Genomic DNA, 71,081 nt, shown 5'->3' with positions numbered 1-71,081 from the left:
TCAACCTTGCCGTTCCCTAACCCTAACCCTAGCCCGGAACGGAAACCCACCGGCAGCCCCACACCTTAGCCTCCGCCGTACCCTAATCCTACTCCGTACGCGGACACTGACCCGTGCGTCCGCACGTGCCCCGACCCTAGCACGTGTCCGCACCCTCACCTGTGCCCTCAACCTTGCCGTTCCCTAACCCTAACCCTAGCCCGGGACGGAAACCCACCGGCAGCCCCACACCTTAGCCTCCGCCATACCCTAGTCCTACTCCGTACGCGGACACTGACCCGTGCGTCCGCACGTGCCCCGACCCTAGCACGTGTCCGCACCCTCACCTGTGCCCTCAACCTTGCCGTTCCCTAACCCTAAACCTAGCCCGGAACGGAAACCCACCGGCAGCCCCACACCTTAGCCTCTGCCGTACCCTAGTCCTACTCCGTACGCGGACACTGACCCGTGCGTCCGCACGTGCCCCGACCCTAGCACGTGTCCGCACCCTCACCTGTGCCCTCAACCTTGCCGTTCCCTAACCTTAACCCTAGCCCGGAACGGAAACCCACCGTCAAGCCCACACCTTAGCCTCCGCCGTACCCTAATCCTAATCCGTACGCGGACACTGACCCGTGTGTCCGCACGTGCCCCGACCCTAGCACGTGTCCGCACCCTCACCTGTGCCCTCAACCTTGCCGTTCCCTAACCCTAACCCTAGCCCGGAACGGAAACCCACCGGCAGGCCCACACCTTAGCCTCCGCCGTACCCTAATCCTACTCCGTACGCGGACACTGACACGTGCGTCCGCACGTGCCCCGACCCTAGCACGTGTCCGCACCCTCACCTGTGCCCTCAACCTTGCCGTTCCCTAACCCTAACCCTAGCCCGGGACGGAAACCCACCGGCAGCCCCACACCTTAGCCTCCGCCGTACCCTAATCCTAATCCGTACGTGGACACTGACCCATGCGTCCGCACGTGCCTCGACCCTAGCACGTGTCCGCACCCTCACCTGTGCCCTCAACCTTGCCGTTCCCTAACCCTAACCCTAGCCCGAAACGGAAACCCACCGGCAGCCCCACACGTTAGCCTGCGCCGTACCGTAATCCTACTCCGTCCGCGGACACTGACCCGTGCGTCCGCACGTGCTCCGACCATAGCACGTGTCCGCACCCTCACCTGTGCCCTCAACCTTGCCGTTCCCTAACCCTAACCCTAGCCCGGGACGGAAACCCACCGGCAGCCCCACACCTTAGCCTCCGCCGTACCCTAATCCAAATCCGTACGCGGACACTGACCCGTGCGTCCGCACGTGCCCCGACCCTAGCACGTGTCCGCACCCTCACCTGTGCCCTCAACCTGGCCGTTCCCTAACCCTAACCATAGCCCGAAATGGAAACCCACCGGGAGCCCCACACCTTAGCCTCCGCCGTACCCTAATCCTACTCCGTACGTGGACACTGACCCGTGCGTCCGCACGTGCCCCGACCCTAGCACGTGTCCGCACCCTCACCTGTGCCCTCAACCTTGCCGTTCCCTAACCCTAACCCTAGCCCGAAATGGAAACCCACCGGCAGCCCCACACCTTAGCCTCCGCCGTACCCTAATCCTACTCCGTACGCGGACACTGACCCGTGCGTCCGCACGTGCCCCGACCCTAGCACGTGTCCGCACCCTCACCTGTGCCCTCAACCTTGCCGTTCCCTAACCCTAACCCTAGCCCGGAACGGAAACCCACCGGCAGCCCCACACCTTAGCCTCCGCCGTACCCTAATCCTACTCCGTACGCGGACACTGACCCGTGCGTCCGCACGTGCCCCAACCCTAGCACGTGTCCGCACCCTCACCTGTGCCCTCAACCTTGCCGTTCCCTAACCCTAACCCTAGCCCGGAACGGAAACCCACCGGCAGCCCCACACCTTAGCCTCCGCCGTACCCTAATCCTAATCCGTACGCGGACACTGACCCGTGCGTCCGCACGTGCCCCGACCCTAGCACGTGTCCGCACCCTCACCTGTGCCCTCAACCTTGCCGTTCCCTAACCCTAACCCTAGCCCGGAACGGAAACCCACCGGCAGCCCCACACCTTAGCCTCCGCCGTACCCTAATCCTACACCGTACGCGGACACTGACCCGTGCGTCCGCACGTGCCCCGAAGCTAGCACGTGTCCGCACCCTCACCTGTGCCCTCAACCTTGCCGTTCCCTAACCCTAACCCTAGCCCGGAACGGAAACCCACCGGCAGCCCCACACCTTAGCCTCCGCCGTAGCCTAATCCTACTCCGTACGCGGACACTGACCCGTGCGTCCGCACGTGCCCCGACCCTAGCACGTGTCCACACCCTCACCTGTGCCCTCAACCTTGCCGTTCCCTAACCCTAACCCTAGCCCGGAATGGAAACCCACCGGCAGCCCCACACCTTAGCCTCCGCCGTACCCTAATCCTACTCCGTACGCGGACACTGACCCGTGCGTCCGCACGTGCCCCGACCCTAGCACGTGTCCGCACCCTCACCTGTGCCCTCAACCTTGCCGTTCCCTAACCCTAACCCTAGCCCGGAACGGAAACCCACCGGCAGCCCCACACCTTGGCCTCATCCGTACCCTAATCCTACTCCGTACGCGGACACTGACCCGTGCGTCCGCACGTGCCCCGACCCTAGCACGTGTCCGCACCCTCACCTGTGCCCTCAACCTTGCCGTTCCCTAACCCTAACCCTAGCCCGGAACGGAAACCCACCGGCAGCCCCACAACTTAGCCTCCGCCGTACCCTAATCCTACTCCGTACGCGGACACTGACCCGTGCGTCCGCACGTGCCCCGACACTAGCACGTGTCCCCACCCTCACCTGTGCCCTCAACCTTGCCGTTCCCTAACCCTAACCCTAGCCCGGAACGGAAACCCACCGGCAGCCCCACACCTTAGCCTCCGCCGTACCCTAATCCTACTCCGTACGCGGACACTGACCCGTGCGTCCGCACGTGCCCCGACCCTAGCACGTGTCCGCACCCTCACCTGTGCCCTCAACCTTGCCGTTCCCTAACCCTAACCCTAGCCCGGAACGGAAACCCACCGGGAGCCCCACACCTTAGCCTCCGCCGTACCCTAATCCTAATCCGTACGCGGACACTGACCCGTGCGTCGGCACGTGCCCCGACCCTAGCACGTGTCCGCACCCTCACCTGTGCCCTCAACCTTGCCGTTCCCTAACCATAGCCCTAGCCCGGAACGGAAACCCACCGGCAGCCCCACACCTTAGCCTCCGCCGTACCCTAATCCTACTCCGTACGCGGACACTGACACGTGCGTCCGCACGTGCCCCGACCCTAGCACGTGTCCGCACCCTCACCTGTGCCCTCAACCTTGCCGTTCCCTAACCCTAACCCTAGCCCGGGACGGAAACCCACCGGCAGCCCCACACCTTAGCCTCCACCGTACCCTAATCCTAATCCGTACGTGGACACTGACCCATGCGTCCGCACGTGCCTCGACCCTAGCACGTGTCCGCACCCTCACCTGTGCCCTCAACCTTGCCGTTCCCTAACCCTAACCCTAGCCCGAAACGGAAACCCACCGGCAGCCCCACACGTTAGCCTGCGCCGTACCGTAATCCTACTCCGTCCGCGGACACTGACCCGTGCGTCCGCACGTGCTCCGACCCTAGCACGTGTCCGCACCCTCACCTGTGCCCTCAACCTTGCCGTTCCCTAACCCTAACCCTAGCCCGGGACGGAAACCCACCGGCAGCCCCACACCTTAGCCTCCGCCCTACCCTAATCCAAATCCGTACGCGGACACTGACCCGTGCGTCCGCACGTGCCCCGACCCTAGCACGTGTCCGCACCCTCACCTGTGCCCTCAACCTTGCCGTTCCCTAACCCTAACCCTAGCCCGAAATGGAAACCCACCGGCAGCCCCACACCTTAGCCTCCGCCGTACCCTAATCCTACTCCGTACGCGGACACTGACCCGTGCGTCCGCACGTGCCCCGACCCTAGCACGTGTCCGCACCCTCACCTGTGCCCTCAACCTTGCCGTTCCCTAACCCTAACCCTAGCCCGGAACGGAAACCCACCGGCAGCCCCACACCTTAGCCTCCGCCGTACCCTAATCCTACTCCGTACGCGGACACTGACCCGTGCGTCCGCACGTGCCCCAACCCTAGCACGTGTCCGCACCCTCACCTGTGCCCTCAACCTTGCCGTTCCCTAAGCCTAACCCTAGCCCGGAACGGAAACCCACCGGCAGCCCCACACCTTAGCCTCCGCCGTACCCTAATCCTAATCCGTACGCGGACACTGACCCGTGCGTCCGCACGTGCCCCGACCCTAGCACGTGTCCGCACCCTCACCTGTGCCCTCAACCTTGCCGTTCCCTAACCCTAACCCTAGCCCGGAACGGAAACCCACCGGCAGCCCCACACCTTAGCCTCCGCCGTACCCTAATCCTACACCGTACGCGGACACTGACCCGTGCGTCCGCACGTGCCCCGAAGCTAGCACGTGTCCGCACCCTCACCTGTGCCCTCAACCTTGCCGTTCCCTAACCCTAACCCTAGCCCGGAACGGAAACCCACCGGCAGCCCCACACCTTAGCCTCCGCCGTAGCCTAATCCTACTCCGTACGCGGACACTGACCCGTGCGTCCGCACGTGCCCCGACCCTAGCACGTGTCCACACCCTCACCTGTGCCCTCAACCTTGCCGTTCCCTAACCCTAACCCTAGCCCGGAATGGAAACCCACCGGCAGCCCCACACCTTAGCCTCCGCCGTACCCTAATCCTACTCCGTACGCGGACACTGACCCGTGCGTCCGCACGTGCCCCGACCCTAGCACGTGTCCGCACCCTCACCTGTGCCCTCAACCTTGCCGTTCCCTAACCCTAACCCTAGCCCGGAACGGAAACCCACCGGCAGCCCCACACCTTGGCCTCATCCGTACCCTAATCCTACTCCGTACGCGGACACTGACCCGTGCGTCCGCACGTGCCCCGACCCTAGCACGTGTCCGCACCCTCACCTGTGCCCTCAACCTTGCCGTTCCCTAACCCTAACCCTAGCCCGGAACGGAAACCCACCGGCAGCCCCACAACTTAGCCTCCGCCGTACCCTAATCCTACTCCGTACGCGGACACTGACCCGTGCGTCCGCACGTGCCCCGACACTAGCACGTGTCCGCACCCTCACCTGTGCCCTCAACCTTGCCGTTCCCTAACCCTAACCCTAGCCCGGAACGGAAACCCACCGGCAGCCCCACACCTTAGCCTCCGCCGTACCCTAATCCTACTCCGTACGCGGACACTGACCCGTGCGTCCGCACGTGCCCCGACCCTAGCACGTGTCCGCACCCTCACCTGTGCCCTCAACCTTGCCGTTCCCTAACCCTAACCCTAGCCCGGAACGGAAACCCACCGGGAGCCCCACACCTTAGCCTCCGCCGTACCCTAATCCTAATCCGTACGCGGACACTGACCCGTGCGTCGGCACGTGCCCCGACCCTAGCACGTGTCCGCACCCTCACCTGTGCCCTCAACCTTGCCGTTCCCTAACCATAGCCCTAGCCCGGAACGGAAACCCACCGGCAGCCCCACACCTTAGCCTCCGCCGTACCCTAATCCTAATCCGTACGCGGACACTGACCCGTGCGTCCGCACGTGCCCCGACCCTAGCACGTGTCCGCACCCTCACCTGTGCCCTCAACCTTGCCGTTCCCTAACCCTAACCCTAGCCCGGAACGGAAACCCACCGGCAGCCCCACACCTTAGCCTCCGCCGTACCCTAATCCTACTCTGTACGCGGACACTGACCCGTGCGTCCGCATGTGCACCGACCCTAGCACGTGTCCGCACCCTCACCTGTGCCCTCAACCTTGCCGTTCCCTAACCCTAACCCTAGCCCTGAACGGAAACCCACCGGCAGCCCCACACCTTGGCCTCCGCCGTACCCTAATCCTACTCCGTACGCGGACACTGACACGTGCGTCCGCATGTGCCCCGACCCTAGCACGTGTCCGCACCCTCACCTGTGCCGTCAACCTTGCCGTTCCCTAACCCTAACCCTAGCCCGGAACGGAAACCCACCGTCAGCCCCACACCTTAGCCTCCGCCGTACCCTAATCCTACTCCGTACGCGGACACTGACCCGTGCGTCCGCACGTGCCCCGACCCTAGCACGAGTCCGCACCCTCACCTGTGCCCTCAAGCTTGCCGTTCCCTAACCCTAACCCTAGCCCGGAACGGAAACCCACCGGCAGCCCCACACCTTAGCCTCCGCCGTACCCTAATCCTAATCCGTACACGGACACTGACCCGTGCGTCCGCACGTGCCCCGACCCTAGCACGTGTCCGCACCCTCACCTGTGCCCTCAACCTTGCCGTTCCCTAGCCCTAACCCTAGCCCGGAACGGAAACCCACTGGCAGCCCCACACCTTAGCCTCCGCCGTACGCTAATCCTAATCCGTACGCGGACACTGACCCGTGCGTCCGCACGTGCCCCGACCCTAGCACGTGTCCGCACCCTCACCTGTGCCCTCAACCTTGCCGTTCCCTAACCCTAACCCTAGCCCGGAACGGAAACCCACCGGCAGCCCCACACCTTAGCCTCCGCCGTACCCTAATCCTACTCCGTACGCGGACACTGACCCGTGCATCCGCACGTGCCCCGACCCTAGCACGTGTCCGCACCCTCACCTGTGCCCTCAACCTTGCCGTTCCCTAACCCTAACCCTAGCCCGGAATGGAAACCCACCGGCAGCCCCACACCTTAGACTCCGCCGTACCCTAATCCTACTCTGTACGCGGACACTGACCCGTTCGTCCGCACGTGCCCTGACCCTAGCACGTGTCCGCACCCTCACCTGTGCCCTCAACCTTGCCGTTCCCTAACCCTAAACCTAGCACGGAACGGAAACCCACCGGCAGCCCCACACCTTGGCCTCATCCGTACCCTAATCCTACTCCGTACGCGGACACTGACCCGTGCGTCCGCACGTGCCCCGACCCTAGCACGTGTCCGCACCCTCACCTGTGCCCTCAACCTTGCCGTTCCCTAACCCTAACCCTAGCCCGGAACGGAAACCCACCGGCAGCCCCACAACTTAGCCTCCGCCGTACCCTAATCCTACTCCGTACGCGGACACTGACCCGTGCGTCCGCACGTGCCCCGACACTAGCACGTGTCCCCACCCTCACCTGTGCCCTCAACCTTGCCGTTCCCTAACCCTAACCCTAGCCCGGAACGGAAACCCACCGGCAGCCCCACACCTTAGCCTCCGCCGTACCCTAATCCTACTCCGTACGCGGACACTGACCCGTGCGTCCGCACGTGCCCCGACCCTAGCACGTGTCCGCACCCTCACCTGTGCCCTCAACCTTGCCGTTCCCTAACCCTAACCCTAGCCCGGAACGGAAACCCACCGGGAGCCCCACACCTTAGCCTCCGCCGTACCCTAATCCTAATCCGTACGCGGACACTGACCCGTGCGTCGGCACGTGCCCCGACCCTAGCACGTGTCCGCACCCTCACCTGTGCCCTCAACCTTGCCGTTCCCTAACCATAGCCCTAGCCCGGAACGGAAACCCACCGGCAGCCCCACACCTTAGCCTCCGCCGTACCCTAATCCTACTCCGTACGCGGACACTGACACGTGCGTCCGCACGTGCCCCGACCCTAGCACGTGTCCGCACCCTCACCTGTGCCCTCAACCTTGCCGTTCCCTAACCCTAACCCTAGCCCGGGACGGAAACCCACCGGCAGCCCCACACCTTAGCCTCCGCCGTACCCTAATCCTAATCCGTACGTGGACACTGACCCATGCGTCCGCACGTGCCTCGACCCTAGCACGTGTCCGCACCCTCACCTGTGCCCTCAACCTTGCCGTTCCCTAACCCTAACCCTAGCCCGAAACGGAAACCCACCGGCAGCCCCACACGTTAGCCTGCGCCGTACCGTAATCCTACTCCGTCCGCGGACACTGACCCGTGCGTCCGCACGTGCTCCGACCCTAGCACGTGTCCGCACCCTCACCTGTGCCCTCAACCTTGCCGTTCCCTAACCCTAACCCTAGCCCGGGACGGAAACCCACCGGCAGCCCCACACCTTAGCCCCCGCCCTACCCTAATCCAAATCCGTACGCGGACACTGACCCGTGCGTCCGCACGTGCCCCGACCCTAGCACGTGTCCGCACCCTCACCTGTGCCCTCAACCTTGCCGTTCCCTAACCCTAACCCTAGCCCGAAATGGAAACCCACCGGCAGCCCCACACCTTAGCCTCCGCCGTACCCTAATCCCACTCCGTACGCGGACACTGACCCGTGCGTCCGCACGTGCCCCGACCCTAGCACGTGTCCGCACCCTCACCTGTGCCCTCAACCTTGCCGTTCCCTAACCCTAACCCTAGCCCGGAACGGAAACCCACCGGCAGCCCCACACCTTAGCCTCCGCCGTACCCTAATCCTACTCCGTACGCGGACACTGACCCGTGCGTCCGCACGTGCCCCAACCCTAGCACGTGTCCGCACCCTCACCTGTGCCCTCAACCTTGCCGTTCCCTAACCCTAACCCTAGCCCGGAACGGAAACCCACCGGCAGCCCCACACCTTAGCCTCCGCCGTACCCTAATCCTAATCCGTACGCGGACACTGACCCGTGCGTCCGCACGTGCCCCGACCCTAGCACGTGTCCGCACCCTCACCTGTGCCCTCAACCTTGCCGTTCCCTAACCCTAACCCTAGCCCGGAACGGAAACCCACCGGCAGCCCCACACCTTAGCCTCCGCCGTACCCTAATCCTACACCGTACGCGGACACTGACCCGTGCGTCCGCACGTGCCCCGAAGCTAGCACGTGTCCGCACCCTCACCTGTGCCCTCAACCTTGCCGTTCCCTAACCCTAACCCTAGCCCGGAACGGAAACCCACCGGCAGCCCCACACCTTAGCCTCCGCCGTAGCCTAATCCTACTCCGTACGCGGACACTGACCCGTGCGTCCGCACGTGCCCCGACCCTAGCACGTGTCCACACCCTCACCTGTGCCCTCAACCTTGCCGTTCCCTAACCCTAACCCTAGCCCGGAATGGAAACCCACCGGCAGCCCCACACCTTAGCCTCCGCCGTACCCTAATCCTACTCCGTACGCGGACACTGACCCGTGCGTCCGCACGTGCCCCGACCCTAGCACGTGTCCGCACCCTCACCTGTGCCCTCAACCTTGCCGTTCCCTAACCCTAACCCTAGCCCGGAACGGAAACCCACCGGCAGCCCCACACCTTGGCCTCATCCGTACCCTAATCCTACTCCGTACGCGGACACTGACCCGTGCGTCCGCACGTGCCCCGACCCTAGCACGTGTCCGCACCCTCACCTGTGCCCTCAACCTTGCCGTTCCCTAACCCTAACCCTAGCCCGGAACGGAAACCCACCGGCAGCCCCACAACTTAGCCTCCGCCGTACCCTAATCCTACTCCGTACGCGGACACTGACCCGTGCGTCCGCACGTGCCCCGACACTAGCACGTGTCCGCACCCTCACCTGTGCCCTCAACCTTGCCGTTCCCTAACCCTAACCCTAGCCCGGAACGGAAACCCACCGGCAGCCCCACACCTTAGCCTCCGCCGTACCCTAATCCTACTCCGTACGCGGACACTGACCCGTGCGTCCGCACGTGCCCCGACCCTAGCACGTGTCCGCACCCTCACCTGTGCCCTCAACCTTGCCGTTCCCTAACCCTAACCCTAGCCCGGAACGGAAACCCACCGGGAGCCCCACACCTTAGCCTCCGCCGTACCCTAATCCTAATCCGTACGCGGACACTGACCCGTGCGTCGGCACGTGCCCCGACCCTAGCACGTGTCCGCACCCTCACCTGTGCCCTCAACCTTGCCGTTCCCTAACCATAGCCCTAGCCCGGAACGGAAACCCACCGGCAGCCCCACACCTTAGCCTCCGCCGTACCCTAATCCTAATCCGTACGCGGACACTGACCCGTGCGTCCGCACGTGCCCCGACCCTAGCACGTGTCCGCACCCTCACCTGTGCCCTCAACCTTGCCGTTCCCTAACCCTAACCCTAGCCCGGAACGGAAACCCACCGGCAGCCCCACACCTTAGCCTCCGCCGTACCCTAATCCTACTCTGTACGCGGACACTGACCCGTGCGTCCGCATGTGCACCGACCCTAGCACGTGTCCGCACCCTCACCTGTGCCCTCAACCTTGCCGTTCCCTAACCCTAACCCTAGCCCGGAACGGAAACCCACCGGCAGCCCCACACCTTGGCCTCCGCCGTACCCTAATCCTACTCCGTACGCGGACACTGACACGTGCGTCCGCATGTGCCCCGACCCTAGCACGTGTCCGCACCCTCACCTGTGCCGTCAACCTTGCCGTTCCCTAACCCTAACCCTAGCCCGGAACGGAAACCCACCGGCAGCCCCACACCTTAGCCTCCGCCGTACCCTAATCCTACTCCGTACGCGGACACTGACCCGTGCGTCCGCACGTGCCCCGACCCTAGCACGAGTCCGCACCCTCACCTGTGCCCTCAAGCTTGCCGTTCCCTAACCCTAACCCTAGCCCGGAACGGAAACCCACCGGCAGCCCCACACCTTAGCCTCCGCCGTACCCTAATCCTAATCCGTACACGGACACTGACCCGTGCGTCCGCACGTGCCCCGACCCTAGCACGTGTCCGCACCCTCACCTGTGCCCTCAACCTTGCCGTTCCCTAGCCCTAACCCTAGCCCGGAACGGAAACCCACTGGCAGCCCCACACCTTAGCCTCCGCCGTACGCTAATCCTAATCCGTACGCGGACACTGACCCGTGCGTCCGCACGTGCCCCGACCCTAGCACGTGTCCGCACCCTCACCTGTGCCCTCAACCTTGCCGTTCCCTAACCCTAACCCTAGCCCGGAACGGAAACCCACCGGCAGCCCCACACCTTAGCCTCCGCCGTACCCTAATCCTACTCCGTACGCGGACACTGACCCGTGCATCCGCACGTGCCCCGACCCTAGCACGTGTCCGCACCCTCACCTGTGCCCTCAACCTTGCCGTTCCCTAACCCTAACCCTAGCCCGGAATGGAAACCCACCGGCAGCCCCACACCTTAGACTCCGCCGTACCCTAATCCTACTCTGTACGCGGACACTGACCCGTTCGTCCGCACGTGCCCTGACCCTAGCACGTGTCCGCACCCTCACCTGTGCCCTCAACCTTGCCGTTCCCTAACCCTAAACCTAGCACGGAACGGAAACCCACCGGCAGCCCCACACCTTAGCCTCCGCCGTACCCTAGTCCTACTCCGTACGCGGACAGTGACCCGTGCGTCCGCACGTGCCCCGACCCTAGCACGTGTCCGCACCCTCACCTGTGCCCTCAACCTTGCCGTTCCCTAACCCTAACCCTAGCCCGGAACGGAAACCCACCGGCAGCCCCACACCTTAGCCTCCGCCGTACCCTAGTCCTACTCCGTACGCGGACACTGACCCGTGCGTCCGCACGTGCCCCGACCCTAGCACGTGTCCGCACCCTCACCTGTGCCCTCAACATTGCCGTTCCCTAACCCTAACCCTAGCCCGGAACGGAAACCCACCGGCAGCCCCAAACCTTAGCCTCCGCCGTACCCTAGTCCTACTCCGTACGCGGACACTGACCCGTGCGTCCGCACGTGCCCCGACCCTAGCACGTGTCCGCACCCTCACCTGTGCCCTCAACCTTGCCGTTCCCTAACCCTAACCCTAGCCCGGAACGGAAACCCACCGGCAGCCCCACACCTTAGCCTCCGCCGTACCCTAGTCCTACTCCGTACGCGGACACTGACCCGTGCGTCCGCACGTGCCCCGACCCTAGCACGTGTCCGCACCCTCACCTGTGCCCTCAACCTTGCCGTTCCCTAACCCTAACCCCAGCCCGGAACGGAAACCCACCGGCAGCCCCACACCTTAGCCTCCGCCGTACCCTAGTCCTACTCCGTACACGGACACTGACCTGTGCGTCCGCACGTGCCCCGACCCTAGCACGTGTCCGCACCCTCACCTCTGCCCTCAACCTTGCCGTTCCCTAACCCTAACCCTAGCCCGGAACGGAAACCCACCGGCAGCCCCACACCTTAGCCTCCGCCGTACCCTAATCCTACTCCGTACGTGGACACTGACCCGTGCATTGGCACGTGCCCCGACCCTAGCACGTGTCCGCACCCTCACCTGTGCCCTCAACCTTGCCGTTCCCTAACCCTAACCCTAGCCCGGAAAGGAAACCCACCGGCAGCCCCACACCTTAGCCTCCGCCGTACCCTAGTCCTACTCCGTACGCGGACACTGACCCGTGCGTCCGCACGTGCCCCGACCCTAGCACGTGTCCGCACCCTCACCTGTGCCCTCAACCTTGCCGTTCCCTAACCCTAACCCTAGCCCGGAACGGAAACCCACCGGCAGCCCCACACCTTAGCCTCCGCCGTACCCTAGTCCTACTCCGTACGCGGACACTGACCCGTGCGTCCGCACGTGCCCCGACCCTAGCACGTGTCCGCACCCTCACCTGTGCCCTCAACCTTGCCGTTCCCTAACCCTAACCCTAGCCCGGAACGGAAACCCACCGGCAGCCTCCCACCTTAGCCTCCGCCGTACCCTAGTCCTACTCCGTACGCGGACACTGACCCGTGCGTCCGCACGTGCCCCGACCCTAGCACGTGTCCGCACCCTCACCTGTGCCCTCAACCTTGCCGTTCCCTAACCCTAACCCTAGCCCGGAACGGAAACCCACCGGCAGCCCCACACCTTAGCCTCCGCCGTACCCTAATCCTAATCCGTACGCGGACATTGACCCGTGCGTCCGCACGTGCCCCGACCCTAGCACGTGTCCGCACCCTCACCTGTGCCCTCAACCTTGCCGTTCCCTAACCCTAACCCTAGCCCGGAACGGAAACCCACCGGCAGCCCCACACCTTAGCCTCCGCCGTACCCTAATCCTACTCCGTACGCGGACACTGACCCGTGCGTCCGCACGTGCCCCGACCCTAGCACGTGTCCGCACCCTCACCTGTGCCCTCAACCTTGCCGTTCCCTAACCCTAACCCTAGCCCGGAACGGACACCCACCGGCAGCCCCACACCTTAGCCTCCGCCGTACCCTAATCCTACTCCGTACGCGGACACTGACCCATGCGTCCGCACGTGCCCCGACCCTAGCACGTGTCCGCACCGTCACCTGTGCCCTCAACCTTGCCGTTCCCTAACCCTAACCCTAGCCCGGAACGGAAACCCACCGGCAGCCCCACACCTTAGCCTCCGCCGTACCCTAATCCTAATCCGTACGCGGACACTGACCCGTGCGTCCGCACGTGCCCCGACCCTAGCACGTGTCCGCACCCTCACCTGTGCCCTCAACCTTGCCCTTCCCTAACCCTAACCCTAGCCCGGAACGGAAACCCACCGGCAGCCCCACACCTTAGCCTCCGCCGTACCCTAATCCTACTCCGTACGCGGACACTGACCCGTGCGTCCGCACGTGCCCCGACCCTAGCACGTGTCCGCACCCTCACCTGTGCCCTCAACCTGGCCGTTCCCTAACCCTAACCCTAGCCCGGAACGGAAACCCACCGGCAGCCCCACACCTTAGCCTCCGCCGTACCCTAATCTTACTCCGTACGCGGACACTGACCCGTGCGTCCGCACGTGCCCCGACCCTAGCACGTGTCCGCACCCTCACCTGTGCCCTCAACCTTGCCGTTCCCTAACCCTAACCCTAGCCCGGAACGGAAACCCACCGGCAGCCCCACACCTTAGCCTCCGCCGTACCCTAATCCTACTCCGTACGCGGACACTGACCCGTGCGTCCGTACGTGCCCCGACCCTAGCACGTGTCCGCACCCTCACCTGTGCCCTCCACCTTGCCGTTCCCTAACCCTAACCCTAGCACGGAACGGAAACCCACCGGCAGCCCCACACCTTAGCCTCCGCCGTACCCTAATCCTACTCCGTACGCGGACACTGACCCGTGCGTCCGCACGTGCCCCGACCCTAGCACGTGTCCGCACCCTCACCTGTGCCCTCAAGCTTGCCGTTCCCTAACCCTAACCCTAGCCCGGAACGGAAACCCACCGGCAGCCCCACACCTTAGCCTCCGCCGTACCCTAATCCTACTCCGTACGCGGACACTGACCCGTGCGTCCGCACGTGCCCCGACCCTAGCACGTGTCCGCACCCTCACCTGTGCCCTCAACCTTGCCGTTCCCTAGCCCTAACCCTACCCCGGAACGGAAACATACCGGCAGCCCCACACCTTAGACTCCGCCGTACCCTAGTCCTACTCCGTACGCGGACACTGACCCGTGCGTCCGCACGTGCCCCGACCCTAGCACGTGTCCGCACCCTCACCTGTGCCCTCAACCTTGCCGTTCCCTAACCCTAACCCTAGCCCGGAACGGAAACCCACCGGCAGCCCCACACCTTAGCTTCCGCCGTACCCTAGTCCTACTCCGTACGCGCACACTGAACCGTGCGTCCGCACGTGCCCCGACCCTAGCACGTGTCCGCACCCTCACCTGTGCCCTCAACCTTGCCGTTCCCTAACCCTAACCCTAGCCCGGAACGGAAACCCACCGGCAGCCCCACACCTTAGCCTCCGCCGTACCCTAGTCCTACTCCGTACGCGCACACTGACCCGTGCGTCCGCACGTGCCCCGACCCTAGCACGTGTCCGCACCCTCACCTGTGCCCTCAACCTTGCCGTTCCCTAACCCTAACCCTAGCCCGGAACGGAAACCCACCCGCAGCCCCACACCTTAGCCTCCGCCGTACCCTAGTCCTACTCCGTACGCGGACACTGACCCGTGCGTCCGCACGTGCCCCGACCCTAGCACGTGTCCGCACCCTCACCTGTGCCCTCAACCTTGCCGTTCCCTAACCCTAACCCTAGCCCAGAACGGAAACCCACCGGCAGCCCCACACCTTAGCCTCCGCCGTACCCTAATCCTACTCCGTACGCGGACACTGACCCGTGCGTCCGCACGTGCCCCGACCCTAGCACGTGTCCGCACCCTCACCTGTGCCCTCAACCTTGCCGTTCCCTAACCCTAACCCTAGCCCGGAACGGAAACCCACCGGCAGCCCCACACCTTAGCCTCCGCCGTACCCTAATCCTACTCCGTACGCGGACACTGACCCGTGCGTCCGCACGTGCCCCGACCCTAGCACGTGTCCGCACCCTCACCTGTGCCCTCAACATTGCCGTTCCCTAACCCTAACCCTAGCCCGGAACGGAAACCCACCGGCAGCCCCACACCTTAGCCTCCGCCGTACCCTAATCCTAATCCGTACGCGGACACTGACCCGTGCGTCCGCACGTGCCCCGACCCTAGCACGTGTCCGCACCCTCACCTGTGCCCTCAACCTTGCCGTTCCCTAACCCTAACCCTAGCCCGGAACGGAAACCCACCGGCAGCCCCACACCTTAGCCTCCGCCGTACCCTAATTCTAATCCGTACGCGGACACTGACCCGTGCGTCCGCACGTGCCCCGACCCTAGCACCTGTCCGCACCCTCACCTGTGCCCTCAACCTTGCCGTTCCCTAACCGTAACCCTAGCCCGGAACGGAAACCCACCGGCAGCCCCACACCTTAGCCTCTGCCGTACCCTAATCCTACTCCGTACGCGGACACTGACCCGTGCGTCCGCACGTGCCCCGACCCTAGCACGTGTCCGCACCCTCACCTGTGCCCTCAACCTTGCCGTTCCCTAACCCTAACCCTAGCCCGGAATGGTAACCCACCGGCAGCCCCACACCTTAGCCTCCGCCGTACCCTAATCCTACTCCGTACGCAGACACTGACCCGTGCGTCCGCACGTGCCCCGACCCTAGCACGTGTCCGCACCCTCACCTGTGCCCTCAACCTTGCCGCTCCCTAACCCTAACCCTAGCCCGGAACGGAAACCCACCGGCAGCCCCACACCTTAGCCTCCGCCGTACCCTAATCCTACTCCGTACGCGGACACTGACCCGTGCGTCCGCACGTGCCCCGACCCTAGCACGTGTCCGCACCCTCACCTGTGCCCTCAACCTTGCCGTTCCGTAACCCTAACCCTAGCCCGGAACGGAAACATACCGGCAGCCCCACACCTTAGACTCCGCCGTACCCTAGTCCTACTCCGTACGCGGACACTGACCCGTGCGTCCGCACGTGCCCCGACCCTAGCACGTGTCCGCACCCTCACCTGTGCCCTCAACCTTGCCGTTCCCTAACCCTAACCCTAGCCCGGAACGGAAACCCACCGGCAGCCCCACACCTTAGCCTCCGCCGTACCCTAGTCCTACTCCGTACGCGCACACTGAACCGTGCGTCCGCACGTGCCCCGACCCTAGCACGTGTCCGCACCCTCACCTGTGCCCTCAACCTTGCCGTTCCCTAACCCTAACCCTAGCCCGGAACGGAAACCCACCGGCAGCCCCACACCTTAGCCTCCGCCGTACCCTAGTCCTACTCCGTATGCGCACACTGACCCGTGCGTCCGCACGTGCCCAGACCCTAGCACGTGTCCGCACCCTCACCTGTGCCCTCAACCTTGCCGTTCCCTAACCCTAACCCTAGCCCGGAACGGAAACCCACCCGCAGCCCCACACCTTAGCCTCCGCCGTACCCTAGTCCTACTCCGTACGCGGACACTGACCCGTGCGTCCGCACGTGCCCCGACCCTAGCACGTGTCCGCACCCTCACCTGTGCCCTCAACCTTGCCGTTCCCTAACCCTAACCCTAGCCCAGAACGGAAACCCACCGGCAGCCCCACACCTTAGCCTCCGCCGTACCCTAATCCTACTCCGTACGCGGACACTGACCCGTGCGTCCGCACGTGCCCCGACCCTAGCACGTGTCCGCACCCTCACCTGTGCCCTCAACCTTGCCGTTCCCTAACCCTAACCCTAGCCCGGAACGGAAACCCACCGGCAGCCCCACACCTTAGCCTCCGCCGTACCCTAATCCTACTCCGTACGCGGACACTGACCCGTGCGTCCGCACGTGCCCCGACCCTAGCACGTGTCCGCACCCTCACCTGTGCCCTCAACCTTGCCGTTCCCTAACCCTAACCCTTGCCCGGAACGGAAACCCACCGGCAGCCCCACACCTTAGCCTCCGCCGTACCCTAATCCTACTCCGTACGCGGACACTGACCCGTGCGTCCGCACGTGCCCCGACCCTAGCACGTGTCCGCACCCTCACCTGTGCCCTCAACATTGCCGTTCCCTAACCCTAACCCTAGCCCGGAACGGAAACCCACCGGCAGCCCCACACCTTAGCCTCCGCCGTACCCTAATCCTAATCCGTACGCGGACACTGACCCGTGCGTCCGCACGTGCCCCGACCCTAGCACGTGTCCGCACCCTCACCTGTGCCCTCAACATTGCCGTTCCCTAACCCTAACCCTAGCCCGGAACGGAAACCCACCGGCAGCCCCACACCTTAGCCTCCGCCGTACCCTAATCCTAATCCGTACGCGGACACTGACCCGTGCGTCCGCACGTGCCCCGACCCTAGCACGTGTCCGCACCCTCACCTGTGCCCTCAACCTTGCCGTTCCCTAACCCTAACCCTAGCCCGGAACGGAAACCCACCGGCAGCCCCACACCTTAGCCTCCGCCGTACCCTAATTCTAATCCGTACGCGGACACTGACCCGTGCGTCCGCACGTGCCCCGACCCTAGCACGTGTCCGCACCCTCACCTGTGCCCTCAACCTTGCCGTTCCCTAACCCTAACCCTAGCCCGGAATGGTAACCCACCGGCAGCCCCACACCTTAGCCTCCGCCGTACCCTAATCCTACTCCGTACGCGGACACTGACCCGTGCGTCCGCACGTGCCCCGACCCTAGCACGTGTCCGCACCCTCACCTGTGCCCTCAACCTTGCCGCTCCCTAACCCTAACCCTAGCCCGGAACGGAAACCCACCGGCAGCCCCACACCTTAGCCTCCGCCGTACCCTAATCCTACTCCGTACGCGGACATTGACCCGTGCGTCCGCACGTGCCCCGACCCTAGCACGTGTCCGCACCCTCACCTGTGCCCTCAACCTTGCCGTTCCCTAACCCTAACCCTAGCCCGGAACGGAAACCCACCGGCAGCCGCACACATTAGCCTCCGCCGTACCCTAATCCTAATCCGTACGCGGACACTGACCCATGCGTCCGCACGTGCCCCGACCCTAGCACGTGTCCGCACCCTCACCTGTGCCCTCAACCTTGCCGTTCCCTAACCCTAACCCTAGCCCGGAACGGAAACCCACCGGGACCCCCACACCTTAGCCTCCGCCGTACCCTAATCCTACTCCGTACGCGGACACTGACCGGTGCGTCCGCACGTGCCCCGACCCTAGCACGTGTCCGCACCCTCACCTGTGCCCTCAACATTGCCGTTCCCTAACCCTAACCCTAGCCCGGAACGGAAACCCACCGGCAGCCCCACACCTTAGCCTCCGTCGTACCATAATCCTAATCCGTACGCGGACACTGACCCGTGCGTCCGCACGTGCCCCGACCCTAGCACGTGTCCGCACCCTCACCTGTGCCCTCAACATTGCCGTTCCCTAACCCTAACCCTAGCCCGGAACGGAAACCCACCGGCAGCCCCACACCTTAGCCTCCGCCATACCCTAATCCTAATCCGTATGCGGACACTGACCCGTGCGTCCGCACGTGCCCCGACCCTAGCACGTGTCCGCACCCTCACCTGTGCCCTCAACCTTGCCGTTCCCTAACCCTAACCCTAGCCCGGAACGGAAACCCACCGGGACCCTCACACCTTAGCCTCCGCGGTACCCTAATCCTACTCCGTACGCGGACACTGACCCGTGCGTCCGCACGTGCCCCGACCCTAGCACGTGTCCGCACCCTCACCTGTGCCCTCAACATTGCCGTTCCCTAACCCTAACCCTAGCCCGGAACGGAAACCCACCGGCAGCCCCACACCTTAGCCTCCGCCGTACCCTAATCCTCATCCGTACGCGGACACTGACCCATGCGTCCGCACGTGCCCCGACCCTAGCACGTGTCCGCACCCTCACCTGTGCCCTCAACATTGCCGTTCCCTAACCCTAACCCTAGCCCGGAACGGAAACCCACCGGCAGCCCCACACCTTAGCCTCCGCCGTACCCTAGTCCTACTCCGTACGCGCACACTGAACCGTGCGTCCGCACGTGCCCCGACCCTAGCACGTGTCCGCACCCTCACCTGTGCCCTCAACCTTGCCGTTCCCTAACCCTAACCCTAGCCCGGAACGGAAACCCACCGGCAGCCCCACACCTTAGCCTCCGCCGTACCCTAATCCTACTCCGTACGCGGACACTGACCCGTGCGTCCGCACGTGCCCCGACCCTAGCACGTGTCCGCACCCTCACCTGTGCCCTCAACCTTGCCGTTCCCTAACCCTAACCCTAGCCCGGAACGGAAACCCACCGGCAGTCCCACACCTTAGCCTCCGCCGTACCCTAATCCTACTCCGTACGCGGACACTGACCCGTGCGTCCGCACGTGCCCCGACCCTAGCACGTGTCCGCACCCTCACCTGTGCCCTCAACCTTGCCGTTCCCTAACCCTAACCCTAGCCCGGAACGGAAACCCACCGGCAGCCCCACACCTTAGCCTCCGCCGTACCCTAGTCCTACTCCGTACGCGGACACTGACCCGTGCGTCCGCACGTGCCCCGACCCTAGCACGTGTCCGCACCCTCACCTGTGCCCTCAACCTTGCCGTTCCCTAACCCTAACCCTAGCCCGGAACGGAAACCCACCGGCAGCCCCACACCTTAGCCTCCGCCGTACCCTAGTCCTACTCCGTACGCGGACACTGACCCGTGCGTCCGCACGTGCCCCGACCCTAGCACGTGTCCGCACCCTCACCTGTGCCCTCAACCTTGCCGTTCCCTAACCCTAACCCTAGCCCGGAACGGAAACCCACCGGCAGCCCCACACCTTAGCCTCCGCCGTACCCTAGTCCTACTCCGTACGCGGACACTGACCCGTGCGTCCGCACGTGCCCCGACCCTAGCACGTGTCTGCACCCTCACCTGTGCCCTCAACCTTGCCGTTCCCTAACCCTAACCCTAGCCCGGAACGGAAACCCACCGGCAGCCCCACACCTTAGCCTCCGCCGTACCCTAGTCCTACTCCGTACGCGGACACTGACCCGTGCGTCCGCACGTGCCCCGACCCTAGCACGTGTCCGCACCCTCACCTGTGCCCTCAACCTTGCCGTTCCCTAACCCTAACCCTAGCCCGGAACGGAAACCCACCGGCAGCCCCACACCTTAGCCTCCGCCGTACCCTAGTCCTACTCCGTACGCGGACACTGACCCGTGCGTCCGCACGTGCCCCGACCCTAGCACGTGTCCGCACCCTCACCTGTGCCCTCAACCTTGCCGTTCCCTAACCCTAACCCTAGCCCGGAACGGAAACCCACCGGCAGCCCCACACCTTAGCCTCCGCCGTACCCTAATCCTACTCCGTACGCGGACACTGACCCGTGCGTCCGCACGTGCCCCGACCCTAGCACGTGTCCGCACCCTCACCTGTGCCCTCAACCTTGCCGTTCCCTAACCCTAACCCTAGCCCGGAACGGAAACCCACCGGCAGCCCCACACCTTAGCCTCCGCCGTACCCTAATCCTACTCCGTACACGGACACTGACCCGTGCGTCCGCACGTGCCCCGACCCTAGCACGTGTCCGCACCCTCACCAGTGCCCTTAACCTTGCCGTTCCCTAACCCTAACCCTAGCCCGGAACGGAAACCCACCGGCAGCCCCACACCTTAGCCTCCGCCGTACCCTAATCCTACTCCGTACGCGGACACTGAACCGTGCGTCCGCACGTGCCCCGACCCTAGCACGTGTCCGCACCCTCACCTGTGCCCTCAACCTTGCCGTTCCCTAACCCTAACCCTAGCCCGGAATGGAAACCCACCGGCAGGCCCACACCTTAGCCTCCGCCGTACCCTAATCCTAATCCGTACGCGGACACTGACCCGTGCTTCCGCACGTGCCCCGACCCTACCACGTGTCCGCACCCTCACCTGTGCCCTCAACCTTGCCGTTCCCTAACCCTAACCCTAGCCCGGAAGGGAAACCCACCGGCAGCCCCACACCTTACCCTCCGCCGTACCCTAATCCTAATCCGTACGCGGACACTGACCCGTGCGTCCGCACGTGCCCCGACCCTACCACGTGTCCGCACCCTCACCTGTGCCATCAACCTTGCCGTTCCCTAACCCTAACCCTAGCCCGGAACGGAAACCCACCGGCAGCCCCACACCTTAGCCTCCGCCGTACCCTAATCCTACTCCGTACGCGGACACTGACCTGTGCGTCCGCACGTGCCGCGACTCTAGCACGTGTCCGCACCCTCACCTGTGCCCTCAACCTTGCCGTTCCGTAACCCTAACCCTAGCCCGGAACGGAAACCCACCGGCAGCCCCACACCTTAGCCTCCGCCGTACCCTATTCCTACTCCGTACGCGGACACTGACCCGTGCGTCCGCACGTGCCCCGACCCTAGCACGTGTCCGCACCCTCACCTGTGCCCTCAACCTTGCCGTTCCCTAACCCTAACCCTAGCCCGGAACGGAAACCCACCGGCAGCCCCACACCTTAGCCTCCGCCGTACCCTAGTCCTAATCCGTACGCGGACACTGACCCGTGCGTCCGCACGTGCCCCGACCCTAGCACGTGTCCGCACCCTCACCTGTGCCCTCAACCTTGCCGTTCCCTAACCCTAACCCTAGCCCGGAACGGGAACCCACCGGCAGCCCCACACCTTAGCCTCCGCCGTACCCTAGTCCTACTCCGTACGCGGACACTGACCCGTGCGTCCGCACGTGCCCCGACCCTAGCACGTGTCCGCACCCTCACCTGTGCCCTCAACCTTGCCGTTCCCTAACCCTAACCCTAGCCCGGAACGGAAACCCACCGGCAGCCCCACACCTTAGCCTCCGCCGTACCCTAGTCCTACTCCGTACACAGACACTGACCCGTGCGTCCGCACGTGCCCCGACACTAGCACGTGTCCGCACCCACACCTGTGCCCTCAACCTTGCCGTTACCTAACCCTAACCCTAGCCTGGAACGGAAACCCACCGGCAGCCCCACACCTTAGCCTCCGCCGTACCCTAATCCTAATCCGTACGCGGACACTGACCCGTGCGTCCGCACGTGCCCCGACCCTAGCACATGTCCGCACCGTCACCTGTGCCCTCAACCTTGCCGTTCCCTAACCCTAACGCTAGACCGGAACGGAAACCCACCGGCAGCCGCACACCTTAGCCTCCGCCGTACCCTAATCCTAATCCGTTCGTCAACACATACCCTGACACTAACACGTTTCTGTACCCTCACCTATACCCTAAACCTTACCGCTTCCTAACCCTGACCCTAGCCCGGAACGTAAACGTACCACCAACCCTACACTTTACCCTAAGACGTTCCGTAATCGTAATCCGTATACTGGTACTGGCCCATACGTTAACACGTACCCTAACCCTAACACATTTCCGTACCCTCACCTGTACCCTAAACCTTACCGTTCCCTAACCCTGACCCTAGCAAGGAATGTCAACCTACCACCAACCCTACACCTTACCCTAAGCCGTACCCTAATCCTAAACCGTACGCTAACACTGTTTCATGCGTTAACAAGTACCCTGACACTAACACGTTTCTGCATCCTCACCTATACCCTAAACCTTACCGTTCCGTAAACCTAGCCTTAGCCCTAGACCTAGCCCTAATCCTAACCCTAAACCCTAGCCCTAACCCTAAGCGTACACCCTAAAGCCTAACCCTAAGCCCTAAACCCTAATCCTAACCCGATCCCTAACCGTAACCCAAACCCAATCCTAAACCTAACCTTAAACTCTAACCCTAACACTAACCCTACCCTAACCCCTAACCCTAAGCCTAGCCCTAACCCTTAACGCTAACCCTAACCCTAAACCCTAACCCTAACCCTAACCTCAACCCTCACCCTAACACCTAACCCTAACCGCCAATGCCAATGCTAACCCCAACCCCCAACCCGAACCCCAACCCCTAACCCTAACCCGTAACCTAACCCCTAACCCCTAACCCCAGCCCCGATCACCAACCCCCGACCCCTGACCCTGACCTGTAAAAGCTAGGTCATCTGACTATAATTCATTCCAGGAACACAACCCTATTGAGCAAGAGAGGAAATAGCTACTCTAAGCTCTGGATAAACCAGAAACCTGATTTAAAGAAAACTATGTCATTGCTGTTTTCCACTCCAACAGACAGGTATAATGAAGCAAGGAATCCCCCTGGCCCTCCAGGATCTGCCTAATCTGAGAAATTCTTAATGTAAGGCCAACTGGCCCGAGACAGGGGAACGCAATCAGATTCACAGGTTGCATCAGACCGAAACTCTCCGGACCACCCAGTTCCAGGAACTGACCTGGGGGCTTTCCACCCGGCCCAGCCTTCCTGCCTTTCGAGGGACGGGACTAGCGGTTCCAAGACTGATGTAACCGGCACCAGACAGTGCCACGACACCCGAAGAGACCACCAGATAAGGAATACCCTGCGCCCTGCCAGATTCACCACACTCCTTTCCCTTCTTCCCCTATAAAATTTTGCCCAACCCTCGCCCCGGTGCGAATTTTCTGGCCCCTTTCTCTCAGACCAGTGAACGTCGCCCGGGAGCGCCCCCTAATAAAGCTCACTTGAAGCTTTCCTGTGTTTTGCGATGCCATTTGTTAAGATCCGACTTTACATTGGGTGCCGAAACCCGGGAGGGGTACCAAGCCCCGTGAGTTACCACGCGGGCTGCTCCTCCCCTCCCCCAGGAGACAACTAGGGAACCTCTACTCATCCACCCGATCCGGCAGAAAATGGGGTAAGTCCCCCTACCTTGTTCCCTCCGAACCACAGAGTCCCTACCCGCCGGACTCCCTGTCCCTAATAGCGGCCGCGCCACGGACTCCTCCGTCCGCTCTCCGGGCCTCGGGCAACTGTGGAGACGTCCCAATTGCCTGACCGCCCTATGATCTGCCGGGCCTCAGGTGATTGTGGAGACGTCCCAATTGCCTGACCGCCCTCCGACGTGCCGTGAATTGGAGACTGAGACCAGGGACGCCTCTCTCCCTCTCCATTCACTCAAGAACCGACTGGGGGTCATGGGAAACTCGCAATCGAAACCAGATTCTCAGATGCCCCTGGGATGTCTCCTAGCCAATTTTACAGCCCTCGGATTCTCCCAAGATCTCCGTCACTGACGGCTTATTTTCTATTCCACTGTGGCCAGTCCACAATATCCTCTAGACAATCAATCCAAAATGGCCTCCTGAAGGGACTTTCGATTTTAACATCCTCCGTGATCTAGATAATTACTGCCGCAGGACAGACAAATGGTCCGAGGTCCCCTAGGTTCAGGCCTTCTGGTATTTACGCTCCTGCCCCTCCCTCTGCATTGATGGTTCCACTTCCCAGATCCTTCTTGCCCCTAATTTCCTTTGACGATGACCCCTCTCCACTAGCCGACCCACCCAAATCTCTCGCCTCTCCCCCCTCCAGAGCTCCTCTAAAGCCTCCACCCAACCCTGAAGCGGTCCGTCCTCCTGAACCCGCTCCGGCCCATCCAACAGCTCCCCCGCCTCCCTCAACGGTTTCTCCTCCCACGGCCCTTGCTTCGCCAATTAGTGCACATACACACTCTCACGACTCCCAAGATCCAAATCTCCTCTGCCCTCTGAGGGAGGTAGCAGGAGCGGAAGGATTAGTTAGAGTTCATGGTCCCTTTTCCCTCCAAGATCTCTCTCAAATAGAAAAGGGATTAGGCTCCTTTTCTGCCGACTCTTCCCGCTACATCAAAGAATTTTGCTACCTCTCTCAAGCTTATGATCTAACCTGGCAGGTTATCTTTGTGATCCTATCTTCTACTCTGACACCTGAGGAGAGGGAAAGAATTCAAACTGCTGCCCGAAACCATGCAGATCAGGTTCACCTTACTGACAACTCCATGGCTGTAGGAGCGACTGCCGTACCTGGCACCGATCCAGGCTGGACTTCTTCAGGATAGCCAAGATGGCCGTCGTAAACGCGACCTCATGATCCAATGCCTCCTGGCTGGCATGCAGGCTGCTGCTCATAAGGTAGTCAATTTTTAAAAACTAAGAGATAACCCAAGAACCTAACGAAAATCCAGCTATCTTTCTCAATCGACTTACAGAGGCCTTAACTCTCTACACCCGGCTGGACCCCAACACCCCGGCAGGGGCAGCGATCCTAGCCACCCATTTTATCACCCAATCAGCCCCGGACATCCGAAAGAAATTAAAACGGGCAGAAGACGGCCCTCAAACCCCTATTCGAGATCTGGTAAAGATGGCCTTTAAAGTCTACAATGGCCGTGAGGATTTGGCAGAATCTGGCCGACAGGCTCGGATGCACCAGAAGGTGGCCCTCCAAACCCAAGCTCTTGTAGCCGCACTAAGGCCGGCCATCTCCCATGGATCACAGCATCCACGGGGTCCACAAAAGGCAACCCCACCAGGGGCCTGCTACAAATGCGGAAAAGAAGGCCACTGGACTCACCAATGTCCCAATCCCCGACCTCCTTCTAAGCCCTGTCCCAGCTGCGGGCTAACAGGCCACTGGAAGAGCGACTGCCCTACGACTGGCCCTCCCTCAGCGTCTCCACGCAGGGGGTGGGACGACCCAACAGCATTACCACTCGAACTGCTGGGATTGGCTGACTGATGGCACCCAGACTCGAAGGCCCCCATCACCATCGCCAAGCCCAGGGTAACGCTACAGGTAGCGGATAAGTCCATCTCATTTCTGGTGGACACGGGGGCTACCTATTCGGTCCTGCCTACTTATTCCGAGCCAGTTTCTCCTTCCCAGATCTCGGTCATGCGTATTGATGGCAAACCACCCTTCCCACTCCAGACCGGTCCACTCCCATGTCATATCGAAGGACTCCCTTTTACTCATTCCTTCTTAGTCATACCAACCTGCCCAGCTCCCTTGCTAGGCCGAGATGTCCTTTTCCACTTAGGGGCCTCCCTCCAGCTGGTTAGACTTGACCCTAAGGTCCCCTCTTCCCAACTCCTGCTTCCTCTTCTCGGCCTGTCTCTAGAACCCTTTCTTATCCCCCTCTTCCAACCACACCAAACCCAATGAATCCCCAAGTCTGGGATACTTCTAAGCCCATAACAGCAACACACCATTCCCCCGTCCTCATCCGCCTAAAGGACCCCTCCAAATTTCCATCAAGGCCCCAATTTCCCATCTCTGAGACTCACCTTAGGGGCCTACTACCTATTATCACCAGACTCCTAAACCAGGGACTCCTTATCCCCACTGACTCTCACTGCAACACCCCCATCCTTCCTGTCCGCAAGGCCTCTGAGGATTATCGCCTGGTCCAGGACCTCCGACTAATCAGTGAGGCCATAATTCCTCTCCACCCACTAGTACCAAACCCATACACCTTGCTCTCCCATATCCCCCCATCCACAACCCACTTTACGGTTCTGGATCTCAAAGATGCCTTTTTCACTATCCACCTACATCCCGACTCCTATTTCCTCTTCGCCTTTACCTGAACGGATCCGGATACTCATACTTCCAGTCAGCTCACCTGGACAGTTCTTCCCCAGGGCTTCCACGACAGTCCTCACCTCTTTGGTCAGGCGCTGGAATGGGACCTCACTTCCTGCTCCCGAACCCCCAGCACACTCCTTCAATATGTAGATGACCTCATCCTTTGTAGCCCATCTCTCAGCCTCTCAAAACAACATACTGCAGATCTCCTCAATTACCTTGGCTCTCGCGGTTATCGGGTCTCCCAAGGCAGTGCTCAGTTATCTGTATCTTCTGGAACCTACCTGGGGCTCCACCTTACCCCTACCACAAAAGATCTAACAGCCGATCACACCCGGATTATCCGTGAACTCCAGCCTCCGGAAACAGCGGAACAAATTCTCTCCTTTTTGGGCCTTATAGGATTTTTCCGACACTGGATTCCCAACTTTGCTCTCCTTGCTAAACCCTTGTATCTAGCCGCTAAAGAAACCGCTCAAAGACCCCTCACCTCTCCTTCCGCCGTTCGACAGGCCTTTGTCACCCTCCGTAATGCTCTGATATCTTTTCCTCCCCTTTCTCTGCCCAACCCAAACCGACCTTTTCACCTTTTTGTGGATGAATGGGCCAGAATAGCCACTGGACTCCTTGCCCAGCCTGTAGGGCCTTCCTACCACCCCGTGGCTTACCTCTCCAAACAGCTAGACCCAACCATTTGGGGATGGCAACAATGCCTTCGAGCCCTAGCAGCAGCAGCCAAACTGACCAAACAAACACTACAGATACTAAACCACACAGGAATAGGTAACATCTCCGACTGCTTTCTAGGTGCCTCGCTCGGCCGGCCACCCTTGGCTGCTGTCCCACTCGACCAGCCCTTCAATTCTACTTCCTACACATCCCCAAATCCACCTTTTTCCCCGTTAAAAGTCCCCATATTCCCTGATTCAAAAAAATCTCACCATCTGTTACAGCAGCCGCCCAAATCTAGCTGATACTGGGTTTCTTTGCAACACATCCCTCACGGTAAACACACCAATTGAAGCACCACCAGGCATGTTTTTGTGGTGCAATGGTTCCTTCACAAAAGAGATCAATTCTTCCTCCCCCTTCCCATGTATCCCCATTACTCTCGTCCCACAACTCACACTGTATACCCAAGCCGAATTTTCCTCGCTAATCACGCCGCCCTTTACCCGACAGAAAAGAGCTATCTTTCTTCCTCTGGTTGCAGGTATCTCTCTCGCCTCCTCCCTGGTCGCTGCAGGCCTCGGGAGGAGGGGGGAGCTCTAACACATAGTGTTTCAACATCCCCCGACTTAGAACATAAACTCCAGCTAGCCATTGAAGGCTCCGCCGCCTCCATCTCCTCTCTCCAGCGCCAAATCACCTCCATAGCCTGAGTCGCTCTCCAGAATCGATGAGCCGTGGATCTCCTGACGGCCAACAAAGGAGGTACTTGCCTCTTCCTATGGGAGAAATGCTGCTGTAAACGCCCTCCATCGCTTAAGAGAAGAACTCCAACGCAAACACCAACAGTCCGCCTCCCCAATTACCGATTGGTGGCGATCCACCCTCTATACCTGGCTAACACCAATCTGAGGCCCCTTAATCCTCATCTGTATCTTGCTCATGTTTACCCCGTTTTCTTACGTTCCTTTGACGGCACATGGAAGAAGTCTCTCGGGTGGCCACAAACCAAATGTTCCTCGGTCCTTACACCTTGCTTCCTACAGAACCTCCCACTGGTCTCCCCTAAGCTTCGGACCTCTGGTCGCCCGACTCCCCTTTCGACGCCCCCATTCAGCATGAAGTAGCCAGAGATCAGAACGCCGCCCCATTACACCAAAGATGTCGGGATGTAAGGCCAAGTGGCCCGAGGCAGGGGAACGCAATCAGATTCACAGGTTGCATCAGACCGAAACTCTCCGGACCACCCAGTTCCAGGAACCTGGGGGCTTTCCACCCAGCCCAGCCTTCCTGCCTTTCGAGGGACGGGACTAGCAGTCCCAAGACTGGTGTAACCGGCACCAGATAGTGCCACGACACCCGAAGAGACCACCAGATAAGGAATACCCTGCACCCTCCCAGATTCACCACACTCCTTTCCCTTCTTCCCCTATAAAATTTTGCCCAACCCTCGCCTGGGTGCGACTTCTCTGGCCCCTTTCTCTCGGACCAGTGAACGTCACCCAGGAGCGCCCCCTAATAAAGCTCACTTGAAGCTTTCCTCTGTTTCGCGATGCCGTTTGTTAAGATCCGACCTTACACTTACACATCAAGGATGGCTCTGAGCTGAATTTCTGCAAAACAAGACTATCCCGTGCGAAGAACCCAGTAGAGCTTTGTATCTCATCAGCTACAGGAAGAGAATGGCTGCAGGCTACTGAAAGCCAGCAGCATTTACAACTTAACTCCCATGGCCTCTGCAGTGCTACGTCTGAGTTTTCTGTTTCTGCCCCTGTACCAAACAGCTCTGGTGTAATTCCTCGTTCCTTCCTCCACCCACCCCCACCAACCCGTCCCCTTACCTGTGGTCCATAGCCCTCCGCTCCACGCTCGGATGCCGCTGGGGTGCCAAGGACCCACGGGACGGGTCGTTTCCAGCCGCCGGGCGCTGGCTTCCTAGAACCCCGCCAGCTCACGTGGCGCTAACAGCTAGGAGCCCCAAGGATGCCCCGCGCCAGGTGTGCTCTGGCTGGGACGCCCACTTCTGGGACACGCTCCTCCGGGAGAGGCACGCAGACCACTGCCGCGCTCAGGTGACCTGCAGCCAATGCCAAGCAAGACCCACACGGGTGGCGCCGCGTCCGCACGGTGCAGCACGATCTCAGCGCTCCAGGCACGGGCGCCGGGGGTCGGGCGTCTCCTCTCCTGAGAGGCCGCTAACGATGCCCCGGGGCATGGGCCCCTGTGGCACGGAGACCGCTCCAGGCTGGACTCACCGCCAACGCAGCCAGGAGGAGCGCTTGGTGGGACTCAGCAAACAACCCAATGTTCTAAATGGAAAAAGGACTTGAAAGATCCTTCTCCAGGTAAGACATATAAATGGTCAGCAAGCACATGAAGAGATGTTAATCATCATCAGTCGTGATGAAATGCAAGTTAACACCACAACGCCGACCCCTCCACACACTAGAAGGCCTACAATCAAGAAAGCTAAAAATAACAAATGTTGGCAAAAATTTAGAGAAACTGATACAAAATTTCCCACAGGCAAAATGAGTAAGTTCCGGAAGTGGATGCTGAGAATATTTGTACAACATGAATGTAGTTAATGCCATAGAACTGTATGCTCAAAATGATTTAAATGGTAAATGTTATGTGGGGGGTTTTAACATAATTTAGCCCCTGCTTTATACCAGACCCCAGAGTCAAAGCTTCTCATCCATTTTCTCACTTTTACTTAACCTCCTAGGATCTTCACACTCCCATTTAACAGACGAAGCTGAACCTGAGAGGTTAAACTAAGTGACTTGCCCAAGGCTCACTCGGCCAAGTCTACACTATTCAATGTTACTGTATTTACTGAACACCTGCTAGAGCACCTACTGAGCAATACCTCCAGCACCTGCCAGAGACATTGTGGGAAGACCAGGATGAACGGGGGCTGAAAGCAGATTACAAAACATGGGTAGATCCTGGGGCCCTGCTCTCAAACACTTAAGTTTCTTGGAGTGGAGGGGATGGCCTGTGCCACCCTTGTGGAGCCTTTTATTCCACGCCACTGCACCCCCACAGAGGAGGGAAGCAGCTGGCCTGATACTGAATATTAGCTCAGCTGGGAGGAATCCTGGGGCTTTGAAGAAGGCATGTCCTGCCCCACTCCCCACATTGCCCCCTAGAGTCCAGTATGTGGGCACAAGCATCCCTATGGCGGGGCAGGAGGCACATCTCATGGCACCCCTCTCCTCCCGCCCTGCAGTAATGACACTGTACCCATACACCCGCCAGAAGGACAATGAACTCTCCTTCTCTGAGGGCACCATTATCTGCATCACCCGCCACTACTCCGATGGCTGCTGTGAGGGCATCGGCTCAGAGGGGTTTGGATTCTTCCCCGGGAACTATGCGCAGCCCAGCTGCTGACAGCCTGGGACCTCTGGGATGCTGACCCAAGCACCGCCTTGAGTGAGCCTCTTGAGTCCCACACCAAAGCCTGCTCCAGTCAAGACTGGACCAGTCCAGCACGCCTCCTGGGCTGTGAGCTGTGTCTGTTCCTTCCCCCCATTGCAGTGGGATGGCGTCCTGGTAAAGACAGAGGAGGTACCCAGAGGCCTGCTGGAGACAGGAGAAAACTGGAAGCCAAGGAGTTTGGTGACCTTACCCACAGGGAACCCTTACGCCATGCAAGACAGGGTCTCAGCTGCAAGTGCCAACTTTGAATAAAATTCTGATGACCTCCTGATGAGTGCCCTGCAGGGCTAGCGGGCCGAGGGACTGAAAGACAACCCACTTGTAAGGCTCCCGCTCATTGAGCCTCCTCTGCCTGCCCTAAGCAGCAGTATCTCCCATCTCCTCGGTGCTCACTGAGCCCTCCACACTAGACCCGTGCCCCTCTGCGAAGGTGGGCCGCACCCTGCTCTTTTGCCTGTTGCCTGCTTTGTTATGTATTCAGTCTTGGTTCCCCAGGCTGGGCACTCCTCCAAGAGTGGGGACCAGCTCCCTCACTTAGGTGGGGCTCTCTGAGAGCAGAGATCACCTCGCCCTCATCCCCCCAGACGGCAGCGTGAGACACCTCACTCACCTCCGCCCCTTCACCTCCTTCACAGCTCTGAAACCACAAGAGGGAGGTGGGCCTTGGGTTTCCACTGGCTCTGCTTTAAAGCATCATGGCTTTCTGTTCCATACGGGAGGAGAGGGACTCAAAAGGCCCAGTCAGTGGGGCGACTTTGGTTAAGTCCCTGGTTTCTTGCTGCATAGACGAGGCTGGGGTGCAAGGAGACATTTTCGGGCTCTGTGAGGTCCCTGGCTGGCCAGAACCGAGCCCCGGAACAGTGTGCTACCTCTTTCCACCAACATGAGGTGACTGTTCCCTCTAGCTTTTTATGCTGTGGGGATGCTAACAGGGTGGGCGGGGCGGGGGAAAGGCAAGGAGTGTAGTGTAGGGTCACAGTAGGTAAAGCACGATCTAGGCCTGGGACCATCAGCAAAGAGCGCCACCTCTCTCTGCGAGGAGTCCGGTGCGGGGCAGGTCGGGGTGGTGCATTTCGGGGCCTGGGTCCCCTGGACAGAAAACTGGAGGAGGGAGGCCACGCAGCCGAAGGCAACAGTTAACTGCACCACGGCGGGACATGTTCCTTCTTGACCCTGACAGGGAACCCTGTCCTCCCAGCTGGGAGGACAAGGTTTGTGGAAACACTGCTGCCTGCTCAGATATCCGCGCCACGCTGCTGCGGCCAGACTCCGGAATTCGCTTGCAGTGGGAATGGGGGAGGCAGCCAAGCTGGGTTAACTGCACAGATGGGGACAGCTCCCAACTCCCTCCTCCAGTCCCCAAATGGACCAACCAGGGATTCCGGGAAATCCCGGAGGGATATACCAAAACGAAAGGGAAAGGGAGTAATAAAACTAGCTTTCTCTTTCCCGACCCCCACCGCCCCACCCCCTCCCCACCCAGGTGGTCCCTGCAGGCCACGTCCTCAGCACCTGATGCAGATGTAGGCGCACTTCAGTGGAGATTTCCCAGGGCACCACCCTGGCGAGGAAGGAGCTGGGCTCGGCCTCCTGCGCCTCCTGCATAAGGCGGTGCATGGGGTAGTGGTGGCGTGGGAAGGCCACTTCACCGCCTGCCAGCAGCCCCGTGTGGCAGAAGTCGTTGGCGCCGTCGCTCACGTACAAAAGGCACTCAAGGGCACGCCGTCGTGGGCCTGCTCGCGCAGATAGTCGCTGAGCACCTTGTGCTGGCACATGTTGGCGGGGCAGCGAGCGCAGCTGTGCGCGTGGAAGGGCTGCAGCGCCAGCAGCCCCCAAGGGTCGGGCCCCAACGGGTTGCTGAAGATGTGGCGGAACAGGCCGTGGTGGCCGGCGGCGCACAGCACACTCTCCATGCCAAAGGTGTTGGCGTCTGAGATGAGAATAACCTCAAAGCAGGCGCCCTGCTTGGCCACAAACTGCAGCAGCTCGCCCGTGCCGGGCGACAGGGGGATGGCCTCGTAGTTGGCGCGCAGGTCCTGCGGCCGCACGCCCTGCTCGCCCAGGTACTGGAAGACGCACTGCGTGTATTCGTTGTAGAAGCCCTCGCGCTAGGTGGCACACAGGCTCTCAGGCAGCCGCTGGCCCGCCGTGGCGCGCGCACGGCAGAGTCGTCGCTGGTTTCGTCCACGATAGTCTCATCCAAGTTGAAGGTCAGGAGGAAGCGCGGCGCGCCGGGTGCAGCCATCCCGCTGTCCTCTACCAGCTTTGTCCTGAGCGATCAAATCCTTTTGTGGTCACCAAAAAGAGTCCCTCAGAGGAAAGCGGGACAGGACCTCTGAGCTTCTCCTGCAGGGTGGGGAGCGGCGGCTGCGGAGGTCTGTCCCGGCTGAGTCTGGAGTGTCAAGTGGGGAGAGGGCCTAGCTGAGGTATTTGGGCACAGGATGGAGCAAGGGGTGCTTACGGGAATTGGAGGGGATGCTGCGTCTTATCCATCCCCGGATTTCTGGGCTCCGGCTCTGAGTCCCTCCAGTCCAGAGGGTCCGTGAATGCTGTGCATCTGGGCCGTTCCCTCCACTTGCCCCCCATCCCCATGTTATGTATTTTTAACCACAATTTTAAAAATGAATGAAGCACTGATAATCCATGTTACAACATGGATAAACATTGAAAACATTCTAAGTCAAAGAAGTCATACTGAAAAGGCCACTTATATCACAACCATCTTGTGTGCTTTAAATCCATAGCAGTTTTGAAAGTGAGGGGAAGGGACTTTCCTGGTGGTCCAGTGGTTAAGACTCTGTGATCCCAATGTAGGGGGCACAGGTTCGATCCTTGGTCAGGGAACTAAAATCCTGCGTGCACAGCATGGCCAAAAATTAAAATAAAATAAACATCATTGGCCTGGTTTTGGGTCATAGCATCGCCCTTGAACCCATCAGAGCACCCACAGGATGGAACATGGGATTGGCTAGATGTGGATCATATGCCCATCTTCAAGGTGGGTAGCATCAGCCCTCTGGAACTGTTTGGACTGGAAACAGATAAGAAGTTCCCAAAGGAAAGCTGAGGTTCTGGACTTTGGCATGAGAACAGATGCTGGCTTGGGGAAAGCGGCAGATTCCACACCACTGACGGCCCACTGCACAGCTGTGGGATCTGAAGGCCAAGGAAGGAAGGGGCTGATTTAGGGTCAGGGGCTGCAGCCACCCATCCAGTGCTCTTGCTGTCCGCCCACAACAGCAAGAACCTCTTCCTCTTGCAAAAGGCACAGCCCTCCTTGATGTCTCTGGTGGCGGGAGCCCAGGAGTCACTCCTGCCCCCTGGCCACATGACTCACCCATCCCCCAAGAACAATACTGCTCATTTATCCAGTCTCCTCCCTCCTTTACAAAGAGCAGAGACTAAATGCTATGGTGGTTAGGAAATTCTTGCTCAATGAAGCAGTGGGAGGCTCAAGGATTATGCCGTATCATGGAATCCATCATTGGCAGCTTTCAGAGACCACATGGGTGCATGTGGATCTCCAAGACCATGCGGCCTCAGTGTCAAACTGTCCATTGGGTGGCCCAGTTGCTCCCGTATCTTTGACTCTTAATGAGTATGAATATCAAATTTTGTTACAGCTGGAAGCCCAAAGGATTGCAAGGCCATGGTCTGCTGTATGGTTGTTGTGTCAGGGACACACTCAAATGTTTAGACGGTTATTACCTCGCTTGGCAGGCTATGAGCCTGTGAGAGGGAGGCCCTTTTCTCAACCACATGCATGTTAGTAACTGAAACATCCCAAAGGGCTGTCTGTGCTGCCCAGGTAGCTGTTCAATTGCCCAGCAGCAAGGCCAGCTCAGTAATTGGCCACAGAGACTTGACAGGGACCAGACTGGCTTGAGCTGGAGGACCACAGATGACTGCCTGGATGGTCAAAGTTCAAGGGCTGTCCTGAGACTTGATGTCTATTGATGCCCACTCAGATGGGACAAAGGATGCCTGCAGTCCCAGGAGGGCCCCACCAGCCCTCAGGAGGCAGCACCTGGGGGCTGGTAGGTCACTGCACCAAGTTCTGTATAAATTCATAACATGACCATGGAGTGAGCTCAGTCAGGCCTGTGCTGGACCCAGGCTGCCCAGGCCAAGTGGGGCCAGCACTACTCTCTCCAGTTCAGATGGTTAGGAGGAAACCCTGTGGGCTTCTGAGGCCCTAACAGCCGTTGACTGAGGTTGAGTTGGATTTGAAACAGTCAGTGACCAGAGCAGACATTTCATTCTTCTGCCATCAGGTTCCAGGATGGGGGTAGATAACCAGCGGTCCAGGTGAGCCCCACACTCGTGAGTGACCCCGGGCAAGTCCTGTCCGTCCTACAGGACTCAGAGGTGTGGGGTTAGGGGGGCCGTGGGCCAGTTGTGCTTAACACTAACCCACTGACCCTAACGCCCAAATCTCTACTGTTCACTCCCTAACCCTAACCTCCTCATCTCTAATCCTAAACCCTAAGGCTCCTAACCCCTAGCCCCTAGATACTCGACCTTGACCTGTAAACTCCCAACCCTTACCCGGACCCTGACTCAGACCGTCTAACCTGATCCTCTAACCCTGACCCTCTAGCCTGCATCCTTTAACTCTAATCCCTCAAAACCTGGGCTCAGCTGACTGGCTCCATCCAGAGGTGAAGCAGGACCTGTCTTTGGGCCCCCACTGCCTCTGCCCTCTCCTCCCCCCAGGAACCAGAAAGCCCTGGGTTGTTGGACTCTCCTGACCAGAGGGGCAGCTGCTCCTGGTCTACCTGCGCCCACACCCCCCTCCTCTGGGGCCCTTGGCCTCTGGACTGTCTGACCTTCAGTCCACCTTCAAGAGCCCGGAGACAAATCCAGGTGAGACGCCTGCTTCATTGGCACAGGTGGGACCTGGTCCCCATCCTCACAGCCCGGCCAGAAAGCTTTGTGCACACTGTCTCATGAGGCTGCCTGTCCCCAACTAGCTGGAGGGGTCGGGAGTCAGATGTGGAACTGAAGTGTCCTTGAGATTGGAGTGCGGGCAGGAGACGGCAGGAGGGGTGAGAGGTGAGGTGTCATCATTCCCAAATCAGGCAGGGAGTGTGTGCTGTGTTTGCATTTCGGGCAGGGAAGAGTATGTCAGATGGAAGCTCTGAAGTAGCACACCTTGCAGGCCAACCTACTAGGAGAGTTCTTCCCTAAGTCAACGGGTGGTGCAAGACAACGCAAGAAACTGTAAATATATCCTTACAATGAATCTGGCAACTGGAAAGGAAACGTTACAGGTCATGGCAACCAAGGCACGAGGAGCCTGTCCCGCCCGCCCAGGCTTGCGCAGTCTGGAGGTGGAGCCAGAGTAGGCTGGACAGGCAGCTCCCGGCTAGGGCCTGGGCCGGAGAGCCCCAGAAGGCGTGGCAACCCGCAGACAATTTCCAGAGCCCACTGCAGCCGGGAGACGTTCCCTACATAACAGCCTGGGGCCCTGTGTGTCCACCCTGCACACAGCACGACCACTGGTCCGTCGACCCCTGGGCCTAGTTCATGGCTGTCTGGCCGCCCCTCCCCTCACTTCCTGAGTGTCTGAGCCCCTTGGCCGAGCCTTCTCTGCACACCTGGCTTTCCTGACTATCCCTGCCTCTCTGAGCACACCGTGTCCTTCCCCGGGGTCTGCGGGTCTGGCTAAGGGTCCCCCTTGTCTCCGGGTGGGCACCCCAGCCAACGCTGATGCTTGCCTTTCCTGAAAGATGGCCCCCTCAGTCTCACCAACTCAAAACTGTGTTGCGTTTACTTCTGGCAAAGAGGGAATGAAGAGGAAGCCCCATTCCGGCCTCACGCAAGGTGCGTGCTAACCTTGTGGACCCAAGGGACCACAAAAAAGAGGCTGGAAGCCTGGTGGAGGCACAGCCCCTACCGTCACCCCTGTTCCTCGGCCCAGCTTCTCTCTTCTACCATCAAACCCCTCAGCCGCCACCAGAGGAAATGTGTGGGCCTGATCCTGTCACTCTGGTTCCAAAACTGTTCTGTCTATAAAACGAAGTCAAAGCTAGCTGTCTGGCCACCCTTGCAGCCCCTCTGCGATGCGTCCTCCCCACGAGCCAGGCACCCAGCCCCTTCCCCTGCCCCCTGCCCCCACCCTCCTCTAGAGCGAGCTCCGTCCACCCCGCTCCTTCAGTTCAGCTCAGCTGCCACCTCCGCTGACTCACCAGCCAGAGGTAACCTCTCCCTCCGCAGACACACCTGGTCTGCAGCTCCTCTGTCCCACGTCCGGCTGGGCTGAGCACAGCTGAGAGCATGCGCCTGCTTCACTGTGGACCCCAGGCCCCAGCACACGGCACAGGCTCAGGGGTGTTTACTGGACAGATGGATGACCGTGAGGATGAGCAGGCATATCACTCACGGTAGCGGGTAGTGGTCCTCCTTTTGAGTCTCTACACTTCACCACAAAGTGCTGAGGCAACAGCAAAAGGGAGGGTGGGGGAAGGCAGCACCAGAAAGCAACAACTCCATGCCTTCCTCATCCCCCCACAGCACGCACGTGTACACACATATGTGCACGTACACACCCGAGCATACCTGCATTCACACACATGTACACACACACAGGCAAAGATGGGCTGCAGTCACACACATGCACACAATCACATGTGCTGCACATGCAAAAACACGTGCATACACACATATGTGCCTGCCTGCACATAAACACACTCACATGCACTCGGGTGTACACAGACCTGTGCACAGACAGCACACACATGCACGTGCTTGTGCACACTCACGTAATACACACACATACATACAAAAGCTCAGGAAATTTCATAAAGTTTGTTTTTGTTTCACCCTCCCCAAGAACGAGGAGACAGCAGATGGTCCCTGGGAAATAAAGATGGTCACGGCCCTGCATCTGTCACAGAGGCTAGTTGAAGGCTCAAGCACGCTCTGCCCTGCCCAGTTGTGGGGTACAGACCCAGCCTGCTCAGCTTCCTCAGCCGAGCCTTCCGCTGCCCCAGCCCCTCGTGGGAGAAGCAAGTCTGAGTGTCAGTTGCAGGTCATGTCTGTGCTACTTCTGGACTGGGGGTCTTGTGTTATCTTGCATGGTATCTTGCTGTGGGCTGAGGCTTACATTTTGCTAACTACTCTTCCATAAGCACTTCACCATATTCCTGAATGCCTATGCCTTCCAGAGGCTCCAGTTCTAGAACCCTGGAGTTGGGAAACAGTCAGCCGTCTCTGTGCACAATCACAAAGCTGCAGTCTGACCCAAGTCCACTTCTATGTCTTAATGCTGCTCCACCTGGGGCTGATTGCGGAGGTGCTGGGTCTACAGTCCATGAAGATCTGGGAGACATGATCCCCCTCTCGCAGGCCTGCACAGACTTACCTTTGCCTGTCAGTCCAAGTCATGCTCTATACAACATCTCTGTTTTTCTCCTCTAGAAAAAAATATTCCCAAAAGCAGCAGCATCTCTTTAGACCACAGTCAGGATGACCCTCCTGGAATGAGCCTCAATCCTGCCTCAACTGGACTCTCTCCTGCCTTCTGCCTGACAAGGACCAGGCCTTGGGTGTGGTCAGTCTCCCCTCAGTCTGACTGGGCCTTCCTGACCAGAGAGCCCAGGATACCCCCTGAGCCTGGGGACTCAAGCATGTGCTGTGGGCAAATGTGCTGATGCATCAAAAAATGATAGGACTCTCCAAGACCATGAAAAATCACATACAACACGAACCATAAATAACAGCCAGGCTTGTTCTACACTGTGTGAAAACTGTCAATTTTTCACTACACTGGAACACACACACAGATGCTCTGGGCCTGGAAGAGCCCCAGGGCCCTGGTGCTGCCCAGACTGGAAAGGGCCTCACACAGCACCTTCTGGATCCTCACTGTGATGGGATGGGGGATCCAGAAAGAATGCATAAGAAGTGGATACAGGAGCCCAGCCAAGCTCCCAGGCTTTTGGGGCCTGGAGGGTCAGAAAGCTCCAGAGTATTCCCCTTGCTGAACTTGGATTCAGAGTCCCAGATGCTCTGTGGGCAGCAGGATCCTCCCATGAGGACACTGACCATCTCCTCCAGGCCTCTACCACACAAAGGGTGACCAATCACAGAGCTGCACCACAGGGATGAGGGCAGGCCAGGGAGCCTGAGGGAGAGGAGGCGGGAAGCGGCAGCACCCCAGTTCCATGGTCTTCTCGTCCCCCTGGAGCCCCCGCTCTGGTGCACAGTTCACTCCCGGGCTCACCGTGAGTGATGCGCTGAGCAGGCCTGAGTCTTACCGACGGCCAGATCTCTCGGGCCCTCTGCGTCCTGTGTTTTGCTGCAGACAGTACACCCTTAGTAACTGCTCAGGTCGCGGATCGAGAGGGTCAATGAACGAATGAGCAAGGGAATGAGTGAGCGATGAAGGAACAGAGAAATGGGCAGATGGTGGATCCGCGCTGCCGTGCTGACTCCGAGAACGAAATGTCACAGGCGTGCAAGACTCTCCCACGAAACAGTCTACACTGCCTCCTGACCCCAAGCCACTCCCTTCAGGACACCCTTGCTCCACACCATAAAATGTACCCTAACCCTAGCCTGTACCCTAACCCATACCCTAACCTGTACCCTAACCCATACCCTAACCCTAACCTGTAGCCGTACCCTAACCCCTAACCCTAAACTTAACCCTAACCCAACACTAACCCTAACCCTAACCCTAACTCAGGCCCTGATCATGTCTTTAACTAAGACCCTAATACTGATCCTACAAAGGCCCTGATGCTCCTCCGAAGTCATGACCTGACAGTGTCCCCAGCTAAGGGCATGACGCTAGGCCTCACTCGGGCCCTGTCACTCTCCCTACGTCAGGCTCTCATGCTGTCCCTACCTGAATCCCTGACATTGGTTCTAAAAATGGCCCTGGTACTCTCAGTAACTAACGTCGTGACACGATCCCTAGATGTTAACCTGACCCTGTCACTAGCTAATGTCCTCCCTCTGATGATAACTAAAGCCCTGATGCTGCGCCTAACTCAGGCCCTGAATTTAGTCCCAAGTCCGTGACACTGTCCTTAATTAAGGCCTAGATGCTTCTCCTAGGTCAGGGCTTGATACTGTTCCTAACTAAGGCCCTAACACTATTCCTAACTCAGGTTCTGACACTGTACGTAACAGAAGGCCCTGGCGCTAGTCCTAAGGCCCTGACACTACTCCTAACTCAGGCTCTGACGCTAGTCCTAACTAAGGCCCTGACACTGTCCCTAACTAAGGCCCTGACACTACACCTAACTCAGGCCCTGACACTGGCCCAAACTAAAGCACTGACACTACTCCTAACACAGGCCCTCACACGATTCCTTTGAAGGCTCTGATGCTAGTCGTAAGGCCCTGACACTGACCCTAAGGCCCTGCTGCCGTCAATATCTAAAGTCCTGACACTATCCTGACAATATATTCTAACGAATGTCTTAATAACGTCCTAGAACTCTCCTGATGTAAGCCTTGACGCTGTCCCTAAGTGAGGCCCCGATGCTGTCCCTAACATAGGCCCTGAGAATGTCTTTAACAAAGACCCTGATGCTCATCCTACAGAGGCAATTGTGCTGCTCCTAAGCCTGGCCTGACACTTTCCCTAGATAAGGCCCTGACGCTGGTCCTAAATAAGGCCCTGATGATCTGAATAACTAAGGCCTTCAAACTATCCCTCGCTCATTTCCTAACATTTTCCCTAGCCCATAACCTGACTCGATCTGTAGATAATGTCCTGCCTCTTATCCTACCTGAAGCCCTAATGCTGTCCCTAACTAAGTCACTGACTACTCCTAACTCAGGCCCTGAAACTGGCCCTAACCAAAGCCTTCAAACTACTCCTAACAGGTCCTGACACTGTCCCTTACAAAGACCCTGACACTACACATAACACAGGCCCTGACATGATGCCTAACAAAGGCTCTGATGCTAGTCTTAACTAAGGCCCTGACACTCTCCCTACCTAAGGCCCTGAACCTACTCCTAACTCAGGCCCTGATCATGTCTTTAACTAAGACCCTACTGCTCATCCTACAAAGGCCCTAATGCTGCTCCTAAGTCATGCCCTGAGAGTGTCCCTAGCTAAGGGCCTGATGCTAGGCCTCACTCAGGCCGTCGCTCTCCTTACGTCAGGCTCTGACGCTGTCCCTACCTGAAGCCCTGACACTGTTTCTAAACAAGGCCCCTGGTACTCTCAGTAACTATGGTATTGACACTATCTCCAGGTCATTTCCTGACACTATACCTAGATATTAACCTAACTCTATCTTTAGCTAAAGTTGAGCCTCTTATGGCAACTAAAGCCCTGATGCTGTGCCTAAATCAGGCTGTGAATTTAGCCCCAAGGCCATGACACTGTCCCTAACTAAGGCCTAGATGCTGGTCCAACGTCAGGGCCTGATACTGTCCCTAACAAAGGCCCTAACACTATTCCTAACTCAGGCCCTGACACTGTACCTAACAGAAGGCTCTGATGCTACTCCTAACCAAGGCCCTGACACTGTCCCAAACTAAGGCCTAGATGCTGGTCCAAAGTCAGGACCTCATACTGTCCCCATCTAAGGACCTAGCACTATGGCTAACTCAGTCCCTGACACTACCTAACAGAAGGCCCTGACCCCAGTCCTAACTAAGACCCTGACACTGTCCCTAACAAAGGCTCTGATGCTAGTCCTAACCAAGGCAATGACACTGTCCCTAAGTAAGGCCTGAGATTACTAATAACTCAGGCCATGACACGATACCTAAAAAAGGCTCTGATGCTGTTCCTAACTAAGGCACTGACACTGTCCCTAACTAAGGCCCTGACACTACTCCTAACTCAGGCCCTCAAATGATTCCTAACAAAGGCTCTGATGCTAGTCCTAAGGCCCTGACACTGTTCCTAACAAAGGCACTGATGCCACTCCTAACTCAGGCCCTAACACTGTCCCCAATGAAGGGCCTTGGGTGACTCCTAATTCAGGCCCTAACACGATACCTAACAAAGGCTCTGATGCTAATCGTACCTAAGGCTCTGACACTGTCCTTAACTAAGGCCTGGAAACTACCACTAACTCAGGCCCTGATACTGTCTTTACCTAAGGCCCTGACACTACACCTACCTCAGGCCATGACAGTGTCCCTAACTAAGGCCGTGACACTACACCTACCTCAGGCCATGACAGTGTCCCTAACTAAGGCCCTGACACTACTCCTAAATCTGCCCTGACATTATAACTAACAAAGGCTCTGACGCTAGTTCTAACCAAGGCCCTGACACTGTCCGAAACAAAGGCACTGACACTACTCCTAACTCAGGCCCTGACACGGTACCTAACGAAGGCTCTGATGCTAATCCTAACTAAGGCCCTGACACTGACCCTAACTAAGCCCTTGACACTACTCCTAACTAAGGCCCTGATGCTACACATAACTCAGGCCCTGACACTGTCCTTAACGAAGGCCTTGACACTACTAATGACTCAGGCCCTGACACTGTCCCTGAGGCCCTGACACTACTACTAACTCAGGCCCTGACACGATACCTAACGAAGGCACTGATGGTAACCCTAACTAAGGCCTTGACACTATTCCTAACTAAGGCCCTGATGCTACACTTAACTCAGGCCCTGACACTGTCCCTAAATAAGGCCTTGATACTACACCTAAAACAGGCCCTGACACTGTTCCTAACAGAGGCACTGATGCTAGTCCTAAATCAGGCCCTGACACTGTCCCTAATAAAGGCCCTGCTGCTGTCAATATCTAAAGTCCTGACACTATCCTAAGCTTATATCCTGACCAATCTCTTACTAAGTTCCTGAAACTGTCCCTAAGAGAGGGCCTGAGGCTGTCCCTAACAGAGGTCCTGATAATGTCTTTAACAAAGACCCTGATGCTGATCTTACAGAAGTACTGGTGCTACTCCTAAGCCTTGCATGGACACTGCCCCTAGATAAGACCCTGAGGCAGGTCCTAAATAAGGCCCTGATGATCTGAATAACTAAGGCATTGAAACTATCCCTCGCTCATTTCCTGATGTTATGCCTAGCCTATAACCTGACTCAGTCCACAGCTAATGTCCTGCCTCTTATCCTACCTGAAGCCCTAATGCTGTCCCTAACTAAGGCCCTGACTACTGCTAAATCAGGCCCTGAAACTGGCCCTAACTAAAGCCTTCACACTACTCCTATCTCAGGTCCTGACACTGTCCCTAACTAAGGCCCTGACACTACTCATAACTCAGGCCCTGAGACGATACCTAACAAAGGCTCTGATACTAGTCTTAACTAAGGCCCTGACACTCTCCCTACCTAAGGCCCTGAACGTACTCCTAACTCAGGCCCTGATCATGTCTTTAACTAAGACCCTACTGCTCATCCTACAAAGGCCCTAATGCTGCTCCTAAGTCATGCCCTGAGAGTGTCCCTAGCTAAGGGACTGATGCTAGGCCTCACTCAGGCCCTGTCGCTCTCCCTAAGACAGGCTCCCAGGCGATCCCTACCTGAACCCCTGAAACTGGTTCTAAACAAGGACCTGATACTCTCAGTAACTGTGGTATTCACACTATCCCCAGGTCATTTCCTGACACTATACCTATACCTTAATGTAACCCTGTCTTTAGCTAAAGTCGAGCCTCTTATGCCAACTAAAGGCCTGATGCTGTGCGTAACTCAGGCCCTGACTTAGTCCCAAGGCCTTGACACTGTCCCTAACTAAGGCCTAGATGCTGGTCGAACGTCAGGGCCTGATACTGTCCCTAACAAAGGCCCTAACACTAATCCTAACTCAGGCCCTGACAGTGTACCTAACAGAAGGTCCTGACGTTAGTCCTAAGACCCTGACACTGTCCCTAACAAAGGCTCAGATGCTAGTCCTAACCAAGGCCCTCACACTGTCCCTAACTAAGACCCTGACAGTACTCCTAACTTAGGCCCTGACCCGATACCTAACAAGGCTTACTTATTAAGTAATAATTAGCCTACCTGAAGCCCTAACTCTGTCCCTACCTAAGGACCTGAATAGTCCTAACTAAGGCCCTGACACTGTCCTCACCAAGGCCTTCACCGTACTCCTAACTCAGCCCCTGACACTGTACCTAACTAAGGCCCTGACAGTACTCCTAACTTAGGCCCTGACACGATACCTAACAAAGGTTCTGATGCTATTCCTAACTAAGGTGCTGAAACAGGACCTAACTAAGGCCCTTGACTTAGGAGTAGTGTCAAGGCTTTAGTTAGGGACACTGTTGGGCCTTAGTTCGGACTAGCATCACAGCCTTTGTTAGGTATCATGTCAAGGCCTGACTTAGGAGTAGTGTCAGGGCCTTAGTTGGGGACAGTGTCAGGTCCTTAGTTAGGACTAGCAACAGAACCTTTGTTAGTAATCGTGTGAGGGCCTGAGTTAGGAGCAATGTCGAGGCCTTAGATAGGGACAGTGTGTGTCAGGGCCTTGGTTAGGACTAGCATCAGAGTCTTTGTTAGGTATCATATCAGGGCCTGAGTTAAGAGTAGTATCAGAGCCTTAGTTAGGAACAATGTCATGGCCTGAGTTAGGAGTAGTATCAGGGCGTTATTTAGGGACACTGTCAGGGCCTGAGTTAGCAGTAGTGTCAAGGACTTTGTTAGGGATTGTGTCAGGGCCTCAGTTAGGAATAGTGTCAGCGCCCTAGTTAGGAATAGTGTCAGCGCCCTAGATAGGGACAGTATGAGGCCCTGACTTAGGATGAGCATCTAGGCCTTAGTTAGGGACAGTGTCACGGCCTTGGGACTAAATTCAGGGCCTCAGTTAGGCACAGCATCAGGGCTTTAGTTGGCATAAGAAGCTCAACTTTAGCTAAAGAAACGGTTAGGTTAAGGTCTAGGTATAGTATCAGGAAATAACCTAGGGATAGTGTCAAACTTTAGTTACTGAGAGGATCAGGGCCTTGTTCAGAACGAGTGTCAGGGATTTAGGTAGGGACAGCGTCAGAGCCTGACAGAGACACGGTCAGAGCATGACTGAGGCCTAGCGTCAGGCCCTTAGCTAGGGACACTGTCAGGGCATGACTCAGGAGCAGCATCAGGGCCTCTGTAGAATCAGCATTACGGTCTTAAGACATGATCAGAGACCGAGTTAGGGAGAGCGTCAGGGCCTCAGTTACGGGTAGCTTCAGGGCCTATGTTAGCGACAACCTCACGGCTTTATTTGGGGACAGCGTCAGGGCTGACTTAGGAATAGTGTCAGGACCTTGGTTAGACACGGGTCAGTATATTAGCTCAGTATAGTGTCAGGCCTTTAGTTATTACTATCAGCAGGGCCTACATTAGGGACAGCTTCCGGGCCTTACTTTAAGATAGTGTCAGGGCCTTAACAGGACTATTCAGGGCCTTAGTTAGGGACAGCATTAGGGCTTTATGTAGGATGAGAGGCAGGATATTAACTATGGACTGAGTCAGGTTACGGGCTAGGGATAAGGTCAGGAAAGGACCGAGGGACAGTTTGAAGGCCTTAGTTACTGAGAGAACCTGGGCCTTCTTTACGACCAGTGTCATGGCCTTCGGTAGGGACAGTGCCAGGGCAAGGCCTCGGAGGAGCATAAGGGCCTCTGTAGGATCAGCATCAGGGTCTTGGTTAAAGACATTCTCAGGGCCTCACTTAGGGACAAGCTCAGGGCCTCACTTAGGGACAGCGTCAAGGCTCACGTAGGAACAGTTTCACGACCTTAGTAAGAGATGTGACAGGATATATGCTCAGGATAGTGTCAAAACTTTAGATATTGATGGCAGCAGGGCCTTTGATAGGGACAGTGTCAGGGCCTGAGTTAGGGACAGTGTCAGGGACTGAGCTAGGGTCAATGTCAGGGCCTTAGTTAGGATTAGCATTAGAGCCTTCATTAGGTATCGTGTCTGGGCCTGAGTTAGTAGTGTCAGGTCCTTAGTTATGGACAGTGTCAGGGCCTGAGGTAGGTGTAGTGTCAGGGCCTTAGTTCAGACAGTGTCAGGACCTTAGTTAGGACTAGCATCAGAGCCTTTGTTAGGTATCGTGGCAGGGCCTATATTAGGAGTACAAGGGCCTTAGTTGGGGACACATTCACGGGTTGAGCTAGGAGTAATGTCAGGGCGTTATTTAGGGAGAGTGTCAGGGCGTGAGTTAGGAGTAGTCTCAGGGCCTTAGTTAGGAGTAGCACCAGAGCCTTTCTTAGGAATAGTGTGAGGGCCTGAGTTAGGACCAGCATCAGAACCTCTGTTCGGTATCGTGTCACGGCCTGAGTTAGCCGTAATCTCAGGCTCTACTTAGGGACAGTGTCCGGGCATTGGTTAGGAGCAACAGAGCCTTTGTTACGGACACTGTCAGGACCTTGGTTGGGACTAGTGTCAGAGCCTTCTGTTAGGTACACTATCAGGGCTTGAGTTAGGAATAGTATTATGGCCTTAGTTAAGGACAGTTATCAGGAGCTGACTTAGAGCATCAAGGCCTTAGTTAGGGACAGTGTCACAGCCTTGGGGCTGAATTCAGAGCCTGAGTTAGGGACAGCATCAGTGCTTTAGTTGCCATAAGGGGCCTGACTTTACCTAAAGACAGGGTTAAATTATGATCTAGGTATAGTGTCAGGAAGTGACCCAGGTATAGTGTCAACACCTTAGTTACTGAGAGTATCAGGGCCTTGTTTAGAACCAGTGTCAGGGCTTCAGGTAGGGACAGCATCAGAGCCTGACGTAGGGAGAGTGACAGGGCCCGAGTGAGGCCTAGCATCAGTCCCTTAGCTGGGGACACTGTCAGGTCACAACTCAGGAGAAGCATCAGGGCCTCTGTAGGATCAGCATTACGGTCTTAGTTAAAGACATGGGGGCTTCCCTGGTGGTGCAGTGGTTTAGAGTCCGCCTGCCGATGCAGGGGACACGGGTTCGTGCCCTGGTCCGGGAAGATCCCACATGCCATGGAGCTGCTGGGCCCGTGAGCCATGGCTGCTGAGCCTGTGCGTCCGGAGCCTGTGCTCCACAACGGAAGAGGCCACAACAGTGAGAGGCTGGTGTATCGCAAAAAAAAAAAAAAAAAAAAAAAAAAGACATGGTCAGGGCCTGAGTTAGGCGGAGCGTCAAGGCCTCAGTTAGGGATAGCTTCAGGGCCTGTCTTAGGGACAGCCTCAGGGATTTAGGGCCAGCAACAGGGCTGACTTACGGATAGTGTCAGGACCTTGGTTAGAGATGGGTCAGTATATTAGCTCAGGATAGTGTCAGGCCTTTAGTTATTGCCGGCAGCAGGGCCTGCATTAGGGACAGCTTCCTGGCCTTACTTACAAACAGTGTCAGGGCCTTACTGATGACTAGTCAGGAACTTAGTTAGGGACAGCATTAGGGCTTCAGGTAGGGTAAGAGGCAGGACATTAACTACGGACTGAGTCAGGTTACGGGCTAGGGATTAAGACAGGAACGTAGCGAGGGACAGTTTGAAGGCCTTAGTTACTGAGAGCACCTGGGCCTTCTTTAGGACCAGCATCACAGCCTTCGGTAGGGACAGTGTCAGGGCAAGGCCTAGGAGGAGTAAGAGGGCCTCTGTAGGATCAGCATCAGGGTCTTGGTTAAAGACATTCTCAGGGCCTCACTTAGGGACAGGCTCAGGGTCTTACTTAGGGACAGCGTCAAGGCTCACTTAAGCAAAGTTTCAGAACCTTAGTAAGAGATGGGACAGGATATATGCTAAGGGAACTGTCAAAACTTTAGATATTGACAGGAGCAGGGCATTTGTTACGGACACTCTCAGGGCCTGAGTTAGGACTAGCATCAGTGCCTCTGTTAGGAACAGGGTCAGGGCCTGTTGTAGGTGTAGTATCAGGGCCTTATTTAGGGACAGTGTCAGGGCCTGAGTTAAGTGCAGCTTCAGGGCCTAGTTAGGAATAGTGTCAAGGTCTTACTCAGGGTCACTGTCACGGCCTTAGTTAGGGTTAGCATGAGAGCCTTCATTAGGTATAATGTCAGGGCCTGAGGTATAAATCATTTCAGGGCCTTGGTTAGGAAGAGTGTCACAGCCTTTGTTATGTATAATAGCAGGGCCAGAGTTAGGAGAAGATTCAGGTCCTTAGTTAGGGACACTGTCAGGGCCTTATTTAGGGACAGTATCACGGCCTGAGTTGGTAGTAGTGTCAAGGCCTTAGTTAAGGACACTGTCAGGGCAAGGCCTAGGAGGAGCATATGGGCCTATGTAGGATCAGGGGCTGGGGCTGGGGCTGGGGCTGGCGCTGGGGCGAAGGCTAGGGCCTTAGTTAGGAATAGTGTCAAGGCCTTAGTTAGGATCACTGTCAGGGCCTCTGTTAGGGTTAGCGTCAGAGCCTTCATTAGGTATGATGTCAGGTCCTGAGTTAGAAGTAGTGTCAGGGCCTTAGTGAGGGACAGTGTAAGGTATTTGGTAGGATGAGTGTCAGAGCCTTTCTTATGTATAATGGCAGGGCCAGAGTTAGGAGAAGAGTCAGGCCCTTAGTTAGGGACACTGTCAGGGCCTTAGTTAGGGATACTATCACAGCCTGAGTTAGTAGTAGTGTCAAGCCTTAGTTAAGGAGTGTCAGGGCCTTACTTACAACTAGTATCAGAGCCTTTGTTCGGTATCTTGTCAGGGTCTGATTTAGGAGTAGTGTCAGGGCCTTAGTTAGGGTCACTGTCAGGGCCTTAGTTAGGGTTAGCATCAGAGCCTTCATTAGGTATAATGTCAGGGCCTTAGTTAGAAGTAGTGTCAGGGCCTTAGTGAGGGACAGTGTCATGTCCTTGGTAAGGACGAGCGTTAGAGCCTTTGTTATGTATAATGGCAGAGCCAGAGTTACGAGGAGAGTCAGGCCCTTAGTCAGGGACACTGTCAGGGCCTTAGTTAGGGACAGTATCACGGCCGGAGTTAGTAGTAGTGTCAAGGCCTTAGTTAAGGACGGTGCCAGGGACTTACTTACAACTAGCATCAGAGTCTTTGTTTGGTATTGTGTCAGGGCCTGATTTAGGAGTAGTGTGAGGGCCATATTTACGGACAGTGTCAGGGCCTGAGTTAGAAGTGGAATCAGTGCCTCTCTTAGGAACAGTGTCAGAGTCTGTGTTAGGGGTAGTGTCAGGGCATAAGTTAGGACAGTCTCAGGGCCTTGGTTAGGAATACCATCAGAGCCTTTGTTAGGGAGAGTGTCAGGGCCTTGGTTACGACGAGCGTCAGAGACTTTGTTATGTATAATGGCAGGGCCAGAGTTAGGAGGAGAGTCAGGCCGTTAGTTAGGGACACCGTCAAGGCCTTAGTTAGGGACAGTATCATGGCCTGAGTTAGTAGTAGTGTCAAGTCCTTAGTTAAGGACAGTGTCACGGCAAGGCCTAGGAGGAGCATAAGGGCCTCTGTAGGATCAGGGGCTGGGGCTGGGGCTAGTGTCAAGGACTTAGTTAGGGTCACTGTCAAGGCCTAAGTTAGGGACAGTATCACGGCCTGAGTTAGTAGTAGTTTCAAGGCGTTAGTTAGGGTCACCGTAAGGGCCTTAGTTACGGTTAGCATCAGAGCCTTCGTTAGGTATAATGTAAGGGCCTGAGTTAGAAGTAGTGTCAGGGCCTTAGTGAGGGACAGTGTCAGGGCCTTAGTTAAGACGAGCGTCAGAGCCTTTGTTATATATAATGGCAGGGCCAGAGTAAGGAGGAGAGTCAGGTCCTTAGTTAGGGAAAATGTCAGGGCCTTAGTTAGGGACAGCATTACGGCCTGAGTTAGTAGTAGTGTCAAGGCTTAGTTAAGGACAGTGTCAGGGCCTTACGTACAACTAGTATGAGAGCCTTTGTTCGGTATCGTGTCAGGGTCTGATTTAGGAGTAGTGTCAGGGCCTTAGTTAGGGACAGTGTCAGGGCCTGAGTTAGGAGTGGAATCAGTGCCTCTCTTAGGAACACTATCAGAGTCTTTGTTAGGTGTAGTGTCAGGGCATAAGTTGGGACAGTGTCAGGGCCTTGGTTACGACTACCATCAGAGGCTTTGTTAGGGACACTGACATTGCCTTGGTTATGACGAGCATCAGAGACTTTGTTATGTATAATGGCAGGGCCAGAGGTAGGAGGAGAGGCAGGCCCTTAGTTAGGGACACTGTCAGGGCCTTAGTTAGGGACAGTATCACGGCCTGAGTTAGTAGTAGTGTCAAGCCCTCAGTTAAAAACAGTGTCAGGGCCTTACTTACAACTAGCATCAAGCCTTTGTTCGGTATCGTGTCATGGCCTGAGTTAGCTGTAGTCTCAGGCCCTACTTAGGGACAGTGTCAGGGCCTTGGTTAGGACTACCATCAGAGCCTTTGTTAGGGCCAGTGGCAGGGTCTTGGTTAGGACTGGCGTCAGGGCCTTCTGTTAGGTACACTGTCAGGGCTTGAGTCACGCATAGTGTCAGGGACTTTGTTAGGGACAGTATCAGGCCCTGACGTTGGACCAGCATCTAGGCCTTAGTTAGGGACAGTGGCACGGCCTTGGGGCTGAATTCAGGGCCTGAGTTAAGCACAGCATCAGGGCTTTAGTTGCCATAAGAGGCTCGACTTTAGCTAAAGACAGGGATAAGTTATGATCTAGGTATACTGTCAGGACATGACCCAGGTATAGTGTCAACACCTTAGTTACTGAGAATATCGGGGCCTTGTTTAGAACAAGTGTCAGGGCTTCAGGTAGGGACAGCGTCACAGCCTGACGTAGGGAGAGCGAAAGGGCCCGAGTGAGGCCTAGCATCAGGCCCTTAGCTGGGGACACTGTCAGGGCATGACTCAGGAGCAGCATCAGGGCCTCTGTAGGATCAGGATAACGGTCTTAGTTAAAGACATGATCAGGGCCTAAGTTAGGCAGACCGTCAAGGCCTCAGTTAGGGATAGCTTCAGGGCCTGTGTTAGGGACAGTCTCAGGGCTTGATTTAGGGCCAGCATCAGGGCTGACTTAGGGATAGTGTCAGGACCTTGGTTCGAGATGGGTCAGTATATTAGCTCAGGATAGTGTCAGGCCTTTAGTTATTGCTGGCAGCAGGGCCTGCATTAGCGACAGCTTCGGGGCCTTACTTACAAACAGTGTCAGGGCCTTAGTGATGACTAGTCAGGGCCTTAGTTAGGGACAGCATTAGGGCTTCAGGTAGGGTAAGAGGCAGGACATTAACTGTGGACTAGGGATAAAGTCAGGAACGGAGCAAGGGACACTTTGAAGGCCTTAGTTATCGAGAGCACCTGGTCCTTCTTTAGGACCAGTATCATGGCCTTCGGTAGGGACACTGTCAGGGCAAGGCCTAGGAGGAGCATAAGGGGCTCTGTACAATCAGGGGCAGGGGATGGGGCTGGGGATGGGGATGGGGCTAGGAGAGGGCTGGAGCTAGGGTTAGGGATAGGGCCTTAGGAATAGTGTCAAGGCCTTAGTTAGGGTCACTGTCAGGGCCTTAGTTAGGGTTAGGATCAGAGCCTTCATTAGGTATAATGTCAGGGCCTTAGTTAGAAGTAGTGTCAGGGCCTTAGTGAGGGACAGTGTCATGTCCTTGGTAAGGACGAGCGTTAGAGCCTTTGTTATGTATAATGGCAGAGCCAGAGTTACGAGGAGAGTCAGGCCCTTAGTCAGGGACACTGTCAGGGCCTTAGTTAGGGACAGTATCACAGCCTGAGTCAGTAGTAGTGTCAAGGCCTTAGTTAAGGACAGTGTCACGGCAAGGCCTAGGAGGAGCATAAGGGCCTCTGTAGGATCAGGGGCTGGGGCTTGTGTCAAGGACTTAGTTAGGGTCACTGTCAAGGCCTTAGTTAGGGACAGTATCACGGCCTGAGTTAGTAGTAGTCTCAAGGCATTAGTTAGGGTCACCGTCAGGGCCTTAGTTAGGCTTAGCATCAGAGCCTTCGTTAGGTATTATGTCAGGCCTGAGTCAGAAGTAGTGTCAAGCCTTAGTGAGGGACAGTGTCAGGGCCTTAGTTAAGACGAGTGTCAGAGCCTTTCTTATGTATAATGGCAGAGCCAGAGTTAGGAGGAGAGTCAGGTCCTTAGTAAGGGAAAATGTCAGGGCCTTAGTTAGGGACAGTATCACAGCCTGAGTCAGTAGTAGTGTCAAGGCCTTAGTTAAGGACAGTTTCAGGGCAAGGCCTAGGAGGAGCATAAGGTCCTCTGTAGGATCAGCATCAGGGGCAGGGGTAGGGGCAGGGGCCCCACCGGGGCCAGTGCTAGGGTTACAGTTAGGCATGGGCTTTAGTTAGGAATAGTGTCAAGTCCTTAGTTAGGGTCACTGTCAGGGCCTTAGTTAGGGTTAGCATCAGAGCCTTTGTGAGGTATAATATCAGGACCTGAGTTAGAAGTAGTGTCAGGGCCTTACTGAGGCACAGTTTCAGGGCCTTGGTTAGGACGACTGTCAGAGCCTTTGTTATGTATAATGGCAGGGCCAGAGTTAGGAGGAGAGTCAGGCCATTACTTAGGGACACTGTCAGGGCCATAGTTAGTGACAGTATCACGGCCTGAGTTAGTAGTAGTGTCAAGGCCTTAGTTAAGGACTGTGTCACTGCAAGGGCTAAGAGTAGCATACTGGCCTCTGTAGGATCAGGGGCTGGTGCTGGGGCTGGGGATAAGGCTGGGGCAAGGGCTAGGGCTAGGGATATGGCTAGGGCTAGGGCCTTAGTTAGGAAGTGTGTCAAGGCCTTAGTTAGGGTCACTGTCAGGGCCTTAGTTACGGTTAGCATCAGAGCCTTCCTTAGGTATAATGTCAAGGCCTGAGGTAGAAGTCATGTCAGAGCCTTGGTTAGGACGAGCGTCACAGCCTTTGTTCTGTATAATGACAGGGCCAGAGTTAGGAGATTCAGACCCTTAATCAAGGACACTGTCAGGGCCTTAGTTAGGGACAGTATCACGGCCTGAGTTAGTAGTAGTGTCAAGGCCTTAGTTAAAAACAGTGTCAGGGCCTTACTTACAACTAGCATCAGAGCCTTCATTCGGTATCGTGTCAGGGCCTGATTTAGGAGTAGTGTCAAGGCCTTAGTTAGGGTCAGTGTCAGGGGATTAGTTAGGAGTACTGTCAAGGCCTTACTTAGGATTAGTGTCAGAGACTTAGTTAGGATTAGCATCAGAGCCTTCATTAGCTATCGTGTCAGGGCCTGAGCTAGGAGTAGTGTCAGGGCCCTAGTTAGGGACAGTGACAGGGCCTGAGTTAGGAGTGGAATCAGTGCCTATCTTAGGAACAGTGTCAAGGGCCTGTGTTAGGTGTAGTGTCAGGAGAGTGTCAGGGCCTTAGTTAGGACTAGCATCAGAGCCTTGCTTAGGTATCGTATCACGGCCTGAGTTAGCCGTAGTCTCAGGCCCTACTCAGGGACAGTGTCAGTGCCTTGGTTAGGACTACCATCAGAGCCTTTGTTAGGGCCAGTGGCAGGGTCTTGGTTAGGACTGGCGTCAGGGCCTTCTGTTAGGTACACTGTCAGGGCTTGAGTCAGGCATAGTGTCAGGGACTTTGTTAGGGACAGTATCAGGCCCTGACGTTGGACCAGCATCTAGGCCTTAGTTAGGGACAGTGGCACGGCCTTGAGGCTGAATTCAGGGCCTGAGTTAAGCACAGCATCAGGGCTTTAGTTGCCATAAGAGGCTCGACTTTAGCTAAAGACAGGGATAAGTTATGATCTAGGTATACTGTCAGGACATGACCCAGGTATAGTGTCAACACCTTAGTTACTGAGAATATCGGGGCCTTGTTTAGAACAAGTGTCAGGGCTTCAGGTAGGGACAGCGTCACAGCCTGACGTAGGGAGAGCGAAAGGGCCCGAGTGAGGCCTAGCATCAGGCCCTTAGCTGGGGACACTGTCAGGGCATGACTCAGGAGCAGCATCAGGGCCTCTGTAGGATCAGGATAACGGTCTTAGTTAAAGACATGATCAGGACCTGAGTTAGGCGCACCATCAAGGCCTCAGTTAGGGATAGCTTCAGGGCCTGTGTTAGGGACAGTCTCAGGGCTTGATTTAGGGCCAGCATCAGGGCTGACTTAGGGATAGTGTCAGGACCTTGGTTCGAGGTGGGTCAGTATATTAGCTCATGATAGTGTCAGGCCTTTAGTTATTGCCGGCAGCAGGGCCTGCATTAGGGACAGCTTCGGGGCCTTACTTACAAACAGTGTCAGGGTCTTAGTGATGACTACTCAGGGCCTTAGTTAGGGACAGCATTAGGGCATCAGGTAGGATAAGAGGCAGGACATTAACTACTGACTAGGGATAAAGTCAGGAACGGAGCGAGGGACACTTTGAAGGACTTAGTTATCGAGAGCACCTGGTCCTTCTTTAGGACAAGAATCATGGTCTTCGGTAGGGACAGTGTCAGGGCAAGGCCTAGGAGGAGCATAAGGGCCTCTGTAGGATCAGCATCAGGGGATGGGGATGGGGATGGGGAAGGAGATGGGGCTAGGGGAGGGCTAGGGCTAGGTTTAGGGCTGGGCCTTAGTTTGGAATAGTGTCAAGGCCTTAGTTAGGGTCACTGTCAGGGCCTTAGTTAGGGTTAGCATCAGAGCCTTTGTTAGATATAATGTCACGGCCTGAGTTAGAAGTAGTGTCAGGGCCTTGGTGACGGACAGTGTCAAGGCCTTGGTTAGGATGAGTGTCAGAGCCTTTGTTATTATAATGGCAGGGCCAGAGTTAGGAGGAGAGTCAGGCAATTAGTCAGGGACACTGTCAGGGCCTTAGTTAGGGACAGTATCACGGCCTGAGTTAGTAGTAGTATCAAGGCCTTAGTTAAGGACAGTGTCAGGGCCTTACTTACAACTAGCATCAGAGTCTTTGTTTGGTATTGTGTCAGGGCCTGATTTAGGAGTAGTGTGAGGGCCTTATTTACGGACATTCTCAGGGCCTGAGTTAGGAGTGGAATCAGTGCCTCTCTTAGGGACAATGTCAGAGCCTGTTTTAGGAGTAGTGTCAGGGCGTCAGTTAGGACAGTGTCAGGGCTTTGGTTTGCACTACCTTCAGAGCCTTTGTTAGGGAGAGTGTCAGGGCCTTGGTTAGGACGAGTGTCAGAGACTTTCTTATGATAATGGCAGGGCCAGAGTTAGGAGAAGAGTCAGACGGTTAGTTAGGGACACTGTCAGGGCCTTAGTTAGGAACAGTATGACGGACTGAGCTAGTAGTAATGTACAGTCTTTAGTTAAGGACAGTGTCAGGGCATGGCCGAGGAGGACCATAAAGTCCTCTATAGGATCAGGGGCTGGGGCTGGGGCTGGGTCTGGGTGTGGAGCTGGGGATGGGGCTGGGGTTGGGGATGGGGCTGGTGCTAGGACTAGGGCTAGGACTAGGCCCTTAGTTAAGAATAGTCTCAAGGCCTTAGTTAGGGTCACTTTCAGGGCGTTAATTAGGGTAAGCATCAGACCCTTCGTTAGGTATAATGTCAGGGCCTGAATTTGAAGTAGTGTCATGGCCTTGGTGACGGACAGTGTGAGGGCCTTGTTAGGAGGAGCGTCAGAGCCTTTTTTATGTAAAATGGCAGAGCCACAGTTAGGAGGAGAGTCAGGCCCTTAGTTAGGGACACTGTCAGGGCCTTAGTTAGGGACAGAATCACAGCCTGAGTTAGTAGTAATGTCAAGGCCTTACTTAAGGACAGTGTCAGGGCGAGGCCTAGGAGGAGCATAAGGGCCTCTGTAGGATCAGGGGCTGGAGCTGGGCATAGGGCTAGGGCTACGGCTACGGCCTTAGTTAGGCATAGAGACAAGGCCTTAGTTAAGGACAGTGTCAGGGCAAGACCTAGGAAGAACATAAAGGCCTCTGTAGGATCAGCATCAGGGCCTGGGGCTGGGGCTGGGGCAGGGGCTGTGGTTAGGTCTGGGGCTATGGCTGAGGCTGGGGCTGAGGCTGGGGCTGGGGCTAAGGCTAGGCCCTTACTTAGGAATAGTGTCAAGGCCTTACTTAGGGTCACTGTCAGGGTGTTAGTTAGGGTTAGCATCAGAGCCTTCGTTAGGTATAATGTCAGGCCTGAGTTAGAAGTAGTGTCAGGGCCTTAGTGAGGGACAGTGTCTGGGCCTTGGTTAGGACGAGCGTCAGAGCCTTTGTTATGTATAATGGCAGGGCCAGAGTTGGGAGTACAGTCAGGTCCTTAGTTAGGGACACTGTCAGGGCCTTAGTTACGGACAGGATCACGGTCTGAGTTAGTAGTAGTGTCAAGGCCTTAGTTAAGGACATTGTCAGGGCAAGGCCTAGGAGGAGCATAAGGGCCTCTGTAGGATCAGGGGCTGGGGCTCGGGCTCGGGCTAGGGCTGTGGCGGGACTGGGCCTGGGGCTAAGGCTAGGCCCTTAGTTAGGAATAGTGTCAAGGCCTTAGTTAGGGTCACTGTCACGGCCTTAATTAGGGTTAGCATCACAGCCTTCATTTGGTATAATGTCAGGGCCTGAGTTAGAAGTAGTGTGAGGGCTTTAGTGAGGGACAGTGTCTGGGCCTTGGTTAGGATGAGGGTCAGAGCCTTTTTTATGTAAAATGGCAGAGCCAGAGATAGGAGGAGAGTCAGGCCCTTAGTTAGGGACACTGTTAGCGCCTTAGTTAGGGACAATATTACGGCCTGAGTTAGTAGTTGTGTCAAGGCCTTAGTTAAGCACACTGACAGGGAAAGGCCTAGGAGGAGCAAAAGGGCCTCTGTAAGATCAGCATCAGGGGCTGGGGCTGTGGATGGGTCTGGGTCTGGGTTTCGGGCTGGGGCTGAGGCTGGGGCTGGGGCTGGCGCTAGGGCTAGGACTAGGACTAGGGCAAGGACTAGGCCCTTAGTTAGGAATAGTGGAAAGGCCTTACTTAGGGTCACTGTCAGGGCCTTAGTTAGGGTTCTCATCAGAGCCTTCATTAGGTATAATGTCAGGGCCTGAGTTAGAAGTAGTGTCAGGGACTTATTGAGGGACAGTGTCAGGGCCTTTTTTAGGACTAGTGTCAGAGCTTTCTTTTGTATAATGGCAGGGCCAGAGTTAGGAAAAGAGTGGGGCCCTTAGTTAAGGACACTGCCTGAGCCTTAGTTAGGGACAGTATCACAGCCTGAGTTAGTAGTAGTGTCAAGGCCATAGTTAAGGACAGTGTCAGGGCAAGGCCTAGGAGGAGCATAAGGGCCACTGTAGGATTAGCATCTGGGGTACGGGCAGGGCCTGCCTCTGGGGCTGCGGCTGGGGCTGGGGATAGGGCAGGGGCAGGGGCTAGGGCTGGGGCTAGGGCTGGGGCTGGGGCTGGGGCTAGGGATGGGGCTGGGGCTGCGGCTGGGGCTAGGGATGGGGATGGGGATGGGGCTGGGGCTAGGGCTAGGGCTGGGGCTAGGGCCATATTTAGGAATAGTGTCAAGGCCTTAGTTAGGGTCACTGTCAGGGCCTTAGGGTTGGCATCATAGCCTTCGTTAGGTATAATGTCAGGGCTTGAGTTAGAAGTAGTGTCAGGGCCTTAGTGAGGGACAGTGTCAGGGCCTTGGTTAGGACGAGCGTCAGAGCCTTTTTTATGTATAATGGCAGGGAAAGTGTTAGGAGGAGAGTCAGGCCCTTAGTTAAGGACACTTTCAGGGTCTTAGTTAGGGACAGTATCACAGCCTGAGTTAGTAGTAGTGTCAAGGCCTTAGTTAAGGACAGGGTCAGGGCAAGGCCTAGGAGGACCATATGGGCCTCTGTAGGATCAGCATCAGTGGCTGGGGCTAGGGCTGGGGCTGGGCCTGGGGCTGGAGATTGGGCTAGGGCTAGAGCCATAGTTAGGAATAGTGTCAAGGCCTTAGTTAGTGTCACTGTCAGGGCCTTAGTTAGTGTTGGCATCAGAGCCTTCGTTACGTATAATGTCAGGGCCTGAGTTAGAAGTAGTGTCAGGGCCTTAGTGAGGGACAGTGTCAGGGCCTTGGTTAGGAGGAGCGTCAGAGCCTTTTTTATGTATAATGGCAGGGCCAGAGTTAGGGGGACAGTCAGGCCCTTAGTTAGGGACACTCTCAGGGCCTTAGTTACGGACAGTATCACAGCCTGACTTAGTAGTAATGTCAAGGCCTTACTCAAGGACAGTGTCAGGGCGAGGCCTAGAGGAGCATAAGGGCCTCTATAGGATCAGGGTCTGGGGCTGGGGATAGGGCTAGGGCTAGGGCTACGGCCTTCGTTAGGAATAGTGACAAGGCCTTATTTAAGAACAGTGTCAGGGAAAGACCTAGGAGGAGCATAAAGTCCTCTGTAGGATCAGCATCAGGGCCTGGGGCTAGGGCTGAGGCTGGGCCTGAGGCTGGGGCCGGGGCTAAGGCTAGGCCCTTAGTTAGGAATAGTGTCAAGGCCTTATTTAGGGTCACTGTCAGGGCGTTCGTTAGGGTTAGCATCAGAGCCTTCGTTAGGTATAATGTCAGGCCTGAGTTAGAAGTAGTGTTAGGGCCTTAGTGAGGGACAGTGTCTGGGCCTTGGTTAGGACGAGCGTCAAAGCCTTTGTTATGTATAACGGCAGGTCCAGAGTTAGGAGGAGAATCAGGCCCTTAGTTAGGGACACTGTCAGGGCCTTAGTTACAGACAGTATCATGGCCTGAGTTAGTAGTAGTCTCAAGGCCTTAGTTAAGGACAGTGTCACGGCAAGACCTAGGAGGAGCATAAGGGCCTCGGTAGGATCAGCATCTGGGGTAGGGGCAGGGGCTGGCTCTGGGGCTGCGGCTAGGGCTGGGGCTGGGGATATTGATGGGGCTAAGGCTGGGGCTGGAGCTGGGGCTGGGGCTGGGGCTGGGGCTAGGGCTAGGGCTAGGGCTAGGGCTAGGGCCATACTTAGGAATAGTGTCAAGGACTTAGTTAGCGTCACTGTCAGGGCCTTAGTTAGGGTTGGCATCACAGCCTTCATTAGGTATAATGTCAGGGCTTGATTTAGAAGTAGTGTCAGGGCCTTAGTGAGGGACAGTGTCAGGGCCTTGGTTAGGATGAGCGTCAGAGCCTTTTTTATGTATAATGGCAGGGAAAGTGTTACGAGGAGAGTCAGGCCCTTAGTTAGGGACACTTTCAGGGTCTTAGTTAGGGACAGTATCACATCCTGAGTTAGTATTAGTGTCAAGGCCTTAGTTAAAGACACTGTCAGGGCAAGTTCTAGGAGGAACATAAGGGCCTCTTTAGGATCAGCATCAGGGGCTAGGGCTGTGACTAAGTCTGGGGCTGGAGCTGGGGCTGGGGCTGGGGCTGGGGCTAGGGCTAGGCCCTTAGTTAGGAATAGTGTCAAGGCCTTACTTAGGGTCACTGTCAGAGCCTTAGTTAGGGTTAGCATCAGACCCTTCGTTAGGTATAATGTCAGGGCCTGAGTTAGAAGTAGTGTCAGGGCCTTAGTGAGGGACAGTCTCAGGGCCTTAGTTAGGACGAGTGCCAGAGCCTCTTTCATGTATAATGGCAGGGCCAGAGTTAGGAGACAGTCAGGCCCTTACTTAGGGACACTGTCAGGGCCTTAGTTACAGACAGTATCACAGCCTGACTTAGTAATAATGTCATAGCCTTACTTAAGGACAGTGTCAGGGCGAGGCATAGGAGGAGCATAAGGGCCTCTGTAGGATCAGGGGCTGGGGCTGGGGCTAGGGCTGGGGCTGGGGATAGTGATGGGGCTAGGGCTGGGGTTGAGGCTGGGGCTGGGGCTAGGGCTGGGGCTTGGGCTGGGGCTGGGGCTGGGGCTAGGCCCTTTGTTAGGAATAGTCTCAAGGCCTTAGTTAGGTTCACTTTCAGGGCGTTAATTAGGGTTAGCATCAGAGCCTTCGTTAGGTATAATGTTAGGGCCTGAGTTAGAAGTAGTGTCATGGCCTTGGTGATGGACAGTGTGAGGGCCTTGTTAGGATGAGCATCAGAGCCTTTTTTATGTAAAACGGCAGAGCCACAGTTAGGAGGAGAGTCAGGCCCTTAGCTAGGGACACTGTCAAGGCCTTAGTTAAGGACAGTGTCACGGCAAGACCAAGGAGGAGCATATGGGCCTCTGTAGGATTAGCATCTGTGGCAGGGGCTGGCTCTGGGGCTGCAGCTCGGGCTGGGGCTAGGTCTGGGGCGGGGGATAGTGATGCGGCTAGGCCAGGGGCTGGGGCTGGTGCTGGGGCTAGGGCTCGGGCTTGGGCTGGGGCTACGGATGGGGTTGGGGCTGGGGCTCGGGCTGGGACTAGGGCTGGGGCTGGGGCTGGGGCTGGGGCTACGGATGGGGCTGGGGCTGGGGTTGGGGCTAGGGCTAGGACTAGGCCCTTAGTTAGGAATAGTGTCAAGGCCTTAGTTAGTGTCAGTGTCAGGGCCTTAATTAGGGTTAGCATCACAGCCTTCATTTGGTATAATGTCAGGGACTGAGTTACAAGTAGTGTCAGGGCCTTAGTGAGGGACAGTGTCAGGGCCTTGGTTAGGACGAGCGTCAGAGCCTTTTTTATGTATAATGTCAGGGCCAGAGTTGGGAGTACAGTCAGGTCCTTAGTTAGGTACACTGTCAGGGCCTTAGTTAGGGACAGTATCACGGCCTAAGTTAGTAGTACTGTGAAGGCCTTAGTTAAAGACACTGTCAGGGCAAGGCCTAGGAGGAGCAAAAGGGCCTCTGTAGGATCAGCATCAGGGGGTGAGGCTGAGGCTGGGTCTGGGGATGGGGATGGGGCTGGGGCTAGTGCTGGGGCTGGGGCTGGGGCTGGGGCTGGGGCTCGGGTTGGGGTTAGGGCTAAGGCTGGGCCTGGGGCTAGGCCCTTAGTTAGGAATAGTCTCAAGGCCTTAGTTAGGGTCACTGTCAGGGCCTTAGTTACGGTTAGCATCTGAGCCTTCGTTAGGTATAATGTAAAGGCCTGATTTAGAAGTAGTGTCAGGGCCTTAGTGAGGGACAGTGTCAGGGCCTTGGTTAGGACGGGCGACAGAGCCTTTTTTATGTATAATGGCAGGGCCAGAGTTGGGAGGACAGTCAGGCCCTTAGTTAGGTACACTATCAGGGCCTTATTTAGGGACAGTATCACGGCCTGAGTTAGTAGTAGTCTCAAGTCCTTAGTTAAACACACTGTCAGGGCAAGGCCTAGGAGGAGAAAAGAGGGCCTCTGTAGGATCAGCATCAGTGGCTGGGGCTAGGGCTGGGGCTGGGCCTGGGGCTGGAGCTTGGTCTAGGGCTAGAGCCATAGTTAGGAATAGTGTCAAGGCCTTAGTTAGTGTCACTGTCAGGGCCTTAGTTAGTGTTGGCATCAGAGCCTTCGTTACGTATAATGTCAGGGCCTGAGTTAGAAGTAGTGTCAGGGCCTTAGTGAGGGACAGTGTCAGGGGCTTGGTTAGGAGGAGCGTCAGAGCCTTTTTTATGTATAATGGCAGGGCCAGAGTTAGGGGGACAGTCAGGCCCTTAGTTAGGGACACTCTCAGGGCCTTAGTTACGGACAGTATCACAGCCTGACTTAGTAGTAATGTCAAGGCCTAACTCAAGGACAGTGTCAGGGCGAGGCCTAGAGGAGCATAAGGGCCTCTGTAGGATCAGGGTCTGGGGCTGGGGATAGGGCTAGGGCTAGGGCTACGGCCTTAGTTAGGAATAGTGACAAGGCCTTAGTTAAGGACAGTGTCAGGGCAAGACCTAGGAGGAGCATAAAGGCCTCTGTAGGATCAGCATCAGGGCCTGGGGCTAGGGCTGGGAATAGGGCTGAGGCTGGGGCTGAGGCTGGGGCTGAGGCTGGGGCCGGGGCTAAGGCTAGGCCCTTAGTTAGGAATAGTGTCAAGGCCTTATTTAGGGTCACTGTCAGGGCGTTCGTTAGGGTTAGCATCAGAGCCTTCGTTAGGTATAATGTCAGGCCTGAGTTAGAAGTAGTGTTAGGGCCTTAGTGAGGGACAGTGTCTGGGCCTTGGTTAGGACGAGCGTCAAAGCCTTTGTTATGTATAACGGCAGGTCCAGAGTTAGGAGGAGAGTCAGGCCCTTAGTTAGGGACACTGTCAGGGCCTTAGTTACAGACAGTATCACAGCCTGAGTTAGTAGTAGTCTCAAGGCCTTAGTTAAGGACAGTGTCACGGCAAGACCTAGGAGGAGCATAAGGGCCTTGGTAGGATCAGCATCTGGGGTAGGGGCAGGGGCTGGCTGTGGGGCTGCGGCTGGGTCTAGGGCTGGGGCTGGGAATATTGATGGGGCTAAGGCTGGGGCTGGAGCTGGGGCTGGGGCTAGGGCTAGGGCTAGGGCTAGGGCCATACTTAGGAATAGTGTCAAGGACTTAGTTAGCGTCACTGTCAGGGCCTTAGTTAGGGTTGGCATCACAGCCTTCGTTAGGTATAATGTCAGGGCTTGATTTAGAAGTAGTGTCAGGGCCTTAGTGAGGGACAGTGTCAGGGCCTTGGTTAGGATGAGCGTCAGAGCCTTTTTTATGTATAATGGCAGGGAAAGTGTTACGAGGAGAGTCAGGCCCTTAGTTAGGGACACTTTCAGGGTCTTAGTTAGGGACAGTATCACACCCTGAGTTAGTATTAGTGTCAAGGCCTTAGTTAAAGACACTGTCAGGGCAAGTTCTAGGAGGAACATAAGGGCCTCTTTAGGATCAGCATCAGGGGCTAGGGCTGTGACTAGGTCTGGGGCTGGGGCTGGGGCTGGGGCTGGGGCTAGGACTAGGGCTAGGACTAGGCCCTTAGTTAGGAATAGTCTCAAGGCCTTGGTTAGGGTCACTTTCAGGGCGTTAATTAGGGTTAGCATCACAGCCTTCGTTAGGTATAATGTCAGGGCTTGAGTTAGAAGTAGTGTCAGGGACTTAGTGAGGGACAGTGTGAGGGCCTTCTTAGGACGAGCGTCAGAGCCTTTTTTATGTAAAACGGCAGAGCCAGAGTTAGGAGGAGAGTCAGGCCCTTAGTTAGGGACACTGTCAGGGCCTTAGTTAGGGACAATATTACATCCTCAGTTTGTAGTAGTGTCAAGGCCTTAGTTAAGGACAGTGTCAGGGCAAGGCCTAGGAGGAGCATAAGGGTCTCTGTAGGATCAGCATCAGGGGCTGGGGCTGGGGCCGGGGCTGGGGCTGGGACTTGGGCTGGGGCTGCGGCTGGGGCTCGGGTTGGGTCAGGGGCTGGGCCTCGGGTTGGGGCTAGGGCTAGGGCTGGGGCTGGGGCTAGGGCCTTAGTTAGGAATAGTGTCAAGGCCTTAGTTAAAGTCACTGTCACAGCCTTACTTAGGGTTAGCATCAGACCTTTCGTTAGGTATAACGTCAGGGCCTGAGTTAGAAGTAGTGTCAGGGCCTTAGTGAGGGACAGTGTCAGGGCTTTGGCTAGGACGAGCGCCAGAGCCTTGTTTATGTATAATGGCAGGGCCAGAGTTAGGAGGACAGTCAGGCCCTTAGTTAGGGACACTGTCAGGGCCTTAGTTACGGACAGTATCACAGCCTGAGATAGTAGTAATGTCAAGGCCTTACTTAAGGACAGTGTCAGGGCGAGGCCTAGGAGGAGCATAAGGGCCTCTGTAGGATCAGGGGCTGGGGCTAGGGCTAGGGCTAGGGCTACGGCCTTAGTTAGGAATAGTAACAAGGCCTTAGTTAAGGACAGTGTCAGGGCAAGACCTAGGAGGAGCATAAAGGCCTCTGTAGGATCAGGGGCTCGGGCTGGGGCAGGGGCTGAGGTTAGGGCTGGGGCTACGGCTGAGGCTGGGGCTGGGGCTAAGGCTAGTCCCTTAGTTAGGAATAGTGTCAAGGCCTTACTTAGGGTCACTGTCATAGCCTTAGTTAGGGTTAGCATCAGACCCTTCGTTAGGTATAATGTCAGGGCCTGAGTTAGAAGTAGTGTCAGGGCCTTAGTGAGGGACAGTGTCAGGGCCTTAGTTAGGACGAGTGCCAGAGCCTTTTTCATGTATAATGGCAGGGCCAGAGTTAGGAGACAGTCAGGCCCTTACTTAGGGACACTGTCAGGGCCTTAGTTACGGACAGTATCACAGCCTGACTTAGTAGTAATGTCACAGCCTTACTTAAGGACAGTGTCAGGGCGAGGACTAGGAGGAGCATAAGGGCCTCTGTAGGATCAGGGGCTGGGGCTAGGGCTGGGGCTGGGGATAGTGATGGGGCTAGGGCTGGGGCTGGGGCTGGGGCTAGGGATGGGTCTGGGGCTGGGGCTGGGGCTGGGGCTGGGACTATGGCTAGGGCTAGGGCCATACTTAGGAATAGTGACAAGGCCTTAGGTAGCATCACTGTCAGGGCCGTAGTTAGGGTTAGCCTCAGAGCCTTCGTTAGCTATAATGTCAGGGCCTGAGTTAGAAGTAGTGTCACGGCCTTAGTGAGGGACAGTGTCAGGGCCTTGGTTAGGATGAGTGCCAGAGCCTTTTTTATGTATAATGTCAGAGCCAGAGTTGGGAGGATAATCAGGCCCTTAGTTAGGTACACTGTCAGGGCCTTAGTTAGGGACAGTATCACGGCCTGAGTTAGTAGTCGTGTCAAGACCTTAGTTAAAGACACTGTCAGGGCAAGGCCTAGGAGGAACATAAGGACCTCTTTAGGATCAGCATCAGGGGCTGCGTCTGTGGCTGCGTCTGAGTCTGGGGCTGGGGCTGGGGCTGGGGCTAGGCCCTTTGTTAGGAATAGTCTCAAGGCCTTCGTTAGGGTCACTTTCAGGGCGTTAATTAGGGTTAGCATCAGAGCCTTCGTTAGGTATAATGTCAGGGCCTGAGTTAGAAGTAGTGTCGGGGCCTTGGTGACGGACAGTGTGAGGGCCTTGTTAGGAGGAGCGTCAGAGCCTTTTTTATGTAAAATGGCAGAGCCACAGTTAGGAGGAGAGTCAGGCCCTTAGTTAGGGACACTGTCAGGGCCTTAGTTAGGGACAGTATCACGGCCTGAGTTAGTAGTAGTGTCAGGGCCTTAGTTAAGGACAGTGTCACGGCAAGACCAAGGAGGAGCATATGGGCCTCTGTAGGATTAGCATCTGTGGCAGGGGCTCAATCTGGGGCTGCGGCTCGGGCTGGGGCTAGGGATGGGGATGGGGATAGTGATGCGGCTAGGCCTGGGGCTGGGGCTGGGGCTGGGGCTGGGGCTGGGGCTAGGGATCGGGCTTGGGCTGGGGCTACGGATGGGGCTGGGGCTGGGGCTGGGGCTAGGGCTGGGCCTCGGGCTTGGGCTGGGGCTACAGATGGGGCTGGGGCTGGGGCTGGGGCTAGGGCTAGGGCTACGGCCATACTTAGGAATAGTGTGAAGGACTTAGTTAGCGTCACTGTCAGAGCCTTAGTTAGGGTTGGCATCAGAGCCTTCGTTAGATATAATGTCAGGGCTTGATTTAGAAGTAGTGTCAGGGCTATAGTGAGGGACAGTGTCAGGGCCTTGGTTAGGATGAGCGTCACAGCCTTTTTTATGTATAATGGCAGGGAAAGTGTTACGAGGAGTCAGGCCCTTACTTAGGAACACTTTCAGGGTCTTAGTTAGGGACAGTATCACACCCTGAGTTAGTAGTAGTGTCAAGGCCTTAGTTAAAGACACTGTCGGGGCAAGTCCTAGGAGGAACATAAGGGCCTCTTTAGGATCAGCATCAGGGGCTGGGGCTAAAGCTGGGGCTGGGGCTAGGACTAGGGCTAAGACTAGGCCCTTAGTTTGGAATAGTGTCAAGGCCTTAGTTAGTGTCAGGACCTTAATTAGGGTTAGCATCACAGCCTTCGTTAGGTATAATGTCAGGGCCTGAGTTAGAAGTAGTGTCAGGGACTTAGTGAGGGACAGTGTGAGGGCCTTCTTAGGACGAGCGTCAGAGCCTTTTTTATGTAAAATGGCAAAGCCAGAGTTAGGAGGAGAGTCAGGCCCTTAGTTAGGGACACTGTCAGGGCCTTAGTTAGGGACAATATTACAGCCTCAGTTTGTAGTAGTGTCAAGGCCTTAGTTAAGGACAGTGTCAGGGCAAGGCCTAGGCGGAGCATAAGGGCCTCTGTAGGATCAGCATCAGGGGCTGCGGTTGGGCCTGGGGCTGGGGTTGGGCCTGGGGCTGTGGGTGGGGCTAGGGCCGGGACTGGGGCTAGGGCTGGGGATGGGGTTTGGGCTGGGGCTAGGGCTAGGGCTCGGCCCTTAGTTAGGAATAGTGTCAAGGCCTTAGTTAGGGTCACTGTCAGGGCCATAGTTAGGGTTAGCATCAGAGCCTTCGTTAGGTATAAGGTGGCCCTGAGTTAGAATTAGGGTCAGGGCCTTAGTGACGGACAGTGTCAGGCCCTCGATTAGGACGAGCGTCAGAGACTTTTTTATGTATAATGGCAGGGACACAGTTAGGAGGAGAGTCAGGCCCTTAGTTAGGGACACTGTCAGGGCCGTAGTGAGGGACAGTATCACAGCCTGAGTTAGTAGTAGTGTCAAGGCCTGAGTTAAGGACAGTGTCAGGGCAAGGCCTAGGAGTAGCATAAGGGCCTTTGTAGGATAAGCATCAGAGGCTGGGGCTCGGGCTGGGGTTGGGGCTGGGGCTAGGGCTGGGGCTGGGGCTGGAGCTGAGGCTGAGGCTAAGGCTAGGGCTGTGTCTGGGGATAAGGCTAGGGCTGGGGCTGGGACTGGGGCTAGGGCTGGGACTGGGACTGGGGCTAGGGCTGGGGCTAGGGCTGGGGCTGGGCCTGGGGCTAGGTTTAGGGCTAGGCCCTTAGTTAGGAATAGGGTCAAGGCCTTACTTAAGGACAGTGTCAGGGCAAGGCCTAGGAGGAGCATAAAGGCCTCTATAGGATCAGCATCAGGGGCTGGGGCTGTGGCTGGGGCTGGACCTGGGGCCTTAGTTAGAAATAGTGTCAAGGCCTTAGTTACCACATTGTCAGGGGAAGGCCTAGGAGGATCATAAGGGCCTCTATAGGATCAGCATCAGGGGCTGGGGCTGGGGCTGGGGTTCGGGCTAGGGCTGGGACTGCGGCTGCGGCTGGGGCTAGGGCTGGGGCCTTAGTTACGACTTGTGTCAAGGCCTTAGTTAGTGTCACTGTCAGGGCCTTAGTTAGGTTTAGCATCAGAGCTTTCGTTAGGTATGACGACAGGGCCTGAGTTAGAAGTAGTGTCAGGGCCTGAGTTAAGGACAGTGTCAGGGCAAGGCCTAGGAGGAGCATAAAGGCCTCTATAGGATCAGCATCAGTGGCTGGGGCTGCGGCTGGGGCTGGACCTGGGGCCTTAGTTAGAAATAGTGTCAAGGCCTTAGTTACCACATTGTCAGGCGAACGCCTAGAAGGATCATAAGGGCCTCTATAGGATCAGCATCAGGGGCTGGGGCTCGGGCTGGGGGTGGGGTTGGGGCTAGGGCTGGGACTGCGGCTGCCGCTGGGGCTAGGGCTGGGGCTGGGGCTGGGGCTTGGGCTAGGGCTGGAGCTGGGGCTAGGGGTCGGGCTAGGGCTGGGGCCTTAGTTAGCAATAGTATCAAGGCCTTAGTTAGTGTCACTGTCAGGGCCTTAGTTAGGTTTAGCATCAGAGCTTTCGTTAGGTATAATGACAGGGCCTAAGTTAGTAGTAGTGTCAAGGCCTGAGTTAAGGACAGTGTAAGGGCAAGGCCTAGGAGGAGCATAAGGGCCTCTGTAGGATCAGCATCAGGGGCTGGGGTTGGGCCTGCGGCTGGGGCTAGTACTGGGGCTGAGGCTGGGGCTAGGGCTAGGGCTGAGCCTGAGGCTAGGGCTCGGGCTGGGGCTGGGGCTAGGGCTAGGGCTAGGGCCAGGGCTCAGCCCTTAGTTAGGAATAGTGTCAAGGCCTTAGTTAGGGTCACTGTCAGGGCCATAGTTAGGGTTAGCATCAGAGCCTTCGTTAGGTATAATGTGGCCCTGAGTTAGAATTAGTGTCAGGGCCTTAGTGAGGGACAGTGTCAGGCCCTCGATTAGGACGAGCGTCAGAGCCTTTTTTATGTATAATGGCAGGGACACAGTTAGGAGGAGAGTCAGACCCTTAGTTAGGGACACTGTCAGGGCCGTAGTTAGGGACAGTATCACGGCCTCAGTTAGTCGTAGTGTCAAGGCCTGAGTTAAGGACAGTGTCAGGGCAAGGCCTAGGAGTAGCATAAGGGCCTTTGTAGGATAAGCACCAAAGGCTGGGGCTCGGGCTGGGGATGGGGCTGGGGCTGGGACTGGGCCTAGGGCTGGGGCTGGGGCTGGGGCTGGGGCTAGTGCTAGGGCTAGGCCCTTAGTTAGGAATAGTGTCAAGGCCTTAGTTAGGGTCACTGTCAGGGCCATAGTTAGGCTTAGCATCAGAGCCTTCGTTAGGTATAATGTGGCCCTGAGTTAGAAGTAGTGTCAGGGCCTTAGTGAGGGACAGTCTCAGGGCCTCAGTTAGGACGAGCGTCAGAGCTTTTTATATGTATAATGGCAGGGCCAGAGTTAGCAGGACATTCAGTCCCTTATTCAGGGACACTGTCAGGGCCTTAGGGACAGTATCACGGCCTGAGTTAGTAGTAGTGTGAAGGCCTGAGTTAAGGACAGTGTCAGGCCAAGGCCTAGGAGGAGCATAAGGGTCTCTGTGGGATCAGCATCAGGGGCTGGAGTTGGGCCTGGGGCTGGGGCTAGGGCTGGGGCTGGGGATGGGGCCAGGGCTAGGGATGTGGCTGGGGCTGGGGCTAGGGCTGGGGCTGGGGCTGGAGCTGAGGCTGAGGCTAAGGCTAGGGCTGTGTCTGGGGCTAGGGCTAGGGCTGGGGCTCGGCCCTTAGTTAGGAATAGTGTCAAGGCCTTAGTTAGGGTCACTGTCAGAGCCATAGTTAGGGTTAGCATCAGAGCCTTCGTTAGGTATAATGTGGCCCTGAGTTAGAAGTAGTGTCAGGGCCTTAGTGAGGGACAGTGTCAGGCCCTCGATTAGGACAAGCGTCAGAGCCTTTTTTATGTATAATGGCAGGGCCACAGTTAGGAGGAGAGTCAGACCCTTAGTTAGGGACACTGTCAGGGCCGTAGTTAGGGACAGTATCATGGCCTCAGTTAGTCGTAGTGTCAAGGCCTGAGTTAAGGACAGTGTCAGGGCAAGGCCTAGGAGTAGCATAAGGGCCTTTGTAGGATAAGCACCAAAGGCTGGGGCTCGGGCTGGGGATGGGGCTGGGGCTGGGACTGGGCCTAGGGCTGGGGCTGGGGCTGGGGCTGGGACTGGGGCTGGGGCTGTGGCTGGGGCTAGGCCCTTAGTTAGGAATACTGTCAAGGCCTTAGTTAGTATCACTGTCAGGGCCTTATTTCGGGTTAGCATCAGAGCTTTCGTCAGGTATAATGACAGAGCCTGAGTTAGAATTAGTGTCAGGGCCTTACTGAGGGACAGTCTCAGGGCCTCGGTTAGGACGAGCGTCAGAGCTATTTTTATGTGTAATGGCAGGGCCACAGTTAGGAGGACATTCATTCCCTTATACAGGGACACTGTCAGGGCCTTAGTTAGGGACAGTATCACGGCCTGAGTTAGTAGTAGTGTCAAGGCCTGAGTTGAGGACAGTGTCAGGGCAAGGCCTAGGAGGAGCATAAGGGCCTCTGTAGGATCAGCATCAGGTGCTGGGGTTGGGCCTTGGGCTGGGGCTAGGACTGGGGCTGTGGCTGGGGCTAGGGGTTGGGCTATGGCTGGGGCCTTAGTTAGGAATACTGTCAAGGCCTTAGTTAGTGTCACTGTCAGGGCCTTAGTTAGGGTTAGCATCAGAGCTTTCCTTAGGTATAATAACAGGGCCTGAGTTAGAAGTAGTGTCAGGGCCTTAGTGAGGGACAGTCTCAGGGCCTCAGTTAGGACGAGCGTCAGAGCTTTTTATATGTATAATGGCAGGGCCAGAGTTAGGAGGACATTCAGTCCCTTATTCAGGGACACTGTCTGGGCCTTAGGGACAGTATCACGGCCTGAGTTAGTAGTAGTGTAAAGGCCTGAGTTAAGGACAGTGTCAGGGCAAGGCCTAGGAGGAGCATAAGGGTCTCTGTAGGATCAGCATCAGGGGCTGGGGTTGGGCCTGGGGCTGGGGCTAGGGCTGGGGCTGGGGCTGGGGCTAGGGCTAGGGCTGTGGCTGTGGCTGGGGCTAGGGCTGGGGCTGGGGCCGGAGCTGAGGCTGAGGCTGAAGCTAAGGCTAGGGCTGTGTCTGGGGCTAGGGCTAGGGCTGGGGCTCGGCCCTTAGTTAGGAATAGTGTCAAGGCCTTAGTTAGGGTCCCTGTCAGGGCCATAGTTAGGGTTAGCATCAGAGCCTTCGTTAGGTATAATGTGGCCCTGAGTTAGAAGTAGTGTCAGGGCCTTAGTGAGGGACACTCTCTGGGCCTCGATTAGGATGAGCGTCAGAGCCTTTTTTATGTATAATGGCAGGGCCACAGTTAGGGGGACATTCATTCCCTTATACAGGGACACTGTCAGGGCCTTAGTTAGGGACAGTATCACGGCCTGAGTTAGTAGTAGTGTCAAGGCCTGAGTTGAGGACAGTGTCAGGGCAAGGCCTAGGAGGAGCATAAGGGCCTCTGTAGGATCAGCATCAGGTGCTGGGGTTGGGCCTTGGGCTGGGGCTAGGACTGGGGCTGGGGCTGGGGCTAGGGCTAGGGCTGGGCCTTGGGCTAGGGCTGGAGCTGGGGCTAGGGGTCGGGCTACGGCTGGGGCCTTAGGTAGGAATAGTGGGAAAGCCTTAGTTAGGGTCACTGTCAGGGCCATAGTTAGGGTTGGCATCAGAGCCTTCGTTAGGTATAATGTGGCCCTGAGTTAAAAGTAGTGTCAGGGCCTTAGTGAGGGACAGTGTCAGGCCCTCGATTAGGACGAGCGTCAGAGCCTTTTTTATGTATAATGGCAGGGCCACAGTTAGGAGGAGAGTCAGGCCCTTAGTTAGGGACACTGTCAGGGCCGTAGTGAGGGACAGTATCACGGCCTGAGTTAGTAGTAGTGTCAAGGCCTGAGTTAAGGACAGTGTCACGGAAAGGCATAGGAGTAGCATGAGGGCCTTTGTAGGATAAGCAACAGAGGCTGGGGCTGGGGCGGGGGTTGGGGCTGGGGCTGGGGCTAGGGCTGGGGCTGGGACTGGAGCTAGGGCTGGGGCTAGGGCTAGGGCTAGGCCCTTAGTTAGGAAGAGTGTCAAGGCCTTAGTTAGTGTCACTGTCACGGTCTTAGCTAGGGTTACCATAAGAGCTTTCGTTAGGTATAATGACAGGGCCTGAGTTACAAGTAGTGTTAGGGCCTTAGAGAAGCACAGTCTCAGGGCCTCCGGTAGGACGAGCGTCAGAGCTTTTTTTGTGTATAATGGCAGGGCCAGAGTTAGGAGGACATTCAGACCCTTAGACATGGACACTGTCAGGGCCTTAGTTAGGGACAGTATCACGGCCTGAGTTAGTAGTAGTGTCAAGGCCTGAGTTAAGGACAGTGTCAGGGCAAGGCCTAGGAGGAGCATAAAGGCCTCTATAGGATCAGCATCAGGGGCTGGGGCTGCGACTGGGGCTGGACCTGGGGCCTTAGTTAGAAATAGTGTCAAGGCCTTAGTTACCACATTGTCAGGCGAACGCCTAGAAGGATCATAAGGGCCTCTATAGGATCAGCATCAGGGGCTGGGGCTCGGGCTGGGGGTGGGGTTGGGGCTAGGGCTGGGACTGCGGCTGCCGCTGGGGCTAGGGCTGGGGCTGGGGCTGGGGCTTGGGCTAGGGCTGGAGCTGGGGCTAGGGGTCGGGCTAGGGCTGGGGCCTTAGTTAGCAATAGTATCAAGGCCTTAGTTAGTGT

At 57.0% G+C, this 71,081-nt stretch overlaps 1 protein-coding gene across 1 annotated transcript; it reads right to left on the bottom strand.

Annotated features, from left to right (window-relative positions):
• Positions 1–29,388: 29,388 nt before the first annotated feature.
• LOC307064266 (phosphoethanolamine/phosphocholine phosphatase-like) lies at positions 29,389–32,940 on the bottom strand (the record flags this gene model as incomplete). Its single annotated transcript, XM_079720744.1, has 4 exons — positions 29,389–29,469; positions 32,208–32,347; positions 32,398–32,803; positions 32,857–32,940. The coding sequence occupies 4 exons, from the start codon at positions 32,938–32,940 to the stop codon at positions 29,389–29,391; spliced, it is 711 nt and encodes a 236-aa protein (XP_079576870.1).
• Positions 32,941–71,081: the final 38,141 nt, after the last annotated feature.

Source organism: Hyperoodon ampullatus, assembly GCF_949752795.1.
Source record: "Hyperoodon ampullatus genome assembly, chromosome: 15".
NCBI lineage: Eukaryota > Metazoa > Chordata > Mammalia > Artiodactyla > Ziphiidae > Hyperoodon > Hyperoodon ampullatus.
This window is presented reverse-complemented; position numbering and strand designations above follow the sequence as displayed.